Genomic DNA, 70,422 nt, shown 5'->3' on the forward strand with positions numbered 1-70,422 from the left:
CCAGTGTGTGTCTTTGTGACTTGGTGTCAGTGTATGTCTTTGTTACTTGGTGTAAGTGTGTGTCTGTGTTACTGGGTATCAGTGTATGTCTTTGTTACTTGGTGTAAGTGTGTGACTGTGTTACTGGGTATCAGTGTATGTCTTTGTTACTTGGTGTAAGTGTGTGTCTGTGTTACTGGGTATCAGTGTATGTCTTTGTTACTTGGTGTCAGTGTATGTCTGTGTGACGTGATGAAAGTATGTATCTGTGTTACTGTGTATCAGTGTATGTCTTTGTGACTTGGTGTCAGTGTATGTCTTTGTTACTGGGTGCCAGTGTGTGTCTTTGTGACTTGGTGTCAGTGTATGTCTTTGTTACTTGGTGTCAGTGTATGTCAAAATACTTGGTGTAATTGTATGTCTTTGTTACTTGGTGTCAGTGTATGTCTTTGTTACTTTGTGTAAGTGTGTGTCTTTGTTACTTCGTGTCAGGGTATGTCTTTGTTACTTGGTGTAAGTGTGTGTCTGTGTTACTGGGTGTCAGTATATGTCTTTGTTACTGGGTGTCAGTGTATGTCTTTGTTGCTTGGTGTAAGTGTGTGTCTGTGTTACTGGGTATCAGTGTATGTCTTTGTTACTTGGTGTCAGTGTATGTCTGTGTTACTTGGTGAAAGTGTGTGTCTGTGTTACTGGGTATCAGTGTATGTCTTTGTGACTTGGTGTCAGTGTTTGTCTTTGTTACTTGGTGTCAGTGTATGTCAAAATACTTGGTGTAAGTGTATGTCTTTGTTACTTGGTGTAAGTGTATGTCTTTGTTACTTGGTGTCAGTGTATGTCTGTGTTACGTGATGAAAGTATGTGTCTGTGTGACTGTGTATCAGTGTATGTCTTTGTGACTTGGTGTCAGTGTATGTCTTTGTTACTGGGTGCCACTGTGTGTCTTTGTGACTTGGTGTCAGTGTATGTCTTTGTTACTTGGTGTCAGTGTATGTCAAAATACTTGGTGTAAGTGTATGTCTTTGTTACTTGGTGTCAGTGTATGTCTTTGTTACTTTGTGTAAGTGCGTGTCTTTGTTACTTCGTGTCAGGGTATGTCTTTGTTACTTGGTGTAAGTGTGTGTCTGTGTTACTGGGTGTCAGTGTATGTCTTTGTTACTGGGTGTAAGTGTGTGTCTGTGTTACTGGGTATCAGTGTATGTCTTTGTTACTTGGTGTCAGTGTATGTCTGTGTTACTTGGTGTAAGTGTGTGTCTGTGTTACTGGGTATCAGTGTGTGTCTTTGTTACTTGGTGTAAGTGTATGTCTTTGTTACTTGGTGTCAGTGTGTGCCTGTGTTACTTGGTGTAAGTGTATGTCTTTGTTACTTGGTGTCAGTGTGTGTCTGTGTTACTGGGTATCAGTGTCTGCCACTGGGTGTCAGTGTGTGTCTGTAACACTAGGTGTCAGTATTTAGTTTAGTTTCGAGAGACAGCACTTCAACAGGCCCTTCGGCCCACCGAGTCTGTGCCGACCATCAACCACCAATTTATACTGATCCTACACGAATCCCATATTCCAATAACATCCCCACCGGTCCCTATCTATTTCCCTACCACCTACCTGTACTAGGGGCAATTTATAATGGCCAATTAACCTACAAACCTGCAAGTCTTTGGCATGTGGCAGGAAACCGGAGCACCCGGAGGAAACCCACGCAGACACAGGGAGAACTTGCAAACTCCGCACAGGCAGTACCCAGAATCGAACCCGGGTCCCTGGAGCTGTGAGGCTGCAGTGCCAACCACTGCGCCACTGTGCCGCCCCGTGTGTGTCTGTGTTACTGGGTGTCAGTGTATGTCTTTGTTACTTGGTGTCAGTGTATATCTGTGTTACTTGGTGTCAGTGTATGTCTGTGTTACTTGGTGAAAGTGTGTGTCTGTGTTACTGGGTATCAGTGTATGTCTTTGTGAAATGGTGCCAGTGTGTTTGTTTGTGTTACTGGATGTCAGTGTCTGTCTGTGTTACTTGGTGCAAGTGTGTATCTTTGTTACTTGGTGTCCGTGTGTGTCTGTGTTACTGGGTATCAGTGTATGTCTTTGTTACTTGGTGTCAGTGTATGTCTGTGTTACTTGGTGAAAGTGTGTGTCTGTGTTACTGGGTATCAGTGTATGTCTTTGTGAAATGGTGTCAGTGTGTTTGTTTGTGTTACTGGGTGTCAGTGTGTGTCTGTGTTACTTGGTGTAAGTGTGTGTCTTTGTTACTTGGTGTCCGTGTGTGTCTGTGTTACTGGGTGTCAGTGTATGTCTTTGTTACTTGGTGTCAGTGTATGTCTGTGTTACTTGGTGTCAGTGTATGTCTGTGTTACTTGGTGAAAGTGTGTGTCTGTGTTACTGGGTATCAGTGTATGTCATTGTGAAATGTTGTCAGTGTGTTTGTTTGTGTTACTGGATGTCAGTGTGTGTCTGTGTTACTTGGTGTAAGTGTGTGTCTTTGTTACTTGGTGTCCGTGTGTGTCTGTGTTACTGGGTATCAGTGCATGTCTTTGTTACTTGGTGTCAGTGCATGTTTGTGTTACTTGGTGAAAGTGTGTGTCTGTGTTACTGGGTATCAGTGTATGTCTTTGTGAAATGGTTTCAGTGTGTTTGTTTGTGTTACTGGGTGTCAGTGTGTGTCTGTGTTACTTGGTGTAAGTGTGTGTCTTTGTTACTTGGTGTCCGTGTGTGTCTGTGTTACTGGGTGTCAGTGTATGTCTTTGTGACTTGGTGTCAGTGTATGTCTTTGTTACTGGGTGCCAGTGTGTGTCTTTGTGACTTGGTGTCAGTGTATGTCTTTGATACTTGGTGTCAGTGTATGTCAAAATACTTGGTGTAAGTGTAAGTCTTTGTTACTTGGTGTCAGTGTCTGTCTTTGTTACTTGGTGTAAGTGTGTGTCTGTGTTACTGGGTGTCAGTGTATGTCTTTGTGACTGGGTGCCAGTGTATGTCTTTGTTACTTGGTGTAAGTGTGTGTCTGTGTTACTGGGTATCAGTGTATGTCTTTGTTACTTGGTGTCAGTGTATGTCTGTGTTACTTGGTGTAAGTGTGTGTCTGTGTTACTGGGTATCAGTGTATGTCTTTGTTACTTGGTGTCAGTGTATGTCTGTGTTACTTGGTGTAAATGTATGTCTTTGTTACTTGGTGTAAGTGTATGGCTTTGTTACTTGGTGTCAGTGTGTGCCTGTGTTACTTGGTGTAAGTGTATGTCTTTGTTACTTGGTGTAAGTGTATGGCTTTGTGACTTGGTGTCAGTGTGTGTCTGTGTTACTGGGTATCAGTGTATGTCACTGGGTGTCAGTGTGTGTCTGTAACACTGGGTGTCAGAATGTAGTTTAGTTTCGAGAGACAGCACTTCAACAGGCCCTTCGGCCCACCGAGTCTGTGCCGACCATCAGCCACCCATTTATACTGATCCGACACGAATCCCATATTCCAATAACATCCCCACCGGTCCCTATATATTTCCCTACCACCTACCTGTACTAGGGGCAATTTATAATGGCCAATTAACCTACAAACCTGCAAGTCTTTGGCATGTGGGAGGAAACCGGAGCACCCGGAGGAAACCCACGCAGACACAGCGAGAACTTGCAAACTCCGCACAGGCAGTACCCAGAATCGAACCCGGGTCCCTGGAGCTGTGAGGCTGCAGTGCTACCCACTGCGCCACTGTGCCACCCCGTGTGTGTCTGTGTTACTGGGTGTCAGTGTATGTCTTTGTTACTTGGTGTCAGTGTATGTCTGTGTTACTTGGTGTCAGTGTATGTCTGTGTTACTTGGTGAAAGTGTGTGTCTGTGTTACTGGGTATCAGTGTATGTCTTTGTGAAATGGTGTCAGTGTGTTTGTTTGTGTTACTGGATGTCAGTGTGTGTCTGTGTTACTTGGTGCAAGTGTGTGTCTTTGTTACTTGGTGTCCTTGTGTGTCTGTGTTACTGGGTATCAGTGTATGTCTTTGTTACTTGGTGTCAGTGTATGTCTGTGTTACTTGGTGAAAGTGTGTGTCTGTGTTACTGGGTATCAGTGTATGTCTTTGTGAAATGGTGTCAGTGTGTTTGTTTGTGTTACTGGGTGTCAGTGTGTGTCTGTGTTACTTGGTGTAAGTGTGTGTCTTTGTTACTTGGTGTCCGTGTGTGTCTGTGTTACTGGATGTCAGTGTATGTCTTTGTTACTTGGTGTCAGTGTATGTCTGTGTTACTGGGTATCAGTGTATGTCTTTGTGAAATGTTGTCAGTGTGTTTGTTTGTGTTACTGGATGTCAGTGTGTGTCTGTGTTACTTGGTGTAAGTGTGTGTCTTTGTTACTTGGTGTCCGTGTGTGTCTGTGTTACTGGGTGTCAGTGTATGTCTTTGTGACTTGGTGTCAGTGTATCTCTTTGTTACTGGGTGCCAGTGTGTGTCTTTGTGACTTGGTGTCAGTGTATGTCTTTGTTACTTGGTGTCAGTGTATGTCAAAATACTTGGTGTAAGTGTATGTCTTTGTTACTTGATGTCAGTGTATGTCTTTGTTACTTGGTGTAAGTGTGTGTCTTTGTTACTTCGTGTCAGGCTATGTCTTTGTTACTTGGTGTAAGTGTGTGTCTGTGTTACTGGGTGTCAGTGTATGTCTTTGTTACTTGGTGTAAGTGTGTGTCTGTGTTACTTGGTGTAAGTGTGTGTCTTTGTTACTTGGTGTCAGTGTATGTCTGTGTTACTTGGTGAAAGTGTGTGTCTGTGTTACTGGGTATCAGTGTATGTCTTTGTGACTTGGTGTCAGTGTATGTCTTTGTTACTTGGTGTCAGTGTATGTCTTTGTTACTTGGTGTAAGTGTGTGTCTGTGTTACTGGATATCAGTGTATGTCTTTGTTTCTTGGTGTCAGTGTATGTCAAAATACTTGGTGTAAGTGTATGTCTTTGTTACTTGGTATCAGTGTCTGTCTTTGTTACTTGGTGTCAGTGTGTGCCGGTGTTCCTGGGTGTCAGTGTATGTCTTTGTTACTGGGTGTCAGTGTATGTCTTTGTTACTTGGTGTAAGTGTGTGTCTGTGTTACTGGGTATCAGTGTATGTCTTTGTTACTTGGTGTCAGTGTATGTCTGTGTTACTTGGTGAAAGTGTGTGTCTGTGTTACTGGGTATCAGTGTATGTCTTTGTGACTTGGTGTCAGTGTTTGTCTTTGTTACTTGGTGTCAGTGTATGTCTTTGTTACTTGGTGTCAGTGTATGTCTGTGTTACTTGGTGTCAGTGTATGTCTGTGTTACTTGGTGAAAGTGTGTGTCTGTGTTACTGGGTATCAGTGTATGTCTTTGTGAAATGGTGTCAGTGTGTTTGTTTGTGTTACTGGATGTCAGTGTGTGTCTTTGTTACTTGGTGCAAGTGTGTGTCTTTGTTACTTGGTGTCCGTGTGTGTCTGTGTTACTGGGTATCAGTGTATGTCTTTGTTACTTGGTGTCAGTGTATGTCTGTGTTACTTGGTGAAAGTGTGTGTCTGTGTTACTGGGTATCAGTGTATGTCTTTGTGAAATGGTGTCAGTGTGTTTGTTTGTGTTACTGGGTGTCAGTGTGTGTCTGTGTTACTTGGTGTAAGTGTGTGTCTTTGTTACTTGGTGTCCGTGTGTGTCTGTGTTACTGGATGTCAGTGTATGTCTTTGTTACTTGGTGTCAGTGTATGTCTGTGTTACTTGGTGTCAGTGCATGTCTGTGCTACTTGGTGAAAGTGTGTGTCTGTGTTACTGGGTATCAGTGTATGTCTTTGTGAAATGTTGTCAGTGTGTTTGTTTGTGTTACTGGATGTCAGTGTGTCTGTGTTACTTGGTGTAAGTGTGTGTCTTTGTTACTTGGTGTCCGTGTGTGTCTGTGTTACTGGGTATCAGTGTATGTCTTTGTTACTTGGTGTCAGTGCATGTCTGTGTTACTTGGTGAAAGTGTGTGTCTGTGTTACTGGGTATCAGTGTATGTCTTTGTGAAATGTTGTCAGTGTGTTTGTTTGTGTTACTGGATGTCAGTGTGTGTCTGTGTTACTTGGTGTAAGTGTGTGTCTTTGTTACTTGGTGTCCGTGTGTGTCTGTGTTACTGGGTGTCAGTGTATGTCTTTGTGACTTGGTGTCAGTGTATGTCTTTGTTACTGGGTGCCAGTGTGTGTCTTTGTGACTTGGTGTCAGTGTATGTCTTTGTTACTTGGTGTCAGTGTATGTCAAAATACTTGGTGTAAGTGTATGTCTTTGTTACTTGGTGTCAGTGTATGTCTTTGTTACTTGGTGTAAGTGTGTGTCTTTGTTACTTCGTGTCAGGCTATGTCTTTGTTACTTGGTGTAAGTGTGTGTCTGTGTTACTGGGTGTCAGTGTATGTCTTTGTTACTGGGTGTCAGTGTATGTCTTTGTTACTTGGTGTAAGTGTGTGTCTGTGTTACTGGGTATCAGTGTATGTCTTTGTTACTTGGTGTCAGTGTATGTCTGTGTTACTTGGTGAAAGTGTGTGTCTGTGTTACTGGGTATCAGTGTATGTCTTTGTGACTTGGTGTCAGTGTATGTCTTTGTTACTTGGTGTCTGTGTATGTCTTTGTTACTTGGTGTAAGTGTGTGTCTGTGTTGCTGGATATCAGTGTATGTCTTTGTTACTTGGTGTCAGTGTATGTCAAAATACTTGGTGTAAGTGTATGTCTTTGTTACTTGGTATCAGTGTCTGTCTTTGTTACTTGGTGTCAGTGTGTGCCGGTGTTCCTGGGTGTCAGTGTATGTCTTTGTTACTGGGTGTCAGTGTATGTCTTTGTTACTTGGTGTAAGTGTGTGTCTGTGTTACTGGGTATCAGTGTATGTCTTTGTTACTTGGTGTCAGTGTATGTCTGTGTTACTTGGTGAAAGTGTGTGTCTGTGTTACTGGGTATCAGTGTATGTCTTTGTGACTTGGTGTCAGTGTTTGTCTTTGTTACTTGGTGTCAGTGTATGTCTTTGTTACTTGGTGTAAGTGTGTGTCTGTGTTACTGGATATCAGTGTATGTCTTTGTTACTTGGTGTCAGTGTATGTCAAAATACTTGGTGTAAGTGTATGTCTTTGTTACTTGGTATCAGTGTCTGTCTTTGTTACTTGGTGTCAGTGTGTGCCGGTGTTCCTGGGTGTCATTGTATGTGTTTGTGAATTGGTGTCAGTGGATGTCTTTGTTACTGGGTGTCACTGTATGTTTTTGTTACTTGGTGTAAGTGTATGTCAAAATACTTGGTATCAGTGTCTGTCTGTGTTACTTGATGTAAGTGTATGTCTTTGTTACTTGGTGTAAGTGTGTGCCTGTGTTACTGGGTATCAGTGTATGTCTGTGTTACTGGGGGTCAGTGTGTGTCTGTGTTACTGGGGGTCAGTGTGTGTTTCTAACTGGGTGTCAGTGTATGTCTTTGTTACTTGGTGTAAGTGTGTGTCTGTGTTACTGGGTATCAGTGTATGTCTTTGTTACTTGGTGTAAGTGTATGTCTGTGTTATTGGTGTATGTGTATGTCTTTGTTACTGGGTGTCAGTGTATTTCTTTGTTAATTGGTGTAATTGTCTGTCTTTGTTACTTGGTGTAAGTGTATGTCAAAATACTTGGTGTAAGTGTATGTCTTTGTTGCTTGGTGTAATTGTCTGTCTTTGTTACTTGGTGTCAGTGTATGTCTTTGTTAATTGGTGTAAGTGTATGTCTTTGTTACTTGGCGTCAGTGTGTGTCTGTGTTACTGGGTATCAGTGTATGTCTTTGTTACTGTGTATCAGTGTGTGTTACTTGGTGTCAGTGTGTGTCTGTGTTACTTGGTGTAAGTGTGTGTCTTTGTTACTTGGTGTCAGTGTGTGTCTGTGTTACTGGGTATCAGTGTATGTCACTGGGTGTCAGTGTGTGTCTGTCACACTAGGTGTCAGTATTTAGTTTAGTTTCGAGAGACAGCACTTGAACAGGCCCTTCGGCCCACCGAGTCTGTGCCGACCATCAACCACCCATTTATACTAATCCTACACGAATCCCATATTCCAATAACATCCCCACCGGTCCCTACATATTTCCCTACCACCTACCTGTACTAGGGGCAATTTATAATGGCCAATTCACCTACAAACCTGAAAGTCTTTGGCATGTGGGAGGAAACCGGAGCACCCGGAAGAAACCCACGCAGACACAGGGAGAACTTGCAAACTCCGCACAGGCAGTACCCAGAATCGAACCCGGGTCCCTGGAGCAGTGAGGCTGCAGTGCTAACCACTGCGCCACTGTGCCGCCCAGTGTGTGTCTGTGTTACTGGGTGTCAGTGTATGTCTTTGTTACTTGGTGTCAGTGTATGTCTTTGTTACTGGGTGTCAGTGTGTTTGTTTGTGTTACTGGGTGTCAGTGTGTGTCTATGTTACTTGGTGTAGGTGTGTGTCTTTGTAACTTGGTGTCCGTGTGTGTCTTTGTTACAGGGTGTCAGTGTATGTCTTTGTTACTGGGTGTCAGTGTATGTCTTTGTCACTTGGTGTAAGTGTGTGTCTGTGCTACTGGGTATCAGTGTATGTCTTTGTTACTTGGTGTCAGTGCATGTCTGTGTTACTTGGTGAAAATGTGTGTCTGTGTTACTGGGTATCAGTGTATGTCTGTGTTACTGGGGGTCAGTGTGTGTCTGTGTTACTGGGGGTCAGTGTGGGTCTTTGTTACTTGGTGTAAGTGTGTGTCTGTGTTACTGGGTGTCAGTGTATGTCTTTGTTACTGGGTGTCAGTGTATGTCTTTGTTACTTGGTGTAAGTGTGTGTCTGTGTTACTGGGTATCAGTGTATGTCTTTGTTACTTGGTGTCAGTGTATGTCTGTGTTACTTGGTGAAAGTGTGTGTCTGTGTTACTGGGTATCAGTGTATGTCTTTGTGACTTGGTGTCAGTGTATGTCTTTGTTACTTGGTGTCAGTGTATGTCAAAATACTTGGTGTAAGTGTATGTCTTTGTTACTTGGTGTCAGGGTATGTCTTTGTTACTTGGTGTAAGTGTGTGTCTTTGTTAATTGGTGTCAGTGGATGTCTTTGTTACTGGGTGTCACTGTATGTCTTTGTTACTTGATGCAAGTGTATGTCTTTGTTACTTGGTGTAAGTGTATGTCAAAATAGTTGGTGTAAGTGTATGTCTGTGTTACGTGGTGTAAGTGTATGTCTTTGTTACTTGGTGTAAGTGTGTGTCTGTCTGACTGGGTATCAGTGTCTGTCTTTGTTACTTGGTGTCAGTGTATGTCTTTGTTACTTGGTGTAAGTGTGTGTCTGTGTTACTGGATATCAGTGTATGTCTTTGTTACTTGGTGTCAGTGTATGTCTGTGTTACTGGGGGTCAGTGTGTGTTTCTAACTGGGTGTCAGTGTATGTCTTTGTTACTTGGTGTAATTGTGTGTCTGTGTTACTGGGTATCAGTGTATGTCTTTGTTACTTGGTGTAAGTGTATGTCTGTGTTATTGGTGTATGTGTATGTCTTTGTTACTGGGTGTCAGTGTATTTCTTTGTTAATTGGTGTAATTGTCTGTCTTTGTTACTTGGTGTAAGTGTATGTCAAAATACTTGGTGTAAGTGTATGTCTTTGTTACTTGGTGTAATTGTCTGTCTTTGTTACTTGGTGTAAGTGTCTGTCCTTGTTACTTGGTGTCAGTGTATGTCTTTGTTAATTGGTGTAAGTGTATGTCTTTGTTACTTGGCGTCAGTGTGTGTCTGTGTTACTGGGTATCAGTGTATGTCTTTGTTACTGTGTATCAGTGTGTGTTACTTGGTGTCAGTGTGTGTCTGTGTTACTTGGTGTAAGTGTGTGTCTTTGTTACTTTGGTGTAAGTGTATGTCTTTGTTACTTGGTGTCAGTGTGTGTCTGTGTTACTGGGTATCAGTGTATGTCACTGGGTGTCAGTGTGTGTCTGTCACACTAGGTGTCAGTATTTAGTTTAGTTTCGAGAGACAGCACTTAAACAGGCCCTTCGGCCCAGTGGGTATCAGTGTATGTCACTGGGTGTCCGTGTGTGTCTGTTTTACAGGGTGTCAGTGTATGTCTTTGTTACTTGGTGTAAGTGTGTGTCTGTGTTACATGGGTATCAGTGTATGTCTTTGTGACTTGGTGTCAGTGTATGTCTTTGTTACTTGGTGTCAGTGTATGTCTTTGTTACTTGGTGTAAGTGTGTGTCTGTGTTACTGGATATCAGTGTATGTCTTTGTTACTTGGTGTCAGTGTATGTCAATATACTTGGTGTAAGTGTATGTCTTTGTTACTTGGTATCAGTGTCTGTCTTTGTTACTTGGTGTCAGTGTGTGCCGGTGTTCCTGGGTGTCAGTGTATGTCTTTGTTACTGGGTGTCAGTGTATGTCTTTGTTACTTGGTGTAAGTGTGTGTCTGTGTTACTGGGTATCAGTGTATGTCTTTGTTACTTGGTGTCAGTGTATGTCTGTGTTACTTGGTGAAAGTGTGTGTCTGTGTTACTGGGTATCAGTGTATGTCTTTGTGACTTGGTGTCAGTGTTTGTCTTTGTTACTTGGTGTCAGTGTATGTCTTTGTTACTTGGTGTAAGTGTGTGTCTGTGTTACTGGATATCAGTGTATGTCTTTGTTACTTGGTGTCAGTGTATGTCAAAATACTTGGTGTAAGTGTATGTCTTTGTTACTTGGTATCAGTGTCTGTCTTTGTTACTTGGTGTCAGTGTGTGCCGGTGTTCCTGGGTGTCATTGTATGTGTTTGTGAATTGGTGTCAGTGGATGTCTTTGTTACTGGGTGTCACTGTATGTCTTTGTTACTTGGTGTAAGTGTATGTCAAAATACTTGGTGTAAGTGTATGTCTGTGTTACTTGGTGTAAGTGTATGTCTTTGTTACTTGGTGTAAGTGTGTGTCTGGGTTACTGGGTATCAGTGTCTGTCTTTGTTACTTGGTGTCAGTGTATGTCTTTGATACTTGGTGTAATTGTGTGCCTGTGTTACTGGGTATCAGTGTATGTCTGTGTTACTGGGGGTCAGTGTGTGTCTGTGTTACTGGGGGTCAGTGTGTGTTTCTAACTGGGTGTCAGTGTATGTCTTTGTTACTTGGTGTAGGTGTGTGTCTGTGTTACTGGGTATCAGTGTATGTCTTTGTTACTTGGTGTAAGTGTATGTCTGTGTTATTGGTGTATGTGTATGTCTTTGTTACTGGGTGTCAGTGTATTTCTTTGTTAATTGGTGTAATTGTCTGTCTTTGTTACTTGGTGTACGTGTATGTCAAAATACTTGGTGTAAGTGTATGTCTTTGTTACTTGGTGTAATTGTCTGTCTTTGTTACTTGGTGTCAGTGTATGTCTTTGTTAATTGGTGTAAGTGTGTGTCTGTGTTACATGGGTATCAGTGTATGTCTTTGTGACTTGGTGTCAGTGTATGTCTTTGTTACTTGGTGTCAGTGTATGTCTTTGTTACTTGGTGTAAGTGTGTGTCTGTGTTACTGGATATCAGTGTATGTCTTTGTTACTTGGTGTCAGTGTATGTCAATATACTTGGTGTAAGTGTATGTCTTTGTTACTTGGTATCAGTGTCTGTCTTTGTTACTTGGTGTCAGTGTGTGCCGGTGTTCCTGGGTGTCAGTGTATGTCTTTGTTACTGGGTGTCAGTGTATGTCTTTGTTACTTGGTGTAAGTGTGTGTCTGTGTTACTGGGTATCAGTGTATGTCTTTGTTACTTGGTGTCAGTGTATGTCTGTGTTACTTGGTGAAAGTGTGTGTCTGTGTTACTGGGTATCAGTGTATGTCTTTGTGACTTGGTGTCAGTGTTTGTCTTTGTTACTTGGTGTAAGTGTATGTCTTTGTTACTTGGTATCAGTGTCTGTCTTTGTTACTTGGTGTCAGTGTGTGCCGGTGTTCCTGGGTGTCATTGTATGTGTTTGTGAATTGGTGTCAGTGGATGTCTTTGTTACTGGGTGTCACTGTATGTCTTTGTTACTTGGTGTAAGTGTATGTCAAAATACTTGGTGTAAGTGTATGTCTGTGTTACTTGGTGTAAGTGTATGTCTTTGTTACTTGTTGTAAGTGTGTGTCTGGGTTACTGGGTATCAGTGTCTGTCTTTGTTACTTGGTGTCAGTGTATGTCTTTGATACTTGGTGTAATTGTGTGCCTGTGTTACTGGGTATCAGTGTATGTCTGTGTTACTGGGGGTCAGTGTGTGTCTGTGTTAATGGGGGTCAGTGTGTGTTTCTAACTGGGTGTCAGTGTATGTCTTTGTTACTTGGTGTAAGTGTGTGTCTGTGTTACTGGGTATCAGTGTATGTCTTTGTTACTTGGTGTAAGTGTATGTCTGTGTTATTGGTGTATGTGTATGTCTTTGTTACTGGGTGTCAGTGTATTTCTTTGTTAATTGGTGTAATTGTCTGTCTTTGTTACTTGGTGTAAGTGTATGTCAAAATACTTGGTGTAAGTGTATGTCTTTGTTACTTGGTGTAATTGTCTGTCTTTGTTACTTGGTGTCAGTGTATGTCTTTGTTAATTGGTGTAAGTGTATGTCTTTGTTACTTGGCGTCAGTGTGTGTCTGTGTTACTGGGTATCAGTGTATGTCTTTGTTACTGTGTATCAGTGTGTGTTACTTGGTGAAAATGTGTGTCTGTGTTACTGGGTATCAGTGTATGTCTGTGTTACTGGGGGTCAGTGTGTGTCTGTGTTACTGGGGGTCAGTGTGGGTCTTTGTTACTTGGTGTAAGTGTGTGTCTGTGTTACTGGGTGTCAGTGTATGTCTTTGTTACCGGGTGTCAGTGTATGTCTTTGTTACTTGGTGTAAGTGTGTGTCTGTGTTACTGGGTATCAGTGTATGTCTTTGTTACTTGGTGTCAGTGTATGTCTGTGTTACTTGGTGAAAGTGTGTGTCTGTGTTACTGGGTATCAGTGTATGTCTTTGTGACTTGGTGTCAGTGTATGTCTTTGTTACTTGGTGTCAGTGTATGTCAAAATACTTGGTGTAAGTGTATGTCTTTGTTACTTGGTGTCAGGGTATGTCTTTGTTACTTGGTGTAAGTGTGTGTCTTTGTTAATTGGTGTCAGTGGATGTCTTTGTTACTGGGTGTCACTGTATGTCTTTGTTACTTGGTGCAAGTGTATGTCTTTGTTACTTGGTGTAAGTGTATGTCAAAATAGTTGGTGTAAGTGTATGTCTGTGTTACTTGGTGTAAGTGTGTGTCTGTCTTACTGGGTATCAGTGTCTGTCTTTGTTACTTGGTGTCAGTGTATGTCTTTGTTACTTGGTGTAAGTGTGTGTCTGTGTTACTGGATATCAGTGTATGTCTTTGTTACTTGGTGTCAGTGTATGTCTGTGTTACTGGGGGTCAGTGTGTGTTTCTAACTGGGTGTCAGTGTATGTCTTTGTTACTTGGTGTAAGTGTGTGTCTGTGTTACTGGGTATCAGTGTATGTATTTGTTACTTGGTGTAAGTGTATGTCTGTGTTATTGGTGTATGTGTATGTCTTTGTTACTGGGTGTCAGTGTATTTCTTTGTTAATTGGTGTAATTGTCTGTCTTTGTTACTTGGTGTAAGTGTATGTCAAAATACTTGGTGTAAGTGTATGTCTTTGTTACTTGGTGTAATTGTCTGTCTTTGTTACTTGGTGTAAGTGTCTGTCTTTGTTACTTGGCGTCAGTGTGTGTCTGTGTTACTGGGTATCAGTGTATGTCTTTGTTACTGGGTGTCAGTGTGTTTGTTTGTGTTACTGGGAGTCAGTGTGTGTCTATGTTACTTGGTGTAGGTGTGTGTCTTTGTTACTTGGTGTCCGTGTGTGTCTGTTTTACAGGGTGTCAGTGTATGTCTTTGTTACTTGGTGTAAGTGTGTGTCTGTGTTACATGGGTATCAGTGTATGTCTTTGTTACTTGGTGTCAGTGTATGTCTGTGTTACTTGGTGAAAGTGTGTGTCTGTGTTACTGGTTATCAGTGTATGTCTTTGTGACTTGGTGTCAGTGTATGTCTTTGTTACTGGGTGTCAGTGTGTTTGTTTGTGTTACTGGGTGTCAGTGTGTGTCTATGTTACAGGGTGCAGGTGAGTGTCTTTGTTACTAGGTGTCCATGTGTGTCTGTGTTACTGGGTATCTGTGTATGTCTTTCTTACTTGGTGCCAGTGTATGTCTTTGTTACTTGGTGTAAGTGTGTGTCTGTGTTACTGGGTATCAGTGTATGTCTTTGTGACTTGGTGTCAGTGTATGTCTTTGTTACTTGGTGTCAGTGTATGTCAAAATACTTGATGTAAGTGTATGTCTTTGTTACTTGGTGTAATTGTCTGTCTTTGTTACTTGGTGTAAGTGTATGTCTTTGTTAATTGGTGCAAGTGTATGTCTTTGTTACTTGGCGTCAGTGTGTGTCTGTGTTACTGGGTATCAGTGTATGTCTGTGTTCCTGGGTATCAGTGTATGTCTGTGTTACTTGGTGTCAGTGTATGTCTGTGTTACTTGGTGTCCGTGTGTGTCTGTGTTACTGGGTGTCAGTGTATGTCTTTGTTACTTGGTGTCAGTGTATGTCTGTGTTACTTGGTGTCAGTGTATGTCTGTGTTACTTGGTGTAAGTGTGTGTCTTTGTTACTTGGTGTCCGTGTGTGTCTGTAACACTAGGTGTCAGTATTTAGTTTAGTTTCGAATGACAGCACTTAAACAGGCTCTTCGGCCCACCGAGTCTGTGCCGACCATCAACCACCCATTTATACGAATCCTACACGAATCCCATATTCCAATAACATCCCCACCGGTCCCTATATATTTCCCTACCACCTACCTGTACTAGGGGCAATTTATAATGGCCAATTAACCTACAAACCTGCAAGTCTTTGGCATGTGGCAGGAAACCGGAGCACCCGGATGAAACCCACGCAGACACAGGGAGAACTTGCAAACTCTGCACAGGCAGTACCCAGAATCGAACCCGGGTCCCTGGAGCTGTGAGGCTGCGGTGCTAACCATTGCGCCAATGTGCCCCACCCTCCCCCTCGTGTGTGCCTGTGTTACTGGGTATCAGTGTATGTCTTTGTTACTTGGTGCCAGAGTATGTCTGTGTTACTTGGCGTCAGTGTGTTTGTTTGTGTTACTGGGTGTCAGTGTGTGTCTGTGTTACTTGGTGTAAGTGTGTGTCTTTGTTACTTGGTGTCCGTGTGTGTCTGTGTTACTGGGTGTCAATGTACGTCTTTGTTACTGGGTGTCAGTGTATGTCTTTGTTACTTTGTGTAAGTGTGTGTCTGTGTTACTGGTTATCAGTGTCTGTCTTTTTTACTTGCTGTCAGTGTATGTCTGTGTTACTTGGTGTAAGTGTGTGTCTGTGTTACTGGGTGTCAGTGTGTGTCTGTGTTACTTGGTGTCCGTGTGTGTCTGTGTTACTGGGTATCAGTGCATGTCTTTGTTACTTGGTGTCAGTGTATGTCTGTGTTACTTGGTGTAAGTGTGTGTCTGTGTTACTGGGTATCAGTGTATGTCTTTGTTACTTGGAGTAAGTGTGTGTCTGTGTTACTGGGTATCAGTGACTGTCTTTTTTACTTGCTGTAAGTGTGTGTCTGTGTTACTGGGTATCAGTGCATGTCTTTGTTACTTGGTGTCATTGTATGTCTCTGTTACTTGGTGTAAGTGTGTGTCTGTGTTACTGGGTATCAGTGTATGTCTTTGTTACTTGGTGTCAGTGTATGTCAAAATACTTGGTGTAAGTGTTTGTCTTTGTTACTTGGTGTAAGTGTATGTCTTTGTTACTTGGTCTAAGTGTGTGTCTGTGTTACTTGGTGTAAGTTTGTGTCTGTGTTATTTGGTGTCTGTGTATGTCTTTGTGCAGTGTATCAGTGTTTCTCTGTGTTACTGGGTGTCAGTGTCTGTTTGTTTGTGGAACGGGGTGTCAGTGTGTGTCTGTGACACTAGGTGTCAGTATTTAGTTTAGTTTAGAGATGCAGCACAAAAACAGGCCCTTCGCACCACCGAGTCTGTGCCGACCATCAAATACCCATTTACACTAATCCTACACTAATCCCGTATTCCTATCACATCCCCACCTATTCCTATATATTTCCCTACAACCTATCTATACTAGGGGCATTTTATGATGGCCAATTAACCTATCAACCTGCAAGTCTTTGGCATGTGGGAGCAAACCGGATCACCGGGAGGAAACCCACGCAGACACAGGGAGAACTTGCAAACTCCGCACAGGCAGTACCCAGAATCGAACCCGGGTCCCTGGAGCTGTGAGGCTGCGGTGCTAACCACTGCGCTAATGTGCCCCCACCCCCCAAGTGTGTGCCTGTGTTACTGGGTATCAGTGTATGTCTTTGTTACTTGGTGTCAGTGTATGTCAAAATACTTGGTGTAAGTGTATGTCTTTGTTACTTGGTGTAATTGTCTGTCTTTGTTACTTGGTGTCAGTGTATGTCTTTGTTACTTGGTGTCAGTGTTTGTCAAAATACTTGGTGTAATTGTATGTCTTTGTTATTTGGTGTCAGTGTATGTCTTTGTTACTTGGTGTAAGTGTGTGTCTTTGTTACTTCGTGTCAGGGTATGTCTTTGTTACCTGGTGTAAGTGTGTGTCTGTGTTACTGGGTGTCAGTGTATGTCTTTGTTACTGGGTGTCAGTGTATGTCTTTGTTACTTGGTGTAAGTGTGTGTCTGTGTTACTGGGTATCAGTGTATGTCTTTGTTACTTGGTGTCAGTGTATGTCTGTGTTACTTGGTGAAAGTGTGTGTCTGTGTTACTGGGTATCAGTGTATGTCTTTGTGACTTGGTGTCAGTGTATGTCTTTGTTACTTGGTGTCAGTGTATATCAAAATACTTGGTGTAAGTGTATGTCTTTGTTACTTGGTGTAAGTGTATGTCTTTGTTACTTGGTGTCAGTGTGTGTCTGTGTTGCTTGGTGTAAGTGTGTGTCCTTGTTACTTGGTGGAAGTGTGTGTCTGTGTTCCTGGGTATCAGTGTATGTCACTGGGTGTCAGTGTGTGTCTGTAACACTAGGTGTCAGTATTTAGTTTAGTTTCGAGAGACAGCACTGAAACAGGCTCCTCGGCCCACCGAGTCTGTGCCGACCATCAACCACCCATTTATACTAATCCTACACGAATCCCGTATTCCTATCACATCCCAACCTGTCCCTATATATTTCCCTACCACCTACCTGTACTAGGGGCAATTTATAATGGCCAATTAACCTACAAACATGCAAGTCTTTGGCATGTGGCAGGAAACCGGAGCACCCGGAGGAAACCCACGCAGACACAGGGAGAACTTGCAAACTCCGCACAGGCAGTATCCAGAATCGAACCCGGGTCCCTGGAGCTGTGAGGCTGCGGTGCTAACCACTGCGCCAATGTGCCCCACCCTCCCCCTCGTGTGTGCCTGTGTTACTGGGTATCAGTGTATGTCTTTGTTACTTGGTGCCAGAGTATGTCTGTGTTACTTGGCGTCAGTGTGTTTGTTTGTGTTACTGGGTGTCAGTGTGTGTCTGTGTTACTTGGTGTAAGTGTGTGTCTTTGTTACTTGGTGTCCGTGTGTGTCTGTGTTACTGGGTGTCAATGTATGTCTTTGTTACTGGGTGTCAGTGTATGTCTTTGTTACTTTGTGTAAGTGTGTGTCTGTGTTACTGGTTATCAGTGTCTGTCTTTTTTACTTGCTGTCAGTGTATGTCTGTGTTACTGGGTGTCAGTGTGTGTCTGTGTTACTTGGTGTACGTGTGTGTCTGTGTTACTGGGTATCAGTGCATGTCTTTGTTACTTGGTGTCAGTGTATGACTGTGTTACTTGGTGTAAGTGTGTGTCTGTGTTACTGGGTATCAGTGTATGTCTTTGTTACTTGGAGTAAGTGTGTGTCTTTGTTACTTCGTGTCAGGGTATGTCTTTGTTACCTGGTGTAAGTGTGTGTCTGTGTTACTGGGTGTCAGTGTATGTCTTTGTTACTGGGTGTCAGTGTATGTCTTTGTTACTTGGTGTAAGTGTGTGTCTGTGTTACTGGGTATCAGTGTATGTCTTTGTTACTTGGTGTCAGTGTATGTCTGTGTTACTTGGTGAAAGTGTGTGTCTGTGTTACTGGGTATCAGTGTATGTCTTTGTGACTTGGTGTCAGTGTATGTCTTTGTTACTTGGTGTCAGTGTATATCAAAATACTTGGTGTAAGTGTATGTCTTTGTTACTTGGTGTAATTGTATGTCTTTGTTACTTGGTGTCAGTGTGTGTCTGTGTTACTTGGTGTAAGTGTGTGTCCTTGTTACTTGGTGGAAGTGTGTGTCTGTGTTCCTGGGTATCAGTGTATGTCACTGGGTGTCAGTGTGTGTCTGTAACACTAGGTGTCAGTATTTAGTTTAGTTTCGAGAGACAGCACTGAAACAGGCTCCTCGGCCCACCGAGTCTGTGCCGACCATCAACCACCCATTTATACTAATCCTACACGAATCCCGTATTCCTATCACATCCCAACCTGTCCCTATATATTTCCCTACCACCTACCTGTACTAGGGGCAATTTATAATGGCCAATTAACCTACAAACCTGCAAGTCTTTGGCATGTGGCAGGAAACCGGAGCACCCGGAGGAAACCCACGCAGACACAGGGAGAACTTGCAAACTCCGCACAGGCAGTATCCAGAATCGAACCCGGGTCCCTGGAGCTGTGAGGCTGCGGTGCTAACCACTGCGCCAATGTGCCCCACCCTCCCCCTCGTGTGTGCCTGTGTTACTGGGTATCAGTGTATGTCTTTGTTACTTGGTGCCAGAGGATGTCTGTGTTACTTGGCGTCAGTGTGTTTGTTTGTGTTACTGGGTGTCAGTGTGTGTCTGTGTTACTTGGTGTAAGTGTGTGTCTTTGTTACTTGGTGTCCGTGTGTGTCTGTGTTACTGGGTGTCAATGTATGTCTTTGTTACTGGGTGTCAGTGTATGTCTTTGTTACTTTGTGTAAGTGTGTGTCTGTGTTACTGGTTATCAGTGTCTGTCTTTTTTACTTGCTGTCAGTGTATGTCTGTGTTACTGGGTGTCAGTGTGTGTCTGTGTTACTTGGTGTACGTGTGTGTCTGTGTTACTGGGTATCAGTGCATGTCTTTGTTACTTGGTGTCAGTGTATGACTGTGTTACTTGGTGTAAGTGTGTGTCTGTGTTACTGGGTATCAGTGTATGTCTTTGTTACTTGGAGTAAGTGTGTGTCTGTGTTACTGGGTATCAGTGTCTGTCTTTTTTACTTGGTGTAAGTGTGTGTCTGTGTTACTGGGTATCAGTGCATGTCTTTGTTACTTGGTGTCATTGTATGTCTCTGTTACTTGGTGTAAGTGTGTGTCTGTGTTACTGGGTATCAGTGCATGTCTTTGTTACTTGGTGTCAGTGTATGACTGTGTTACTTGGTGTAAGTGTGTGTCTGTGTTACTGGGTATCAGTGTATGTCTTTGTTACTTGGAGTAAGTGCGTGTCTGTGTTACTGGGTATCAGTGTCTGTCTTTTTTACTTGGTGTAAGTGTGTGTCTGTGTTACTTGGTGAAAGTGTGTGTCTGTGTTACTGGGTATCAGTGTATGTCTTTGTGACTTGGTGTCAGTGTATATCTTTGTTACTTGGTGTCAGTGTCTATCAAAATACTTGGTGTAAGTGTATGTCTTTGTTACTTGGTGTAAGTGTTTGTCTTTGTTACTTGGTGTAAGTGTATGTCTTTGTTACTTGGTCTAAATGTGTGTCTGTGTTACTTGGTGTAAGTGTGTGTCTGTGTTCCTGGGTATCAGTGTATGTCTTTGTGACTTGGTGTCAGTGTATGTCTTTTTTACTGGGTGTCAGTGTGTGTCTGTGTTACTTGGTGTCTGTGTATGTCTTTGTTACAGTGTATCAGTGTTTCTCAGTGTTACTGGGTGTCAGTGTGTGTTTGTTTGTGGAACGGGGTGTCAGTGTGTGTTTGTTTGTGGAACGTGGTGTCAGGGTGTGTCTGTGACACTAGGTGTCAGTATTTAGTTTAGTTTAGAGATGCAGCAGAAAAACAGGCCCTTCGGACCACCGAGTCTGTGCCGACCATCAAATACCCATTTACACTAATCCTACACTAATCCCGTATTCCTATCACATCCCCACCTATCCCTATATATTTCCCTACAACCTATCTATACTAGGGGCATTTTATGATGGCCAATTAACCTATCAACCTGCAAGTCTTTGGCATGTGGGAGCAAACCGGATCACCGGGAGGAAACCCACGCAGACACAGGGAGAACTTGCAAACTCCGCACAGGCAGTACCCAGAATCGAACCCGGATCCCTGGAGCTGTGAGGCTGCGGTGCTAACCACTGCGCTAATGTGCCCCCACCCCCCAAGTGTGTGCCTGTGTTACTGGGTATCAGTGTATGTCTTTGTTACTTGGTGTCAGTGTATGTCAAAATACTTGGTGTAAGTGTATGTCTTTGTTACTTGGTGTAATTGTCTGTCTTTGTTACTTGGTGTCAGTGTATGTCTGTGTTACTTGGTGTCAGTGTATGTCTGTGTTACTTGGTGAAAGTGTGTGTCTGTGTTACTTGGTGTCAGTGTGTGTCTTTGTTACTTGGTGTATGTTTATGTCTTTGTTACTGGGTGTCAGTGTATTTCTTTGTTAATTGGTGTAATTGTCTGTCTTTGTTACTTGTTGTAAGTGTATGTCAAAATACCTGGTGTAAGTGTATGTCTTTGTTACTTGGTGTAATTGTCTGTCTTTGTTAATTGGTGTAAGTGTATGTCTTTGTTACTTGGCGTCAGTGTGTGTCTGTGTTACTGGGTATCAGTGTATGTCTTTGTTACTGTGTATCAGTGTGTGTTACTTGGTGTCAGTGTGTGTCTGTGTTACTTGTTGTAAGTGTGTGTCTTTGTTACTTTGGTGTAAGTGTATGTCTTTGTTACTTGGTGTCAGTGTGTGTCACTGGGTGTCAGTGTGTGTCTGTCACACTAGGTGTCAGTATTTAGTTTAGTTTCGAGAGACAGCACTTAAACAGGCTCTTCGGCCCACCGAGTCTGTGCCGACCATCAACCACCCATTTATACGAATCCTACACGAATCCCATATTCCAATAACATCCCACCGTTCCCTATATATTTGCCTACCACCTACCTGTACTAGGGGCATTTTATAATGGCCAATTAACCTACAAACCTGCAAGTCTTTGGCATGTGGGAGGAAACCGGAGCACCCGGAGGAAACCCACGCAGACACAGGGAGAACTTGCAAACTCCGCACAGGCAGGACCCAGAATCGAACCCGGGTCCCTGGAGCTGTGAGGCTGCAGTGCTAACCACTGCGCCACTGTGCCGCCCCGTGTGTGTCTGTGTTACTGGGTGTCAGTGTATGTCTTTGTTACTTGGTGTCAGTGTATGTCTTTGTTACTGGGTGTCAGTGTGTTTGTTTGTGTTACTGGGTGTCAGTGTGTGTCTATGTTACTTGGTGTAGGTGTGTGTCTTTGTTACTTGGTGTCCGTGTGTGTCTGTGTTACAGGGTGTCAGTGTATGTCTTTGTTACTTGGTGTAAGTGTGTGTCTGTGTTACATGGGTATCAGTGTATGTCTTTGTTACTTGGTGTCAGTGTATGTCTGTGTTACTTGGTGAAAGTGTGTGTCTGTGTTACTGGTTATCAGTGTATGTCTTTGTGACTTGGTGTCAGTGTATGTCTTTGTTACTGGGTGTCAGTGTGTTTGTTTGTGTTGCTGGTTGTCAGTGTGTGTCTATGTTACAGGGTGCAGGTGAGTGTCTTTGTTACTTGGTGTCCATGTGTGTCTGTGTTACTGGGTATCTGTGTATGTCTTTCTTAATTGGTGTAAGTGTGTGTCTGTGTTACTGGGTATCAGTGTATGTCTTTGTGACTTGGTGTCAGTGTATGTCTTTGTTACTTGGTGTCAGTGTATGTCAAAATACTTGATGTAAGTGTATGTCTTTGTTACTTGGTGTAATTGTCTGTCTTTGTTACTTGGTGTAAGTGTATGTCTTTGTTAATTGGTGCAAGTGTATGTCTTTGTTACTTGGCGTCAGTGTGTGTCTGTGTTACTGGGTATCAGTGTATGTCTGTGTTCCTGGGTATCAGTGTATGTCTGTGTTACTTGGTGTCAGTGTATGTCTGTGTTACTTGGTGTAAGTGTGTGTCTTTGTTACTTGGTGTCCGTGTGTGTCTGTGTTACTGGGTGTCAGTGTATGTCTTTGTTACTTGGTGTCAGTGTATGTCTGTGTTACATGGTGTCAGTGTATGTCTGTGTTACTTGGTGTAAGTGTGTGTCTTTGTTACTTGGTGTCAGTGTGTGTCTGTGTTACTGGGTATCAGTGTATGTCTTTGTTACTTGGTGTCAGTGTATGTCTGTGTTACTTGGTGTCAGTGTATGTCTGTGTTCCTGGGTATCAGTGTATGTCACTGGGTGTCAGTGTGTGTCTGTAACACTAGGTGTCAGTATTTAGTTTAGTTTCGAGAGACAGCACTTAAACAGGCTCTTCGGCCCACCGAGTCTGTGCCGACCATCAACCACCCATTTATACTAATCCTACACGAATCCCATATTCCAATAACATCCCCACCGGTCCCTATATATTTCCCTACCACCTACCTGTACTAGGGGCAATTTATAATGGCCAATTAACCTACAAACCTGCAAGTCTTTGGCATGTGGCAGGAAACCGGAGCACCCGGATGAAACCCACGCAGACACAGGGAGAACTTGCAAACTCCGCACAGGCAGTACCCAGAATCGAACCCGGGTCCCTGGAGCTGTGAGGCTGCGGTGCTAACCACTGCGCCAATGTGCCCCACCCTCCCCCTCGTGTGTGCCTGTGTTACTGGGTATCAGTGTATGTCTTTGTTACTTGGTGCCAGAGTATGTCTGTGTTACTTGGCGTCAGTGTGTTTGTTTGTGTTACTGGGTGTCAGTGTGTGTCTGTGTTACTTGGTGTAAGTGTGTGTCTTTGTTACTTGGTGTCCGTGTGTGTCTGTGTTACTGGGTGTCAATGTACGTCTTTGTTACTGGGTGTCAGTGTATGTCTTTGTTACTTTGTGTAAGTGTGTGTCTGTGTTACTGGTTATCATTGTCTGTCTTTTTTACTTGCTGTCAGTGTATGTCTGTGTTACTTGGTGTAAGTGTGTGTCTGTGTTACTGGGTGTCAGTGTGTGTCTGTGTTACTTGGTGTCCGTGTGTGTCTGTGTTACTGGGTATCAGTGCATGTCTTTGTTACTTGGTGTCAGTGTATGTCTGTGTTACTTGGTGTAAGTGTGTGTCTGTTGTACTGGGTATCAGTGTCTGTCTTCGTTACTTGGAGTAAGTGTGTGTCTGTGTTACTGGGTATCAGTGAGTGTCTTTTTTACTTGCTGTAAGTGTGTGTCTGTGTTACTGGGTATCAGTGCATGTCTTTGTTACTTGGTGTCATTGTATGTCTCTGTTACTTGGTGTAAGTGTGTGTCTGTGTTACTGGGTATCAGTGTATGTCTTTGTTACTTGGTGTCAGTGTATGTCAAAATACTTGGTGTAAGTGTTTGTCTTTGTTACTTGGTGTAAGTGTATGTCTTTGTTACTTGGTCTAAGTGTGTGTCTGTGTTACTTGGTGTAAGTGTGTGTCTGTGTTACTTGGTGTCTGTGTATGTCTTTGTGCAGTGTATCAGTGTTTCTCTGTGTTACTGGGTGTCAGTGTGTGTTTGTTTGTGGAACGGGGTGTCAGTGTGTGTCTGTGACACTAGGTGTCAGTATTTAGTTTAGTTTAGAGATGCAGCACAAAAACAGGCCCTTCGCACCACCGAGTCTGTGCCGACCATCAAATACCCATTTACACTAATCCTACACTAATCCCGTATTCCTATCACATCCCCACCTATCCCTATATATTTCCCTGCAACATATCTATACTAGGGGCATTTTATGATGGCCAATTAACCTATCAACCTGCAAGTCTTTGGCATGTGGGAGTAAACCGGATCACCGGGAGGAAGCCCACGCAGACACAGGAAGAACTTGCAAACTCCGCACAGGCAGTACCCAGAATCGAACCCGGGTCCCTGGAGCTGTGAGGCTGCGGTGCTAACCACTGCGCTAATGTGCCCCCACCCCCCAAGTGTGTGCCTGTGTTACTGGGTATCAGTGTATGTCTTTGTTACTTGGTGTCAGTGTATGTCAAAATACTTGGTGTAAGTGTATGTCTTTGTTACTTGGTGTCAGTGTATGTCTGTGTTACTTGGTGTCAGTGTATGTCTGTGTTACTTGGTGAAAGTGTGTGTCTGTGTTACTGGGTATCAGTGTATGTCTTTGTGAAATGGTGTCACTGTGTTTGTTTGTGTTACTGGGTGTCAGTGTGTGTCTGTGTTACTTGGTGTAATTGTGTGTCTTTGTTACTTGGTGTCGGTGTATGTCTTTGTTACTGGGTGCCAGTGTGTGTCTTTGTGACTTGGTGTCAGTGTATGTCTTTGTTACTTGGTGTCAGTGTGTGTCTGTCACACTAGGTGTCAGTATTTAGTTTAGTTTCGAGAGACAGCACTGAAACAGGCTCTTCGGCCCACCGAGTCTGTGCCGACCATCAACCACCCATTTATACTAATCCTACACGAATCCCATATTCCAATAACATCCCCACCGGTCCCTATATATTTCCCTACCACCTACCTGTACTAGGGGCAATTTATAATGGCCAATTAACCTACAAACCTGCAAGTCTTTGGCATGTGGCAGGAAACCGGAGCACCCGGATGAAACCCACGCAGACACAGGGAGAACTTGCAAACTCCGCACAGGCAGTACCCAGAATCGAACCCGGGTCCCTGGAGCTGTGAGGCTGCGGTGCTAACCACTGCGCCAATGTGCCCCACCCTCCCCCTCGTGTGTGCCTGTGTTACTGGGTATCAGTGTATGTCTTTGTTACTTGGTGCCAGAGTATGTCTGTGTTACTTGGCGTCAGTGTGTTTGTTTGTGTTACTGGGTGTCAGTGTGTGTCTGTGTTACTTGGTGTAAGTGTGTGTCTTTGTTACTTGGTGTCCGTGTGTGTCTGTGTTACTGGGTGTCAATGTACGTCTTTGTTACTGGGTGTCAGTGTATGTCTTTGTTACTTTGTGTAAGTGTGTGTCTGTGTTACTGGTTATCATTGTCTGTCTTTTTTACTTGCTGTCAGTGTATGTCTGTGTTACTTGGTGTAAGTGTGTGTCTGTGTTACTGGGTGTCAGTGTGTGTCTGTGTTACTTGGTGTCCGTGTGTGTCTGTGTTACTGGGTATCAGTGCATGTCTTTGTTACTTGGTGTCAGTGTATGTCTGTGTTACTTGGTGTAAGTGTGTGTCTGTTGTACTGGGTATCAGTGTCTGTCTTTGTTACTTGGAGTAAGTGTGTGTCTGTGTTACTGGGTATCAGTGAGTGTCTTTTTTACTTGCTGTAAGTGTGTGTCTGTGTTACTGGGTATCAGTGCATGTCTTTGTTACTTGGTGTCATTGTATGTCTCTGTTACTTGGTGTAAGTGTGTGTCTGTGTTACTGGGTATCAGTGTATGTCTTTGTTACTTGGTGTCAGTGTATGTCAAAATACTTGGTGTAAGTGTTTGTCTTTGTTACTTGGTGTAAGTGTATGTCTTTGTTACTTGGTCTAAGTGTGTGTCTGTGTTACTTGGTGTAAGTGTGTGTCTGTGTTACTTGGTGTCTGTGTATGTCTTTGTGCAGTGTATCAGTGTCTCTCTGTGTTACTGGGTGTCAGTGTGTGTTTGTTTGTGGAACGGGGTGTCAGTGTGTGTCTGTGACACTAGGTGTCAGTATTTAGTTTAGTTTAGAGATGCAGCACAAAAACAGGCCCTTCGCACCACCTAGTCTGTGCCGACCATCAAATACCCATTTACACTAATCCTACACTAATCCCGTATTCCTATCACATCCCCACCTATCCCTATATATTTCCCTGCAACATATCTATACTAGGGGCATTTTATGATGGCCAATTAACCTATCAACCTGCAAGTCTTTGGCATGTGGGAGCAAACCGGATCACCGGGAGGAAGCCCACGCAGACACAGGAAGAACTTGCAAACTCCGCACAGGCAGTACCCAGAATCGAACCCGGGTCCCTGGAGCTGTGAGGCTGCGGTGCTAACCACTGCGCTAATGTGCCCCCACCCCCCAAGTGTGTGCCTGTGTTACTGGGTATCAGTGTATGTCTTTGTTACTTGGTGTCAGAGTATGTCAAAATACTTGGTGTAAGTGTATGTCTTTGTTACTTGGTGTCAGTGTATGTCTGTGTTACTTGGTGTCAGTGTATGTCTGTGTTACTTGGTGAAAGTGTGTGTCTGTGTTACTGGGTATCAGTGTATGTCTTTGTGAAATGGTGTCACTGTGTTTGTTTGTGTTACTGGGTGTCAGTGTGTGTCTGTGTTACTTGGTGTAATTGTGTGTCTTTGTTACTTGGTGTCGGTGTATGTCTTTGTTACTGGGTGCCAGTGTGTGGCTTTGTGACTTGGTGTCAGTGTATGTCTTTGTTACTTGGTGTCAGTGTGTGTCTGTCACACTAGGTGTCAGTATTTAGTTTAGTTTCGAGAGACAGCACTGAAACAGGCTCCTCGGCCCACCGAGTCTGTGCCGACCATCAACCACCCATTTATACTAATCCTACACGAATCCCATATTCCAATAACATCCCCACCGGTCCCTATATATTTCCCTACCACCTACCTGTACTAGGGGCAATTTATAATGGCCAATTAACCTACAAACCTGCAAGTCTTTGGCATGTGGCAGGAAACCGGAGCACCCGGAGGAAACCCACGCAGACACAGGGAGAACTTGCAAACTCCGCACAGGCAGTACCCAGAATCGAACCCGGGTCCCTGGAGCTGTGAGGCTGCGGTGCTAACCACTGCGCCAATGTGCCCCACCCTCCCCCTCGTGTGTGCCTGTGCTACTGGGTATCAGTGTATGTCTTTGTTACTTGGTGCCAGAGTATGTCTGTGTTACTTGGCGTCAGTGTGTTTGTTTGTGTTACTGGGTGTCAGTGTGTGTCTGTGTTACTTGGTGTAAGTGTGTGTCTTTGTTACTGGGTGTCAGTGTATGTCTTTGTTACTTTGTGTAAGTGTGTATCTGTGTTACTGGTTATCAGTGTCTGTCTTTTTTACTTGCTATCATTGTATGTCTGTGTTACAGGGTGTCAGAGTGTGTCTGTGTTACTTGGTGTACGTGTGTGGCTGTGTTACTGGGTATCAGTGCATGTCTTTGTTACTTGGTGTCAGTGTATGTCTGTGTTACTTGGTGGAAGTGTGCGTCTGTGTTACTGGGTATCAGTGTATGTCTTTGTTACTTGGAGTAAGTGTGTGTCTGTGTTACTGGGTATCAGTGTCTGTCTTTTTTACTTGGTGTAAGTGTGTGTCTGTGTTACTGGGTATCAGTGTATGTCTTTGTTACTTGGTGTCAGTGTATGTCTGTGTTACTTGGTGAAAGTGTGTGTCTGTGTTACTGGGTATCAGTGTATGTCTTTGTGACTTGGTGTCAGTGTATGTCTTTGTTACTTGGTGTCAGTGTATATCAAAATACTTGGTGTAAGTGTATGTCTTTGTTACTTGGTGTAAGTGTTTGTCTTTGTTACTTGGTGTAAGTGTATGTCTTTGTTACTTGGTCTAAGTGTGTGTCTGTGTTACTTGGTGTAAGTGTGTGTCTGTGTTCCTGGGTATCAGTGTATGTCTTTGTGACTTGGTGTCAGTGTATGTCTTTTTTACTGGGTGTCAGTGTGTGTCTGTGTTACTTGGTGTCAGTGTATGTCTTTGTTACAGTGTATCAGTGTTTCTCAGTGTTACTGGGTGTCAGTGTGTGTTTGTTTGTGGAACGGGGTGTCAGTGTGTGTCTGTGACACTAGGTGTCAGTATTTAGTTTGGTTTAGAGATGCAGCACAAAAACAGGCCCTTCGGACCACCGAGTCTGTGCCGACCATCAAATACCCATTTACACTAATCCTACACTAATCCCGTATTCCTATCACATCCCCACCTGTCCCTATATATTTCCCTACAACCTATCTATACTAGGGGCATTTTATGATGGCCAATTAACCTATCAACTTGCAAGTCTTTGGCATGTGGGAGCAAACCGGATCACCGGGAGGAAACACACGCAGACACAGGGAGAACTTGCAAACTCCGCACAGGCAGTACCAAGAATCGAACCCGGGTCCCTGGAGCTGTGAGGCTGCGGTGCGAACCACTGCGCCAATGTGCCCCGCCCCACCCCAGTGTGCGCCTGTGTTACTGGGTATCAGTGTATGTCTTTGTTACTTGGTGTAAGTGGATGTCAAAATACTTGGTGTAAGTGTTTGTCTTTGTTACTTGGTGTAATTGTCTGTCTTTGTTACTTGGTGTAATTGTATGTCTTTGTTACTTGGTGTCGGTATGTGTCTTTGTTACTTGGTGTCAGTGTGTGTCTGTGTTACTGGGCATCAGTGTATGTGTTTGTGACTTGATATCAGTGTATGTCTTTGCGACTTGGTGTCAGTGAATGTCTTTTTTACTGGGTGTAAGTGTATTTCTTTGTGACTTGGTATCTGTGTATGTCTTTGTGACTTGGTGTCAGTGTATGTCTTTTTTACTGTGTGTAAGTGTGTGTCTGCGTTACTGGGTATCAGTGTATGTCTTTGTTACTTGGTGTCAGTGTGTGTCTTTGTTACTTGGTGTCAGTGTGTGTCTGTGTTACTGGGCATCAGTGTCTGTCTTTGTGACTTGATATCAGTGCATGTCTTTGCGACTTGGTGTCAGTGAATGTCTTTTTTACTGGGTGTAAGTGTGTCTCTGCGTGACTGGGTATCAGTGTATGTCTCTGTTACTTGGTGTCAGTGTATGTCAAAATACTTGGTGTAAGTGTATGTCTTTGTTACTTCGTGTAATTGTCTGTCTTTGTTCCTTGGTGTCAGTGGATGTCTGTGTTACTTGGTGTAAGTGTGTGTCTTTGTTACTGGGCATCAGTGTATGTCTTTGTGACTTGGTATCAGTGTATGTCTTTGTGACTTGGTGTCAGTGTATGTCTTTTTTACTGGGTGTCAGTGTGTGTCTGTGTTACTTGGTGTCAGTGTATTTCTTTGTGACTGTGCATCAGTGTTTCTCTGTATTGCTGGGTGTCAGTGTGTGTCTGTGACACTAGGTGTCAGTATTTAGTTTAGTTTCGAGATACAGCACTTAAAAAGGCCCTTCGGCCCACCGAGCCTGTGCCGACCATCAACAACCCATTTATACTAATCCTACACTAATCCTGTATTCCTATCACATCCCCACCTATCCCTATATATTTCCCTACAACCTATCTATACTAGGGGCAATTTATGATGGCCAATTAACCTATCAACCTACAAGTCTTTGGCATGTGGGAGCAAACCGGATCACCGGGAGGAAACCCACGCAGACACAGGGAGAACTTGCATACTCCGCACAGGCACTACCCAAAATAAAACCCGGGTCCCTGGAGCTATGAGGCTGCGGTGCTAACCACTGCGCCAATGTGCCCACCCACCTCCCCCCCCCCACCCAAGTGTGTGCCTGTGTCACTGGGTATCAGTGTATGTCTTTGTTACTTGGTGTCAGTGTATGTCAAAATACTTGGTGTAAGTGTATGTCTTTGTTACTTGGTGTAATTGTCTGTCTTTGTTACTTGGTGTCAGTGTATGTCTGTGTTACTTGCAGTAAGTGTGTGTCTTTGTTACTTGGTGTAAGTGTATGTCTTTGTTACTTGGTGTAAGTGTATGTCTTTGTTACTAGGTGTCAGTGCATGTCTTTGTGACTTGGTATCAGTGTATGTCTTTGTGACTTGGTGTCAGTGTATGTCTTTTTTACTGGGTGTAAGTGTGTGTCTGCGTTGCTGGGTATCAGTGTATGTCTCTGTTACTTGGTGTCAGTGTATGTCAAAATATTTGGTGTAAGTGTATGTCTTTGTTACTTGGTGTAATTGTCTGTCTTTGTTACTTGGTGTCAGTGTATGTCTGTGTTACTTAGTGTAAGTGTGTGTCTTTGTTACTTGGTGTAAGTGTATGTGTTTGTGACTTGGTGTCAGTGTATGTCTTTGTGACTTGGTGTCAGTGTGTGTCTGTATTACTGGGCATCAGTGTATGTCTTTGTGACTTGGTATCAGTGTATGTCTTTGTGACTTGGTGTCAGTGTATGTCTTTTTTACTGGGTGTAAGTGTGTGTCTGCGTTACCGGGTATCAGTGTATGTCTCTGTTACTTGGCGTCAGTGTATGTCAAAATACTTGGTGTAAGTGTATGTCTTTGTTACTTGGTGTAATTGTCTGTCTTTGTTACTTGGTGTCAGTGTATGTCTGTGTTACTTGGTGTAAGTGTGTGTGTTTGTTACTTGGTGTAAGTGTATGTGTTTGTGACTTGGTATCAACGTATGTCTTTGTGACTTGGTGTCAGTGTATGTCTTTTTTACTCTCGTGTCAGTGTATGTCTTTGTGACTTGGTATCAGTGTATGTCTTTGTGACTTGGTGTCAGTGTATGTCTTTTTTACTGTGTGTAAGTGTGTGTCTGCGTTACTGGGTATCAGTGTATGTCTTTGTTACTTGGTGTCAGTGTATGTCAAAATAGTTGGTGTATGTGTATGTCTTTGTTACTTGGTGTAATTGTCTGTCTTTGTTACTTGGTGTCAATGTATGTCTGTGTTACTTGGTGTAAGTGTGTGTCTTTGTTACTTGGTGTAAGTGTATGTCTTTGTTACTTGGTGTCAGTGTATGTCTTTGTTACTTGGTGTCAGTGTGTGTCTGTGTTCCTGGGCATCAGTGTATGTCTTTGTGACTTGGTATCAGTGTATGTCTTTGTGACTTGGTGTCAGTGTATGTCTTTGTTACTTTGTGTAAGTGTGTTTCTGTGTTACTGGTTATCAGTGTCAGTCTTTTTTACTTGCAGTCAGTGTATGTCTGTGTTACTTGGTGTAAGTCTGTGTCTGTGTTACTGGGTGTCAGTGTGTGTCTGTGTTACTTGGTGTACGTGTGTGTCTGTGTTACTGGGTATCAGTGCTTGTCTTTGTTACTTGGTGTCAGTGTATGTCTGTGTTACTTGGTGTAAGTGTGTGTCTGTGTTACTGGGTATCAGTGTATGTCTGTGTTACTTGGTGTCAGTGTATGTCTGTGTCACTGGGTATCAGTGTCTGTCTTTTTTACTTGGTGTAAGTTTGTGTCTGTGTTACGGGGTATCAGTGCATGTCTTTGTTACTTGGTGTCATTGTATGTCTCTGTTACTTGGTGTCAGTGTGTGTCTGTGTTACTGGGTATCAGTGTATGTCTTTGTTACTTGGTGTCAGTGTATGTCAAAATACTTGGTGTAAGTGTGTGTCTTTGTTACTTGGTGTAAGTGTATGTCTTTGTGACTTGGTATCAGTGTATGTCTTTTTTACTGGGTGTCAGTGTGTGTCTGTGTTACTTGGTGTCTGTGTATGTCTTTTTGACAGTGTATCAGTGTTTCTCTGTGTTACTGGGTGTCAGTGTGTGTTTGTTTGTGGAACGGGGTGTCAGTGTGTGTCTGTGACACTGGGTGTCAGTATTTAGTTCAGTTTAGAGATGCAGCACAAAAACAGGCCCTTCGGACCACCGAGTCTGTGCCGACCATCAAATACCCACTAATACTAATCCTACACTAATCCCGTATTCCTATCACATCCCCACCTATCCCTATATATTTCCCTGCAACCTATCTATACTAGGGGCATTTTATGATGGCCAATTAACCTATCAACCTGCAAGTCTTTGGCATGTGGGAGGAAACCGGAGCACCCGGAGGAAACCCACGCAGACACAGGGAGAACTGGCAAACTCCGCACAGGCAGTACCCAGAATCGAATCCGGGTCCCTGGAGCTGTGAGGCTGCGGTGCTAACCACTGCGCTAATGTGCCCCCACCCCCCAAGTGTGTGCCTGTGTTACTGGGTATCAGTGTATGTCTTTGTTACTTGGTGTCAGTGTATGTCAAAATACTTGGTGTAAGTGTATGCCTTTGTTACTTGGTGTAATTGTCTGTCTTTGTTACTTGGTGTCAGTGTATGTCTGTGTTACTTGCAGTAAGTGTGTGTCTTTGTTACTTGGTGTAAGTGTATGTCTTTGTTACTTGGTGTCAGTGTGTGTCTGTGTTACTGGGCATCAGTGTATGTCTTTGTGACTTGGTATCAGTGTATGTCTTTGTGACTTGGTGTCAGTGTATGTCTTTTTTACTGGGTGTAAGTGTGTGTCTGCGTTACTGGGTATCAGTGTATGTCTCTGTTACTTGGTGTCAGTGTTTGTCAAAATACTTGGTGTAAGTGTATGTCTTTGTTACTTGGTGTAATTGTCTGTCTTTGTTACTTGGTGTCAGTGTATGTCTGTGTTACTTGGTGTAAGTGTGTGTCTTTGTTACTTGGTGTCAGTGTATGTCTTTGTTACTTGGTGTCAGTGTGTGTCTGTGTTACTGGGCATCAGTGTATGTCTTTGTGACTTGGTATCAGTGTATGTCTTTGTGACTTGGTGTCATTGTATGTCTTTTGTACTGGGTGGAAGTGTGTGTCTGCGTTACTGGGTATCAGTGTATGTCTTTGTTACTTGGTGTCAGTGTATGTCAAAATACTTGGTGTAAGTGTATGCCTTTGTTACTTGGTGTAATTGTCTGTCTTTGTTACTTGGTGTCAGTGTATGTCTGTGTTACTTGCAGTAAGTGTGTGTCTTTGTTACTTGGTGTAAGTGTATGTCTTTGTTACTTGGTGTCAGTGTGTGTCTGTGTTACTGGGCATCAGTGTATGTCTTTGTGACTTGGTGTCAGTGTATGTCTTTTTTACTGGGTGTAAGTGTGTGTCTGCGTTACTGGGTATCAGTGTATGTCTCTGTTACTTGGTGTCAGTGTTTGTCAAAATACTTGGTGCAAGTGTATGTCTTTGTTACTTGGTGTAATTGTCTGTCTTTATTACTTGGTGTCAGTGTATGTCTGTGTTACTTGGTGTAAGTGTGTGTCTTTGTTACTTGGTGTAAGTGTATGTCTTTGTTACTTGGTGTAAGTGTATGTCTTTGTTACTAGGTGTCAGTGCATGTCTTTGTGACTTGGTATCAGTGTATGTCTTTGTGACTTGGTGTCAGTGTATGTCTTTTTTACTGGGTGTAAGTGTGTGTCTGCGTTGCTGGGTATCAGTGTATGTCTCTGTTACTTGGTGTCAGTGTATGTCAAAATATTTGGTGTAAGTGTATGTCTTTGTTACTTGGTGTAATTGTCTGTCTTTGTTACTTGGTGTCAGTGTATGTCTGTGTTACTTAGTGTAAGTGTGTGTCTTTGTTACTTGGTGTAAGTGTATGTGTTTGTGACTTGGTGTCAGTGTATGTCTTTGTGACTTGGTGTCAGTGTGTGTCTGTATTACTGGGCATCAGTGTATGTCTTTGTGACTTGGTATCAGTGTATGTCTTTGTGACTTGGTGTCAGTGTATGTCTTTTTTACTGGGTGTAAGTGTGTGTCTGCGTTACCGGGTATCAGTGTATGTCTCTGTTACTTGGCGTCAGTTTATGTCAAAATACTTGGTGTAAGTGTATGTCTTTGTTACTTGGTGTAATTGTCTGTCTTTGTTACTTGGTGTCAGTGTATGTCTGTGTTACTTGGTGTAAGTGTGTGTGTTTGTTACTTGGTGTAAGTGTATTTGTTTGTGACTTTGTATCAACGTATGTCTTTGTGACTTGGTGTCAGTGTATGTCTTTTTTACTCTCGTGTCAGTGTATGTCTTTGTGACTTGGTATCAGTGTATGTCTTTGTGACTTGGTGTCAGTGTATGTCTTTTTTACTGTGTGTAAGTGTGTGTCTGCGTTACTGGGTATCAGTGTATGTCTTTGTTACTTGGTGTCAGTGTATGTCAAAATAGTTGGTGTATGTGTATGTCTTTGTTACTTGGTGTAATTGTCTGTCTTTGTTACTTGGTGTCAATGTATGTCTGTGTTACTTGGTGTAAGTGTGTGTGTTTGTTACTTGGTGTAAGTGTATGTGTTTGTGACTTTGTATCAACGTATGTCTTTGTGACTTGGTGTCAGTGTATGTCTTTTTTACTCTCGTGTCAGTGTATGTCTTTGTGACTTGGTATCAGTGTATGTCTTTGTGACTTGGTGTCAGTGTATGTCTTTTTTACTGTGTGTAAGTGTGTGTCTGCGTTACTGGGTATCAGTGTATGTCTTTGTTACTTGGTGTCAGTGTATGTCAAAATACTTGGTGTAAGTGTATGCCTTTGTTACTTGGTGTAATTGTCTGTCTTTGTTACTTGGTGTCAGTGTATGTCTTTTTTACTGGGTGTAAGTGTGTGTCTGCGTTACTGGGTATCAGTGTATGTCTCTGTTACTTGGTGTCAGTGTTTGTCAAAATACTTGGTGCAAGTGTATGTCTTTGTTACTTGGTGTAATTGTCTGTCTTTATTACTTAGTGTCAGTGTATGTCTGTGTTACTTGGTGTAAGTGTGTGTCTTTGTTACTTGGTGTAAGTGTATGTCTTTGTTACTTGGTGTAAGTGTATGTCTTTGTTACTAGGTGTCAGTGCATGTCTTTGTGACTTGGTATCAGTGTATGTCTTTGTGACTTGGTGTCAGTGTATGTCTTTTTTACTGGGTGTAAGTGTGTGTCTGCGTTGCTGGGTATCAGTGTATGTCTCTGTTACTTGGTGTCAGTGTATGTCAAAATATTTGGTGTAAGTGTATGTCTTTGTTACTTGGTGTAATTGTCTGTCTTTGTTACTTGGTGTCAGTGTATGTCTGTGTTACTTAGTGTAAGTGTGTGTCTTTGTTACTTGGTGTAAGTGTATGTGTTTGTGACTTGGTGTCAGTGTATGTCTTTGTGACTTGGTGTCAGTGTGTGTCTGTATTACTGGGCATCAGTGTATGTCTTTGTGACTTGGTATCAGTGTATGTCTTTGTGACTTGGTGTCAGTGTATGTCTTTTTTACTGGGTGTAAGTGTGTGTCTGCGTTACCGGGTATCAGTGTATGTCTCTGTTACTTGGCGTCAGTGTATGTCAAAATACTTGGTGTAAGTGTATGTCTTTGTTACTTGGTGTAATTGTCTGTCTTTGTTACTTGGTGTCAGTGTATGTCTGTGTTACTTGGTGTAAGTGTGTGTGTTTGTTACTTGGTGTAAGTGTATGTGTTTGTGACTTTGTATCAACGTATGTCTTTGTGACTTGGTGTCAGTGTATGTCTTTTTTACTCTCGTGTCAGTGTATGTCTTTGTGACTTGGTATCAGTGTATGTCTTTGTGACTTGGTGTCAGTGTATGTCTTTTTTACTGTGTGTAAGTGTGTGTCTGCGTTACTGGGTATCAGTGTATGTCTTTGTTACTTGGTGTCAGTGTATGTCAAAATAGTTGGTGTATGTGTATGTCTTTGTTACTTGGTGTAATTGTCTGTCTTTGTTACTTGGTGTCAATGTATGTCTGTGTTACTTGGTGTAAGTGTGTGTCTTTGTTACTTGGTGTAAGTGTATGTCTTTGTTACTTGGTGTCAGTGTATGTCTTTGTTACTTGGTGTCAGTGTGTGTCTGTGTTCCTGGGCATCAGTGTATGTCTTTGTGACTTGGTATCAGTGTATGTCTTTGTGACTTGGTGTCAGTGTATGTCTTTGTTACTTTGTGTAAGTGTGTTTCTGTGTTACTTGTTATCAGTGTCAGTCTTTTTTACTTGCTGTCAGTGTATGTCTGTGTTACTTGGTGTAAGTCTGTGTCTGTGTTACTGGGTGTCAGTGTGTGTCTGTGTTACTTGGTGTACGTGTGTGTCTGTGTTACTGGGTATCAGTGCTTGTCTTTGTTACTTGGTGTCAGTGTATGTCTGTGTTACTTGGTGTAAGTGTGTGTCTGTGTTACTGGGTATCAGTGTATGTCTGTGTTACTTGGTGTCAGTGTATGTCTGTGTCACTGGGTATCAGTGTCTGTCATTTTTACTTGGTGTAAGTTTGTGTCTGTGTTACGGGGTATCAGTGCATGTCTTTGTTACTTGGTGTCATTGTATGTCTCTGTTACTTGGTGTAAGTGTGTGTCTGTGTTACTGGGTATCAGTGTATGTCTTTGTTACTTGGTGTCAGTGTATGTCAAAATACTTGGTGTAAGTGTATGCCTTTGTTACTTGGTGTAATTGTCTGTCTTTGTTACTTGGTGTCAGTGTATGTCTGTGTTACTTGCAGTAAGTGTGTGTCTTTGTTACTTGGTGTAAGTGTATGTCTTTGTTACTTGGTGTCAGTGTGTGTCTGTGTTACTGGGCATCAGTGTATGTCTTTGTGACTTGGTATCAGTGTATGTCTTTGTGACTTGGTGTCATTGTATGTCTTTTTTACTGGGTGGAAGTGTGTGTCTGCGTTACTGGGTATCAGTGTATGTCTTTGTTACTTGGTGTCAGTGTATGTCAAAATACTTGGCGTAAGTGTATGTCTTTGTGACTTGGTGTAATTGTCTGTCTTTGTTACTTGGTGTCAGTGTATGTCTGTGTTACTTGGTGTAAGTGTGTGTCTTTGTTACTGGGCATCAGTGTATGTCTTTGTGACTTGGTATCAGTGTATGTCTTTGTGACTTGGTGTCAGTGTATGTCTTTTTTACTGGGTGGCAGTGTGTGTCTGCGTTACTGGGTATCAGTGTATGTCTCTGTTACTTGTTGTCAGTGTATGTCTTTGTTACTTGGTGTAAGTGTATGTCTTTGTTCCTTGGTGTAATTGTCTGTCTTTGTTACTTGGTGTCAGTGTATGTCTGTGTTACTTGGTGTAAGTGTGTGTCTTTGTTACTTGGTGTAAGTGTGTGTGTTTGTGACTTGGTATCAGTGTATGTCTTTGTGACTTGGTGTCAGTGTATGTCTTTTTTACTGGGTGTCAGTGTATGACTTTGTGACTTGGTATCAGTGTATGTCTTTGTGACTTGGTGTCAGTGTATGTCAAAATACTTGGTGTATGTGTATGTCTTTGTTACTTGGTGTAATTGTCTGTCTTTGTTACTTGGTGTCAGTGTATGTCTGTGTTACTTGGTGTAAGTGTGTGTCTTTGTTACTTGGTGTAAGTGTATGTCTTTGTTACTTGGTGTCAGTGTGTGTCTTCGTTACTTGGTGTAAGTGTATGTCTTTGTTACTTGGTGTCAGTGTGTGTCTGTGTTACTGGGCATCAGTGTATGTCTTTGTGACTTGTTGTCAGTGTATGTCTTTTTTACTGGGTGTAAGTGTGTGTCTGCGTTACTGGGTATCAGTGTATGTCTCTGTTACTTGGTTTCAGTGTTTGTCAAAATACTTGGTGCAAGTGTATGTCTTTGTTACTTGGTGTAATTGTCTGTCTTTGTTACTTGGTGTCAGTGTATGTCTGTGTTACTTGGTGTAAGTGTGTTTCTTTGTTACTTGGTGTAAGTGTATGTCTTTGTTACTTGGTGTCAGTGTATGTCTTTGTTACTTGGTGTCAGTGTGTGTCTGTGTTACTGGGCATCAGTGTATGTCATTGTGACTTGGTATCAGTGTATGTCTTTGTGACTTGGTGTCATTGTATGTCTTTTTTACTGGGTGTAAGTGTGTGTCTGCGTTACTGGGTATCAGTGTATGTCTTTGTTACTTGGTGTCAGTGTATGTCAAAATACTTGGTGTAAGTGTATGTCTTTGTGACTTGGTGTAATTGTCTGTCTTTGTTACTTGGTGTCAGTGTATGTCTGTGTTACTTGTTGTAAGTGTGTGTCTTTGTTACTGGGCATCAGCGTATGTCTTTGTGACTTGGTATCAGTGTATGTCTTTGTGACTTGGTGTCAGTGTATGTCTTTTTTACTGGGTGGCAGTGTGTGTCTGCGTTACTGGGTATCAGTGTATGTCTCTGTTACTTGTTGTCAGTGTATGTCTTTGTTACTTGGTGTAAGTGTATGTCTTTGTTACTTGGTGTAATTGTCTGTCTTTGTTACTTGGTGTCAGTGTATGTCTGTGTTACTTGGTGTAAGTGTGTGTCTTTGTTACTTGGTGTAAGTGTGTGTGTTTGTGACTTGGTATCAGTGTATGTCTTTGTGACTTGGTGTCAGTGTATGTCTTTTTTACTGGGTGTCAGTGTATGACTTTGTGACTTGGTATCAGTGTATGTCTTTGTGACTTGGTGTCATTGTATGTCAAAATACTTGGTGTATGTGTATGTCTTTGTTACTTGGTGTAAGTGTGTTTCTTTGTTACTTGGTGTAAGTGTATGTCTTTGTTACTTGGTGTCAGTGTATGTCTTTGTTACTTGGTGTCAGTGTGTGTCTGTGTTACTGGGCATCAGTGTATGTCTTTGTGACTTGGTATCAGTGTATGTCTTTGTGACTTGGTGTCATTGTATGTCTTTTTTACTGGGTGTAAGTGTGTGTCTGCGTTACTGGGTATCAGTGTATGTCTTTGTTACTTGGTGTCAGTGTATGTCAAAATACTTGGTGTAAGTGTATGTCTTTGTGACTTGGTGTAATTGTCTGTCTTTGTTACTTGGTGTCAGTGTATGTCTGTGTTACTTGGTGAAAGTGTGTGTCTTTGTTACTTGGTGTAAGTGTATGTGTTTGTGACTTGGTATCAGTGTATGTCTTTGTGACTTGGTGTCAGTGTATGTCTTTTTTACTGGGTGTCAGTGTATGTCTTTGTGACTTGGTATCAGTGTATGTCTTTGTGACTTGGTGTCAGTGTATGTCTGTTTTACTGTGTGTAAGTGTGTGTCTGCGTTACTGGGTATCAGTGTATGTCTTTGTTACTTGGTGTCAGTGTATGTCAAAATACTTGGTGTATGTGTATGTCTTTGTTACTTGGTGTAATTGCCTGTCTTTGTTACTTGGTGTCAGTGTATGTCTGTGTGACTTGGTGTAAGTGTGTGTCTTTGTTACTTGGTGTAAGTGTATGTCTTTGTTACTTGGTGTCAGTGTGTGTCTGTGTTACTGTGCATCAGTGCATGTCTTTGTGACTTGGTATCAGTGTATGTCTTTGTGACTTGGTGTCAGTTATGTCTTTTTTACTGGGTGTCAGTGTGTGTCTGCGTTACTGGGTATCAGTGTATGTCTCTGTTACTTGGTGTCAGTGTATGTCAAAATACTTGGTGTAAGTGTATGTCTTTGTTACTTGGTGTAATTGTCTGTCTTTGTTACTTGGTGTCAGTGTATGTCTGTGTTACTTGGTGTAAGTGTGTGTCTTTGTTACTTGGTGTAAGTGTCTGCGTTTGTGACTTGGTATCAGTGTATGTCTTTGTGACTTGGTGTCAGTGTATGTCTTTTTTACTGGGTGTCAGTGTATGTCTTTGTGACTTGGTATCAGTGTATGTCTTTGTGACTTGGTGTCAGTGTATGTCTTTTTTACTGGGTGGCAGTGTGTGTCTGCGTTACTGGGTATCAGTGTATATCTCTGTTACTTGGTGTCAGTGTATGTCAAAATACTTGGTGTAAGTGTATGTCTTTGTTACTTGGTGTAATTGTCTGTCTTTGTTACTTGGTGTCAGTGAATGTCTGTGTTACTTGGTGAAAGTATGTGTCTTTGTTACTTGGTGTAAGTGTCTGTGTTTGTGACTTGGTATCAGTGTATGTCTTTGTGACTTGGTGTCAGTGTATGTCTTTTTTACTGGGTGTCAGTGTATGTCTTTGTGACTTGGTATCAGTGTATGTCTTTGTGACTTGGTCTCAGTGTATGTCTTTTTTACTGTGTGTAAGTGTGTGTCTGCGTTACTGGGTATCAGTGTATGTCTTTGTTACTTGGTGTCAGTGTATGTCAAAATACTTGGTGTATGTGTATGTCTTTGTTACTTGGTGTAATTGTCTGTCTTTGTTACTTGGTGTCAGTGTATGTCTGTGTTACTTGGTGTTAGTGTGTGTCTTTGTTACTTGGTGTAAGTGTATGTCTTTGTTACTTGGTGTCAGTGTGTGTCTGTGTTACTGTGCATCAGTGCATGTCTTTGTGACTTGGTATCAGTGTATGTCTTTGTGACTTGGTGTCAGTGTATGTCTTTTTTACTGGGTGTCAGTGTGTGTCTGCGTTACTGGGTATCAGTGTATGTCTCTGTTACTTGGTGTCAGTGTATGTCAAAATACTTGGTGTAAGTGTATGTCTTTGTTACTTGGTGTAATTGTCTGTCTTTGTTACTTGGTGTCAGTGTATGGCTGTGTTACTTGTTGTAAGTGTGTGTCTTTGTTACTTGGTGTAAGTGTATGTGTTTGTGACTTGGTATCAGTGTATGTCTTTGTGACTTGGTGTCAGTGTCTGTCTTTTTTACTGGGTGTCAGTGTATGTCTTTGTGACTTGGTATCAGTGTATGTCTTTGTGACTTGGTGTCAGTGTATGTCTTTTTTACTGGGTGGCAGTGTGTGTCTGCGTTACTGGGTATCAGTGTATATCTCTGTTACTTGGTGTCAGTGTATGTCAAAATACTTGGTGTAAGTGTATGTCTTTGTTACTTGGTGTAATTGTCTGTCTTTGTTACTTGGTGTCAATGTATGTCTTTGTTACTTGGTGTAAATGTATGTGTTTGTGACTTGGTATCAGTGTATGTCTTTGTGACTTGGTGTCAGTGTATGTCTTTTTTACTCTCGTGTCAGTGTATGTCTTTGTGACTTGGTATCAGTGTATGTCTTTGTGACTAGGTGTCAGTGTATGTCTTTTTTACTGTGTGTAAGTGTGTGTCTGCGTTACTGGGTATCAGTGTATGTCTTTGTTACTTGGTGTCAGTGTCTGTCAAAATACTTGGTGTATGTGTATGTCTTTGTTACTTGGTGTAATTGTCTGTCTTTGTTACTTGGTGTCAATGTATGTCTGTGTTACTTGGTGTAAGTGTGAGTCTTTGTTACTTGGTGTAAGTGTATGTCTTTGTTACTTGGTTTCAGTGTATGTCTTTGTTACTTGGTGTCAGTGTGTGTCTGTGTTCCTGGGCATCAGTGTATGTCTTTGTGACTTGGTATCAGTGTATGTCTTTGTGACTTGGTGTCAGTGTATGTCTTTGTTACTTTGTGTAATTGTCTGTCTTTGTTACTTGGTGTCAGTGTATGTCTTTGTTACTTGGTGTAAGTGTGTGTCTTTGTTACTTGGTGTAAGTGTATGTGTTTGTGACTTGGTATCAGTGTATGTCTTTGTGACTTGGTGTCAGTGTATGTCTTTTTTACTGGGTGGCAGTGTGTGTCTGCGTTACTGGGTATCAGTGTATGTCTTTGTTAGTTGGTGTCAGTGTATGTCAAAATACTTGGTGTAAGTGTGTGTCTTTGTTACTTGGTGTAAGTGTATGTGTTTGTGACTTGGTATCAGTGCATGTCTTTGTGACTTGGTGTCAGTGTATGTCTTTTTTACTGGGTGTCAGTGTATGTCTTTGTGACTTGGTATCAGTGTATGTCTTTGTGACTTGGTGTCAGTGTATGTCTTTTTTACTGGGTGTAAGTGTGTGTCTGCGTTACTGGGTATCAGTGTATGTCTTTGTTAGTTGGTGTCAGTGTACGTCAAAATACTTGGTGTAAGTGTATGTCTTTGTTACTTGGTGTCAGTTTATGTCTTTGTTACTTGGTGTCAGTGTGTGTCTGTGTTACTGGGCATCAGTGCATGTCTTTATGACTTGGTATCAGTGTATGTCTTTGTGACTTGGTGTCAGTGTATGTCTTTTTTACTGGGTGTAAGTGTGTGTCTGCGTTACTGGGTATCAGTGTATGTCTTTGTTAGTTGGTGTCAGTGTATGTCAAAATACTTGGTGTAAGTGTATGTCTTTGTTACTTGGTGTAATTGTCTGTCTTTGTTACTTGGTGTCAGTGTATGTCTGTGTTACTTGGTGTAAGTGTGTGTCTTTGTTACTAGGCATCAGTGTATGTCTTTGTGACTTGGTATCAGTGTATGTCTTTGTGACTTGGTGTCAGTGTATGTCTTTTTTACTGGGTGGCAGTGTGTGTCTGCGTTACTGGGTATCAGTGTATGTCTCCGTTACTTGGTGTCAGTGTATGTCAAAATACTTGGTGTAAGTGGATGTCTTTGTTACTTGGTGTAATTGTCTGTCTTTGTTACTTGGTGTCAGTGTATGTCTGTGTTACTTTGTGTAAGTGTGTGTCTTTGTTACTTGGTGTAAGTGTATGTGTTTGTGACTTGGTATCAGTGTATGTCTTTGTGACTTGGTGTCAGTGTATGTCTTTTTTACTGGGTATCAGTGTATGTCTTTGTGACTTGGTATCAGTGTATGTCTTTGTGACTTGGTGTCAGTGTATGTCTTTTTTACTGGGTGTAAGTGTGTGTCTGCGTTACTGGGTATCAGTGTATGTCTCTGTTACTTGGTGTGAGTGTATGTCAAAATACTTGGTGTAATAGTCTGTCTTTGTTACTTGGTGTCAGTGTATGTCTGTGTTACTTGGTGTAAGTGTGTGGCTTTGTTACTTGGTGTAAGTGTATGTCTTTGTTACTTGGTGTCAGTGTATGTCTTTTGTTACTTGGTGTCAGTGTGTGTCTGTGTTCCTGGGCATCAGTGTATGTCTTTGTGACTTGGTATCAGTGTATGTCTTTGTGACTTGGTGTCAGTGTATGTCTTTTTTACTGGGTGGCAGTGTGTGTCTGCGTTACTGGGTATCAGTGTATGTCTCTGTTACTTGGTGTGAGTGTATGTCAAAATACTTGGTGTAAGTGTATGTCTTTGTTACTTGGTGTAATTGTCTGTCTTTGTTACTTGGTGTCAGTGTATGTCTGTGTTACTTGGTGTAAGTGTGTGTCTTTGTTACTGGGCATCAGTGTATGTCTTTGTCACTTGGTATCAGTGTATGTCTTTGTGACTTGGTGTCAGTGTATGTCTTTTTTACTGGGTGGCAGTGTGTGTCTGCGTTACTGGGTATCAGTGTATGTCTCTGTTACTTGGTGTGAGTGTATGTCAAAATACTTGGTGTAAGTGTATGTCTTTGTTACTTGGTGTAATTGTCTGTCTTTGTTACTTGGTGTCAGTGTATGTCTGTGTTACTTGGTGTAAGTGTGTGTCTTTGTTACTTGGTGTAAGTGTATGTCTTTGTTACTTGGTGTCAGTGTATGTCTTTGTTACTTGGTGTCATTGTGTGTCTGTGTTCCTGGGCATCAGTGTATGTCTTTGTGACTTGGTATCAGTGTATGTCTTTGTGACTTGGTGTCAGTGTATGTCTTTGTTACTGGGTGTAGGTGTGTGTCTGCGTTACTGGGTATCAGTGTATGTCTTTGTTACTTGGTGTCAGTGTATGTCAAAATACTTGGTGTAAGTATATGTCTTTGTTACTTGGTGTCAGTTTATGTCTTTGTTACTTGGTGTCAGTGTGTGTCTGTGTTACTGGGCATCAGTGTATGTCTTTGTGACTTGGTATCAGTGTATGTCTTTGTGACTTGGTGTCAGTGTATGTCTTTTTTACTGGGTGTAAGTGTGTGTCTGCGTTACTGGGTATCAGTGTATGTCTTTGTTACTTGGTGTCAGTGTATGTCAAAATACTTGGTGTAAGTGTATGTCTTTGTAACTTGGTGTAATTGTCTGTCTTTGTGACTTGGTATCAGTGTATGTCTTTGTGACTTGGTGTCAGTGTATGTCTTTTTTAATGGGTGGCAGTTTGTGTCTGCGTTACTGAGTATCAGTGTATGTCTCCGTTACTTGGTGTCAGTGTATGTCTAAATACTTGGTGTAAGTGTATGTCTTTGTTACTTGGTGTAATTGTCTGTCTTTGTTACTTGGTGTCAGTGTATGTCTGTGTTACGTGGTGTAAGTGTGTGTCTTTGTTACTTGGTGTAAGTGTATGTGTTTGTTACTTGGTATCAGTGTATGTCTTTGTGACTTGGTGTCAGTGTATGTCTTTGTTACTGGGTGTCAGTGTATGTCTTTGTGACTTGGTATCAGTGTATGTCTTTGTGACTTGGTGTCAGTGTATGTCTTTTTACTGGGAGTAAGTGTGTGTCTGCGTTACTGGGGATCAGTGTATGTCTTTGTTACTTAGTGTCAGTGTATGTCAAAATACTTGGTGTATGTGTATGTATTTGTTACTTGGTGTAATTGTCTGTCTTTGTTACTTGGTGTCAGTGTATGTCTGTGTTACTTGGTGTAAGTGTGTGTCTTTGTTACTTGGTGTAAGTGTATGTCTTTGTTACTTGGTGTCAGTGTATGTCTTTGTTACTTGGTGTCAGTGTGTGTCTGTGTTCCTGGGCATCAGTGTGTGTCTTTGTGACTTGGTATCAGTGTATGTCTTTGTGACTTGGTGACCAGTCATGGATGAGCTGGACATACAGCCAACCAAATCGGAACTCAGTGATGCCATTGATTCCCTAGCCAGCGGAAAAGCCCCTGGGAAGGACAGCATTCCCCCTGAAATAATCAAGAGTGCCAAGCCTGCTATACTCTCAGCACTACATGAACTGCTATGCCTGTGCTGGGACGAGGGAGCAGTACCCCAGGACATGCGCGATGCCAACATCATCACCCTCTATAAAAACAAAGGTGACCGCGGTGACTGCAACAACTACCGTGGAATCTCCCTGCTCAGCATAGTGGGGAAAGTCTTTGCTCGAGTCGCTCTGAACAGGCTCCAGAAGCTGGCCGAGCGCGTCTACCCTGAGGCACAGTGTGGCTTTCGTGCAGAGAGATCGACTATTGGCATGCTGTTTTCCCTTCGTCAGATACAGGAGAAATGCCGTGAACAACAGATGCCCCTCTACATTGCTTTCATTGATCTCACCAAAGCCTTTGACCTCGTCAGCAGACGTGGTCTCTTCAGACTACTAGAAAAGATCGGATGTCCACCAAAGCTACTAAGTATCATCACCTCATTCCATGACAATATGAAAGGCACAATTCAACATGGTGGCTCCTCATCAGAGCCCTTTCCTATCCTGAGTGGTGTGAAACAGGGCTGTGTTCTCGCACCCACACTTTTTGGGATTTTCTTCTCCCTGCTGCTTTCACATGCGTTCAAATCCTCTGAAGAAGGAATTTTCCTCCACACAAGATCAGGGGGCAGGTTGTTCAACCTTGCCCGTCTAAGAGCGAAGTCCAAAGTACGGAAAGTCCTCATCAGAGAACTCCTCTTTGCTGACGATGCTGCTTTAACATCTCACACTGAAGAATGCCTGCAGAGTCTCATCGACAGGTTTGCGTCTGCCTGCAATGAATTTGGCCTAACCATCAGCCTCAAGAAAACGAACATCATGGGGCAGGATGTCAGAAATGCTCCATCCATCAATATTGGCGACCACGCTCTGGAAGTGGTTCAAGAGTTCACCTACCTAGGCTCAACTATCACCAGTAACCTGTCTCTAGATGCAGAAATCAACAAGCGCATGGGTAAGGCTTCCACTGCTATGTCCAGAATGGCCAAGAGAGTGTGGGAAAATGGCGCACTGACACGGAACACAAAAGTCCGAGTGTATCAGGCCTGTGTCCTCAGTACCTTGCTCTACGTCAGCGAGGCCTGGACAACGTATGCCAGCCAAGAGCGACGTCTCAATTCATTCCATCTTCGCTGCCTTCGGAGAATACTTGGCATCAGGTGGCAGGACTATACCTCCAACACAGAAGTCCTTGAAGCGGCCAACACCCCCAGCTTATACACACTACTGAGTCAGCGGCGCTTGAGATGGCTTGGCCAAGTGAGCCGCATGGAAGATGGCAGGATCCCCAAAGACACATTGTACAGCGAGCTCGCCACTGGTATCAGACCCACCGGCCGTCCATGTCTCCGTTATAAAGACGTCTGCAAACGCGACATGAAATCGTGTGACATTGATCACAAGTCGTGGGAGTCAGTTGCCAGCAATCGCCAGAGCTGGCGGGCAGCCATAAAGACAGGGCTAAATTGTGGCGAGTCGAAGAGACTTAGTAGTTGGCAGGAAAAAAGACAGAGGCGCAAGGGGAGAGCCAACTGTGCAACAGCCCCAACAAACAAATTTCTCTGCAGCACCTCTGGAAGAGCCTGTCACTCCAGAATTGGCCTTTATAGCCACTCCAGGCGCTGCTTCACAAACCACTGACCACCTCCAGGCGCGTATCCATTGTCTCTCGAGATAAGGAGGCCCAAAAGAAGAAAAGAAAAAGAAAGAAGTGTATGTCTTTGTTACTTGCTGTAATTGTCTGTCTTTGTTACTTGGTGTCAGTGTATGTCTGTGTTACTTGGTGTAGGTGTGTGTTTTTGTTACTGGGCATCAGTGTATGTCTTTGTGACTTGGTATCAGTGTAAGTCTTTGTGACTTGGTGTCAGTGTATGTCTTTTTTACTGGGTGTCAGTGTATGTCTTTGTGACTTGGTATCAGTGTATGTCTTTGTGACTTGGTGTCAGTGTATGTCTTTTTTACTGGCTGTAAGTGTGTGTCTGCTTTACTGGGTATCAGTGTATGTCTTTGTTACTTAGTGTCAGTGTATGTCAAAATACTTGGTGTATGTGTATGTATTTGTGACTTGGTGTAATTGTCTGTCTTTGTGACTTGGTGTCAGTGTATGTCTGTGTTACTTGGTGTAAGTGTGTGTCTTTGTTACTTGGTGTAAGTGTATGTCTTTGTTACTTGGTGTCAGTGTATGACTTTGTTACTTGGTGTCAGTGTGTGTCTGTGTTCCTGGGCATCAGTGTATGTCTTTGTGACTTGGTATCAGTGTATGTCTTTGTGACTTGGTGTCAGTGTATGTCTTTTTTACTGGGTGGCAGTGTGTGTCTGCGTTACTGGGTATCAGTGTATGTCTGTGTTACTTGGTGTCAGTGTATGTCAAAATACTTGGTGTAAGTGTATGTCTTTGTTACTTGGTGTAATTGTCTGTCTTTGTTACTTGGTGTCAGTGTATGTCTGTGTTACTTGGTGTAAGTGTGTGTCTTTGTTACTGGGCATCAGTGTATGTCTTTGTGACTTGGTGTCAGTGTATGTCTTTGTGACTTGGTGTCAGTGTATGTCTTTTTTACGGGGTGGCAGTGTGTGTCTGCGTTACTGGGTATCAGTGTATGTCTCTGTTACTTGGTGTCAGTGTATGTCAAAATACTTGGTGTAAGTGTATGTCTTTGTTACTTGGTGTAATTGTCTGTCTTTGTTACTTGGTGTCGGTGTATGTCTGTGTTACTTGGTGTAAGTGTGTGTCTTTGTTACTTGGTGTAAGTGTATGTGTTTGTGACTTGCTATCAGTGTATGTCTTTGTGACTTGGTATCAGTGTATGTCTTTTTTACTGGGTGGCAGTGTGTGTCTGCGTTACTGGGTATCAGTGTATGTCTCTGTTACTTGGTGTCAGTGTATGTCAAAATACTTGGTGTAAGTGTATGTCTTTGATACTTGGTGTAATTGTCTGTCTTTGTTACTTGGTGTCAGTGCATGTCTGTGTTACTTGGTGTCAGTGTGTGTCTTTGTTACTTGGTGTCAGTGTATGTCTGTGTTACTTGGTGTCAGTGTATGTCTTTGTTACTTGGTGTCAGTGTGTGTCTGTGTTCCTGGGCATCAGTGTATGTCTTTGTGACTTGGTATCAGTGTATGTCTTTGTGACTTGGTGTCAGTGTTTGTCTTTGTTACTGGGTGTAGGTGTGTGTCTGCGTTACTGGGTATCAGTGTATGTCTTTGTTACTTGGTGTCAGTGTATGTCAAAATACTTGGTGTAAGTGTATGTCTTTGTTACTTGGTGTCAGTTTATGTCTTTGTTACTTGGTGTCAGTGTGTGTCTGTGTTACTGGGCATCAGTGTATGTCTTTGTGACTTGGTATCAGTGTATGTCTTTGTGACTTGGTGTCAGTGTATGTCTTTTTTACTGGGTATAAGTGTGTGTCTGCGTTACTGGGTATCAGTGTATGTCTTTGTTACTTGGTGTCAGTTTATGTCAAAATACTTGGTGTAAGTGTGTGTCTTTGTTACTTGGTGTAATTGTCTGTCTTTGTTACTTGGTGTCAGTGTATGTCTGTGTTACTTGGTGTAAGTGTGTGTCTTTGTTACTGGGCATCAGTGTATGTCTTTGTGACTTGGTATCAGTGTATGTCTTTGTGACTTGGTGTCAGTGTATGTCTTTTTTAATGGGTGGCAGTGTGTGTCTGCGTTACTGGGTATCAGTGTATGTCTCCGTTACTTGGTCTCAGTGTATGTCTAAATACTTGGTGTAAGTGTATGTCTTTGTTACTTGGTGTAATTGTCTGTCTTTGTTACTTGGTGTCAGTGTATGTCTGTGTTACGTGGTGTAAGTGTGTGTCTTTGTTACTTGGTGTAAGTGTATGTGTTTGTGACTTGGTATCAGTGTATGTCTTTGTGACTTGGTGTCAGTGTATGTCTTTTTTACTGGGTGTCAGTGTATGTCTTTGTGACTTGGTATCAGTGTATGTCTTTGTGACTTGGTGTCAGTGTATGTCTTTTTACTGGGTGTAAGTGTGTGTCTGCGTTACTGGGTATCAGTGTATGTCTTTGTTACTTCGTGTCAGTGTATGTCAAAATACTTGGTGTATGTGTATGCATTTGTTACTTGGTGTAATTGTCTGTCTTTGTTACTTGGTGTCAGTGTATGTCTGTGTTACTTGGTGTAAGTGTGTGTCTTTGTTACTTGGTGTAAGTGTATGTCTTTGTTACTTGGTGTCAGTGTATGTCTTTGTTACTTGGTGTCAGTGTGTGTCTGTGTTCCTGGGCATCAGTGTATGTCTTTGTGACTTGGTATCAGTGATTGTCTTTGTGACTTGGTGTCAGTGTATGTCTTTTTTACTGGGTGGCAGTGTGTGTCTGCGTTACTGGGTATCAGTGTATGTCTGTGTTACTTGGTGTCAGTGTATGTCAAAATACTTGGTGTAAGTGTATGTCTTTGTTACTTGGTGTAATTGTCTGTCTTTGTTTCTTGGTGTCAGTGTATGTCTGTGTAACTTGGTGTAAGTGTGTGTCTTTGTTACTGGGCATCAGTGTATGTCTTTGTGACTTGGTAGCAGTGTATGTCTTTGTGACTTGGTGTCAGTGTATGTCTTTTTTACGGGGTGGCAGTGTGTGTCTGCGTTACTGGGTATCAGTGTATGTCTCTGTTACTTGGTGTCAGTGTATGTCAAAATACTTGGTATAAGTGTATGTCTTTGTTACTTGGTGTAATTGTCTGTCTTTGTTACTTGGTGTCAGTGTATGTCTGTGTTACTTGGTGTAAGTGTGTGTCTTTGTTACTTGGTGTAAGTGTATGTGTTTGTGACTTGCCATCAGTGTATGTCTTTGTGACTTGGTGTCAGTGTATGTCTTTTTTACTGGGTGTCAGTGTATGTCTTTGTGACTTGGTATCAGTGTATGTCTTTGTGACATGGTGTCAGTGTATGTCTTTTTTACTGGGTTTAAGTGTGTGTCTGCGTTACTGGGTATCAGTGTATGTCTTTGTTACTTGGTGTCAGTGTATGTCAAAATACTTGGTGTATGTGTATGTCTTTGTTACTTGGTGTAATTGTCTGTCTTTGTTACTTGGTGCCAGTGTATGTCTGTGTTACTTTGTGTAAGTGTGTGTCTTTGTTACTTGGTGTAAGTGTATGTCTTTGTTACTTGGTGTCAGTGTATTTCTTTGTTACTTGGTGTCAGTGTGTGTCTGTGTTCCTGGGCATCAGTGTAACACTTTGTGACTTGGTATCAGTGTATGTCTTTGTGACTTGGTGTCAGTGTATGTCTTTTTTACTGGGTGGCAGTGTGTGTCTGCGTTACTGGGTATCAGTGTATGTCTCTGTTACTTGGTCTCAGTGTATGTCTAAATACTTGGTGTAAGTGTATGTCTTTGTTACTTGGTGTAATTGTCTGTCTTTGTTACTTGGTGTCAGTGTATGTCTGTGTTACTTGGTGTAAGTGTGTGTCTTTGTTACTTGGTGTAAGTGTATGTCTTTGTTACTTGGTGTCAGTTTATGTCTTTGTTACTTGGTGTCAGTGTGTGTCTGTGTTACTGGGCATCAGTGTATGTCTTTGTGACTTGGTATCAGTGTATGTCTTTGTGACTTGGTGTCAGTGTATGTCTTTTTTACTGGGTATAAGTGTGTGTCTGCGTTACTGGGTATCAGTGTATGTCTTTGTTACTTGGTGTCAGTTTATGTCAAAATACTTGGTGTAAGTGTATGTCTTTGTTACTTGGTGTAATTGTCTGTCTTTGTTACTTGGTGTCAGTGTATGTCTGTGTTACTTGGTGTAAGTCTGTGTCTTTGTTACTGGGCATCAGTGTATGTCTTTGTGACTTGGTATCAGTGCATGTCTTTGTGACTTGGTGTCAGTGTATCTCTTTTTTACTGGGTGTCAGTGTATGTCTTTGTGACTTGGTATCAGTGTATGTCTTTGTGACTTGGTGTCAGTGTATGTCTTTTTTAATGGGTGGCAGTGTGTGTCTGCTTTACTGGGTATCAGTGTATGTCTCCGTTACTTGGTCTCAGTGTATGTCTAAATACTTGGTGTAAGTGTATGTCTTTGTTACTTGGTGTAATTGTCTGTCTTTGTTACTTGGTGTCAGTGTATGTCTGTGTTACTTGGTGTAAGTGTGTGTCTTTGTTACTGGGCATCAGTGTATGTCTTTGTGACTTGGTATCAGTGTATGTCTTTGTGACTTGGTGTCAGTGTATCTCTTTTTTACTGGGTGTCAGTGTATGTCTTTGTGACTTGGTATCAGTGTATGTCTTTGTGACTTGGTGTCAGTGTATGTCTTTTTTACTGGGTGTAAGTGTGTGTCTGCGTTACTGGGTATCAGTGTATGTCTTTGTTACTTAGTGTCAGTGTATGTCAAAATACATGGTGTATGTGTATGTATTTGTTACTTGGTGTAATTGTCTGTCTTTGTTACTTGGTGTAAGTGTATGTCTTTGTTACTTGGTGTCAGTGTATGTCTTTGTTACTTGGTGTCAGTGTGTGTCTGTGTTCCTGGGCATCAGTGTATGTCTTTGTGACTTGGTATCAGTGTATGTCTTTGTGACTTGGTGTCAGTGTATGTCTTTTTTACTGGGTGGCAGTGTGTGTCTGCGTAACTGGGTATCAGTGTATGTCTGTGTTACTTGGTGTGAGTGTATGTCAAAATACTTGGTGTAAGTGTATGTCTTTGTTACTTGGTGTAATTGTCTGTCTTTGTTACTTGGTGTCAGTGTATGTCTGTGTTACTTGGTGTAAGTGTGTGTCTTTGTTACTGGGCATCAGTGTATGTCTTTGTGACTTGGTAGCAGTGTATGTCTTTGTGACTTGGTGTCAGTGTATGTCTTTTTTACGGGGTGGCAGTGTGTGTCTGCGTTACTGGGTATCAGTGTATGTCTCTGTTACTTGGTGTCAGTGTATGTCAAAATACTTGGTGTAAGTGTATGTCTTTGTTACTTGGTGTAATTGTCTGTCTTTGTTACTTGGTGTCAGTGTATGTCTGTGTTACTTGGTGTAAGTGTGTGTCTTTGTTACTTTGTGTAAGTGTATGTGTTTGTGACTTGCTATCAGTGTATGTCTTTGTGTCTTGGTGTCAGTGTATGTCTTTTTTACTGGGCGTCAGTGTATGTCTTTGTGACTTGGTATCAGTGTATGTCTTTGTGACATGGTGTCAGTGTATGTCTTTTTTACTGGGTGTAAGTGTGTGTCTTTGTTACTTGGTGTAAGTGTATGTCTTTGTTACTTGGTGTCAGTGTATTTCTTTGTTACTTGGTGTCAGTGTGTGTCTGTGTTCCTGGGCATCAGTGTAACACTTTGTGACTTGGTATCAGTGTATGTCTTTGTGACTTGGTGTCAGTGTATGTCTTTTTTACTGGGTGGCAATGTGTGTCTGCGTTACTGGGTATCAGTGTATGTCTCTGTTACTTGGTGTCAGTGTATGTCAAAATACTTGGTGTAAGTGTATGTCTTTGTTACTTGGTGTAATTGTCTGTCTTTGTTACTTGGTGTCAGTGTATGTCTGTGTTACTTGGTGTAAGTGTGTGTCTTTGTTACTGGGCATCAGTGTATGTCTTTGTGACTTGGTAGCAGTGTATGTCTTTGTGACTTGGTGTCAGTGTATGTCTTTTTTACGGGGTGGCAGTGTTTGTCTGCGTTACTGGGTATCAGTGTATGTCTCTGTTACTTGGTGTCAGTGTATGTCAAAATACTTGGTGTAAGTGTATGTCTTTGTTACTTGGTGTAATTGTCTGTCTTTGTTACTTGGTGTCAGTGTATGTCTGTGTTACTTGGTGTAAGTGTGTGTCTTTGTTACTTGGTGTAAGTGTATGTGTTTGTGACTTGCTATCAGTGTATGTCTTTGTGACTTGGTGTCAGTGTATGTCTTTTTTACTTGGTGTCAGTGTATGTCTTTGTGACTTGGTATCAGTGTATGTCTTTGTGACTTGGTATCAGTGTATGTCTTTTTTACTGGGTGGCAGTGTGTGTCTGCGTTACTGGGTATCAGTGTATGTCTCTGTTACTTGGTGTCAGTGTATGTCAAAATACTTGGTGTAAGTGTATGTCTTTGTTACTTGGTGTAATTGTCTGTCTTTGTTACTTGGTGTCAGTGCATGTCTGTGTTACTTGGTGTCAGTGTGTGTCTTTGTTACTTGGTGTCAGTGTATGTCTGTGTTACTTGGTGTCAGTGTATGTCTTTGTTACTTGGTGTCAGTGTGTGTCTGTGTTCCTGGGCATCAGTGTATGTCTTTGTGACTTGGGAGCAGTGTATGTCTTTGTGACTTGGTGTCAGTGTATGTCTTTGTTACTGTGTGTAGGTGTGTGTCTGCGTTACTGGGTATCAGTGTATGTCTTTGTTACTTGGTGTCAGTGTATGTCAAAATACTTGGTGTAAGTGTATGTCTTTGTTACTTGGTGTCAGTTTATGTCTTTGTTACTTGGTGTCAGTGTGTGTCTGTGTTACTGGGCATCAGTGTATGTCTTTGTGACTTGGTATCAGTGTATGTCTTTGTGACTTGGTGTCAGTGTATGTCTTTTTTACTGGGTATAAGTGTGTGTCTGCGTTACTGGGTATCAGTGTATGTCTTTGTTACTTGGTGTCAGTGTATGTCAAAATACTTGGTGTAAGTGTGTGTCTTTGTTACTTGGTGTAATTGTCTGTCTTTGTTACTTGGTGTCAGTGTATGTCTGTGTTACTTGGTGTAAGTGTGTGTCTTTGTTACTGGGCATCAGTGTATGTCTTTGTGACTTGGTATCAGTGTATGTCTTTGTGACTTGGTGTCAGTGTATGTCTATTTTAATGGGTGGCAGTGTGTGTCTGCGTTACTGGGTATCGGTGTATGTCTCCGTTACTTGGTCTCAGTGTATGTCTAAATACTTGGTGTAAGTGTATGTCTTTGTTACTTGGTGTAATTGTCTGTCTTTGTTACTTTGTGTCAGTGTATGTCTGTGTTACGTGGTGTAAGTGTGTGTCTTTGTTACTTGGTGTAAGTGTATGTGTTTGTGACTTGGTATCAGTGTATGTCTTTGTGACTTGGTGTCAGTGTATGTCTTTTTTACTGGGTGTCAGTGTATGTCTTTGTGACTTGGTATCAGTGTATGTCTTTGTGACTTGGTGTCAGTGTATGTCTTTTTACTGGGTGTAGGTGTGTGTCTGCGTTACTGGGTATCAGTGTATGTCTTTGTTACTTCGTGTCAGTGTATGTCAAAATACTTGGTGTATGTGTATGTATTTGTTACTTGGTGTAATTGTCTGTCTTTGTTACTTGGTGTCAGTGTATGTCTGTGTTACTTGGTGTAAGTGTGTGTCTTTGTTACTTGGTGTAAGTGTATGTCTTTGTTACTTGGTGTCAGTGTATGTCTTTGTTACTTGGTGTCAGTGTGTGTCTGTGTTCCTGGGCATCAGTGTATGTCTTTGTGACTTGGTATCAGTGTATGTCTTTGTGACTTGGTGTCAGTGTATGTCTTTTTTACTGGGTGGCAGTGTGTGTCTGCGTTACTGGGTATCAGTGTATGTCTCTGTTACTTGGTGTCAGTGTATGTCAAAATACTTGGTGTAAGTGTATGTCTTTGTTACTTGGTGTAATTGTCTGTCTTTGTTACTTGGTGTCAGTGTATGTCTGTGTTACTTGGTGTAAGTGTGTGTCTTTGTTACTTGGTGTAAGTGTATGTCTTTGTTACTTGGTGTCAGTTTATGTCTTTGTTACTTGGTGTCAGTGTGTGTCTGTGTTACTGGGCATCAGTGTATGTCTTTGTGACTTGGTATCAGTGTATGTCTTTGTGACTTGGTGTCAGCGTATGTCTTTTTTACTGGGTATAAGTGTGTGTCTGCGTTACTGGGTATCAGTGTATGTCTGTTACTTGGTGTCAGTTTATGTCAAAATACTTGGTGTAAGTGTATGTCTTTGTTACTTGGTGTAAATGTCTGTCTTTGTTACTTGGTGTCAGTGTATGTCTGTGTTACTTGGTGTAAGTCTGTGTCTTTGTTACTGGGCATCAGTGTATGTCTTTGTGACATGGTATCAGTGCATGTCTTTGTGACTTGGTGTCAGTGTATGTCTTTTTTAATGGGTGGCAGTGTGTGTCTGCGTTACTGGGTATCAGTGTATGTCTCCGTTACTTGGTCTCAGTGTATGTCTAAATACTTGGTGTAAGTGTATGTCTTTGTTACTTGGTGTAATTGTCTGTCTTTGTTACTTGGTGTCAGTGTATGTCTGTGTTACTTGGTGTAAGTGTGTGTCTTTGTTACTGGGCATCAGTGTATGTCTTTGTGAATTGGTATCAGTGTATGTCTTTGTGACTTGGTGTCAGTGTATGTCTTTTTTACTGGGTGTCAGTGTATGTCTTTGTGACTTGGTATCAGTGTATGTCTTTGTGACTTGGTGTCAGTGTATGTCTTTTTTACTGGGTGTAAGTGTGTGTCTGCGTTACTGGGTATCAGTGTATGTCTTTGTTACTTAGTGTCAGTGTATGTCAAAATACATGGTGTATGTGTATGTATTTGTTACTTGGTGTAATTGTCTGTCTTTGTTACTTGGTGTCAGTGTATGTCTGTGTTACTTGGAGTAAGTGTGTGTCTTTGTTACTTGGTGTAAGTGTGTGTCTTTGTTACTTGGTGTCAGTGTATGTCTTTGTTACTTGGTGTCAGTGTGTGTCTGTGTTCCTGGGCATCAGTGTATGTCTTTGTGACTTGGTATCAGTGTATGTCTTTGTGACTTGGTGTCAGTGTATGTCTTTTTTACTGGGTGGCAGTGTGTGTCTGCGTAACTGGGTATCAGTGTATGTCTGTGTTACTTGGTGTGAGTGTATGTCAAAATACTTGGTGTAAGTGTATGTCTTTGTTACTTGGTGTAATTGTCTGTCTTTGTTACTTGGTGTCAGTGTATGTCTGTGTTAATTGGTGTAAGTGTGTGTCTTTGTTCCTGGGCATCAGTGTATGTCTTTGTGACTTGGTAGCAGTGTATGTCTTTGTGACTTGGTGTCAGTGTATTTCTTTGTTACTTGGTGTCAGTGTGTGTCTGTGTTCCTGGGCATCAGTGTAACACTTTGTGACTTGGTATCAGTGTATGTCTTTGTGACTTGGTGTCAGTGTATGTCTTTTTTACTGGGTGGCTATGTGTGTCTGCGTTAATGGGTATCAGCGTATGTCTCTGTTACTTGGTGTCAGTGTATGTCAAAATACTTGGTGTAAGTGTGTGTCTTTGTTACTGGGCATCAGTGTATGTCTTTGTGACTTGGTATCAGTGTATGTCTTTGTGACTTGGTGTCAGTGTATGTCTTTTTTACTGGGTGGCAGTGTGTGTCTGCGTTACTGGGTATCAGTGTATGTCTCTGTTACTTGGTGTCAGTGTATGTCAAAATACTTGGTGTAAGTGTATGTCTTTGTTACTTGGTGTAATTGTCTGTCTTTGTTACTTGGTGTCAGTGTATGTCTGTGTTACTTGGTGTAAGTTGTGTCTTTGTTACTTGGTGTCAGTGTATGTCTGTGTTACTTGGTGTCAGTGTATGTCTTTGTTACTTGGTGTCAGTGTGTGTCTGTGTTCCTGGGCATCAATGTATGTCTTTGTGACTTGGTATCAGTGTATGTCTTTGTGACTTGGTGTCAGTGTATGTCAAAGTATTTGGTGTAAGTGTATGTCTTTGTTACTTGGTGTCAGTTTATGTCTTTGTTACTTGGTGTCAGTGTGTGTCTGTGTTACTGGGCATCAGTGTATGTCTTTGTTACTTGGTGTCAGTGTATGTCAAAGTATTTGGTGTAAGTGTATGTCTTTGTTACTTGGTGTCAGTTTATGTCTTTGTTACTTGGTGTCAGTGTGTGTCTGTGTTACTGGGCATCAGTGTATGTCTTTGTGACTTGGTATCAGTGTATGTCTTTGTGACTTGGTGTCAGTGTATGTCTTTTTTACTGGGTATAAGTGTGTGTCTGCGTTACTGGGTATCAGTGTATGTCTTTGTTACTTGGTGTCAGTTTATGTCAAAATACTTGGTGTAAGTGTATGTCTTTGTTACTTGGTGTAATTGTCTGTCTTTGTTACTTGGTGTCAGTGTATGTCTGTGTTACTTAATGTAAGTGTGTGTCTTTGTTACTGGGCATCAGTGTATGTCTTTGTGACTTGGTATCAGTGTATGTCTTTGTGACTTGGTGTCAGTGTATGTCTTTTTTAATGGGTGGCAGTGTGTGTCTGCGTTACTGGGTATCAGTGTATGTCTCCGTTGCTTGGTCTCAGTGTATGTCTAAATACTTGGTGTAAGTGTATGTCTTTGTTACTTGGTGTAATTGTCTGTCTTTGTTACTTGGTGTCAGTGTATGTCTGTGTTACGTGGTGTAAGTGTGTGTCTTTGTTACTTGGTGTAAGTGTATGTGTTTGTGACTTGGTATCAGTGTATGTCTTTGTGACTTGGTGTCAGTGTATGTCTTTTTTACTGGTTGTCAGTGTATGTCTTTGTGACTTGGTATCAGTGTATGTCTTTGTGACTTGGTGTCAGTGTATGTCTTTTTACTGGGTGTAAGTGTGTGTCTGCGTTACTGGGTATCAGTGTATGTCTTTGTTACTTCGTGTCAGTGTATGTCAAAATACTTGGTGTATGTGTATGTATTTGTTACTTGGTGTAATTGTCTGTCTTTGTTACTTGGTGTCAGTGTATGTCTGTGTTACTTGGTGTAAGTGTGTGTCTTTGTTACTTGGTGTAAGTGTATGTCTTTGTTACTTGGTGTCAGTGTATGTCTTTGTTACTTGGTGTCAGTGTGTGTCTGTGTTCCTGGGCATCAGTGTATGTCTTTGTGACTTGGTATCAGTGTATGTCTTTGTGACTTGGTGTCAGTGTATGTCTTTTTTACTGGGTGGCAGTGTGTGTCTGCGTTACTGGGAATCAGTGTATGTCTGTGTTACTTGGTGTCAGTGTATGTCAAAATACTTGGTGTAAGTGTATGTCTTTGTTACTTGGTGTAATTGTCTGTCTTTGTTACTTGGTGTCAGTGTATGTCTGTGTTACTTGGTGTAAGTGTGTGTCTTTGTTACTGGGCATCAGTGTATGTCTTTGTGACTTGGTAGCAGTGTATGTCTTTGTGACTTGGTGTCAGTGTATGTCTTTTTTACGGGGTGGCAGTGTGTGTCTGCGTTACTGGGTATCAGTGTAGGTCTCTGTTACTTGGTGTCAGTGTATGTCAAAATACTTGGTGTAAGTGTATGTCTTTGTTACTTGGTGTAATTGTCTGTCTTTGTTACTTGGTGTCAGTGTATGTCTGTGTTACTTGGTGTAAGTGTGTGTTTTTGTTACTTGGTGTAAGTGTATGTGTTTGTGACTTGCTATCAGTGTATGTCTTTGTGACTTGGTGTCAGTGTATGTCTTTTTTACTGGGTGTCAGTGTATGTCTTTGTGACTTGGTATCAGTGTATGTCTTTGTGACATGGTGTCAGTGTATGTCTTTTTTACTGGGTGTAAGTGTGTGTCTGCGTTACTGGGTATCAGTGTATGTCTTTGTTACTTGGTGTCAGTGTATGTCAAAATACTTGGTGTATGTGTATGTCTTTGTTACTTGGTGTAATTGTCTGTCTTTGTTACTTGGTGCCAGTGTATGTCTGTGTTACTTTGTGTAAGTGTGTGTCTTTGTTACTTGGTGTAAGTGTATGTCTTTGTTACTTGATGTCAGTGTATTTCTTTGTTACTTGGTGTCAGTGTGTGTCTGTGTTCCTGGGCATCAGTGTAACACTTTGTGACTTGGTATCAGTGTATGTCTTTGTGACTTGCTGTCAGTGTATGTCTTTTTTACTGGGTGGCAGTGTGTGTCTGCGTTACTGGGTATCAGTGTATGTCTCTGTTACTTGGTGTGAGTGTATGTCAAAATACTTGGTGCAAGTGTATGTCTTTGTTACTTGGTGTAATTGTCTGTCTTTGTTACTTGGTGTCAGTGTATGTCTGTGTTACTTGGTGTAAGTGTGTGTCTTTGTTACTGGGCATCAGTGTATGTCTTTGTGACTTGGTATCAGTGTATGTCTTTGCGACTTGGTGTCAGTGTATGTCTTTTTTACTGGGTGGCAGTGTGTGTCTGCGTTACTGGGTATCAGTGTATGTCTCTGTTACTTGGTGTCAGTGTATGTCAAAATACTTGGTGTAAGTGTATGTCTTTGTTACTTGGTGTAATTGTCTGTCTTTGTTACTTGGTGTCAGTGTATGTCTGTGTTACTTGGTGTAAGTGTGTGTCTTTGTTACTTGGTGTCAGTGTGTGTCTGTGTTCCTGGGCATCAGTGTATGTCTTTGTGACTTGGTATCAGTGTATGTCTTTGTGACTTGGTGCCAGTGTATGTCTTTGTTACTGGGTGTAGGTGTGTGTCTGCGTTACTGGGTATCAGTGTATGTCTTTGTTACTTGGTGTCAGTGTATGTCAAAATACTTGGTGTAAGTGTATGTCTTTGTTACTTGGTGTCAGTTTATGTCTTTGTTACTTGGTGTCAGTGTGTGTCTGTGTTACTGGGCATCTGTGTATGTCTTTGTGACTTGGTATCAGTGTATGTCTTTGTGACTTGGTGTCAGTGTATGTCTTTTTTACTGGGTATAAGTGTGTGTCTGCGTTACTGGGTATCAGTGTATGTCTTTGTTACTTGGTGTCAGTTTATGTCAAAATACTTGGTGTAAGTGTATGTCTTTGTTACTTGGTGTAATTGTCTGTCTTTGTTACTTGCTGTCAGTGTATGTCTGTGTTACTTGGTGTAAGTGTGTGTCTTTGTTACTGGGCATCAGTGTATGTCTTTGTGACTTGGTATCAGTGTATGTCTTTGTGACTTGGTGTCAGTGTATGTCTTTTTTAATGGGTGGCAGTGTGTGTCTGCGTTACTGGGTATCAGTGTATGTCTCCGTTACTTGGTCTCAGTGTATGTCTAAATACTTGGTGTAAGTGTATGTCTTTGTTACTTGGTGTAATTGTCTGTCTTTGTTACTTGGTGTCAGTGTATGTCTGTGTTACGTGGTGTAAGTGTATGTCTTTGTTACTTGGTGTAATTGTCTGTCTTTGTTACTTGGTGTCAGTGTTTGTCTGTGTTACTTGGTGTAAGTGTGTGTCTTTGTTACTTGGTGTAAGTGTATGTCTTTGTTACTTGGTGTCAGTGTATGTCTTTGTTGCTTGGTGTCAGTGTGTGTCTGTGTTCCTGGGCATCAGTGTATGTCTTTGTGACTTGGTATCAGTGTATGTCTTTGTGACTTGGTGTCAGTGCATGTCTTTTTTAATGGGTGGCAGTGTGTGTCTGCGTTACTGGGTATCAGTGTATGTCTGTGTTACTTGGTGTCAGTGTATGTCAAAATACTTGGTGTCAGTGTATGTCTTTGTTACTTGGTGTAATTGTCTATCTTTGTTACTTGGTGTCTGTGTATGTCTGTGTTACTTGGTGTAAGTGTGTGTCTTTGTTACTGGGCATCAGTGTATGTCTTTGTGACTTGGTGTCAGTGTATGTCTTTTATACGGGGTGGCACTGTGTGTCTGCGTTACTGGGTATCAGTGTATGTCTCTGTTACTTGGTGTCAGTGTAAGTCTTTTTTACTGGGTGTAAGTGTGTGTCTGCGTTACTGGGTATCAGTGTATGTCTTGGTTACTTGGTGTCAGTGTATGTCAAAATACTTGGTGTATGTGTATGTCTTTGTTACTGGGTGTAATTGTCTGTCTTTGTTACTTGGTGCCAGTGTATGTCTGTGTTACTTCGTGTAAGTGTGTGTCTTTGTTACTTGGTGTAAGTGCATGTCTTTGTAACTTGGTGTCAGTGTATTTCTTTGTTACTTGGTGTCAGTGTGTGTCTGTGTTCCTGGGCATCAGTGTAACACTTTGTGACTTGGTATCAGTGTATGTCTTTGTGACTTGGTGTCAGTGTATGTCTTTTTTACTGGGTGTCAGTGTGTGTCTGCGTTACTGGGTATCAGTGTATGTCTTTGTTACTTGGTGTCAGTGTATGTCAAAATACTTGGTGTAAGTGTATGTCTTTGTTACTTGGTGTAATTGTCTGTCTTTGTTACTTGGTGTCAGTGTATGTCTGTGTTACTTGGTGCAAGTGTGTGTCTTTGTTACTTGGTGTAAGTGTATGTCTTTGTTACTTGGTGTCAGTGTATGTCTTTGTTACTTGGTGTCAGTGTGTGTCTGTGTTCCTGGGCATCAGTGTATGTCTTTGTGACTTGGTATCAGTGTATGTCTTTGTGACTTGGTGTCAGTGTATGGCTTTTTTACGGGGTGTAAGTGTGTGTCTGCGTTACTGGGTATCAGTGTATGTCTTTGTTACTTGGTGTCAGTGTATGTCAAAATACTTCGTGTAAGTGTATGTCTTTGTTACTTGGTGTCAGTGTATGTCTTTGTTACTTGGTGTCAGTGTGTGTCTGTGTTACTGGGCATCAGTGTATGTCTTTGTGACTTGGTAGCAGTGTATGTCTTTGTGACTTGGTGTCAGTGTATGTCTTTTTTACTGGGTGTAAGTGTGTGTCTGCGTTACTGGGTATCAGTGTATGTCTTTGTTACTTGGTGTCAGTGTATGTCAAAATACTTGGTGTAAGTGTATGTCTTTGTTACTTGGTGTAATTGTCTGTCTTTGTTACTTGGTTTCAGTGTATGTCTGTGTTACTTGGTGTAAGTGTGTGTCTTTGTTACTTGGTGTAAGTGTATGTGTTTGTGACTTGGTATCAGTGTATGTCTTTGTGACTTGGTGTCAGTGTATGTCTGTGTTACTTGGTGTAAGTGTATGTCTTTGTGACTTGGAGTCAGTGTATGTCTTTTTTACTGGGTGTAAGTGTGTGTCTGCGTTACTGGGTATCAGTGTATGTCTTTGTTACTTGGTGTCAGTGTATGTCAAAATATTTGGTGTATGTGTATGTCTTTGTTACTTGGTGTAGTTGTCTGTCTTTGTTACTTGGTGTCAGTGTATGTCTGTGTTACTTGGTGTAAGTGTGTGTCTTTGATATTTGGTGTAAGTGTATGTCTTTGTTACTTGGTGTCAGTGTATGTCTTTGTTACTTGGTGTCAGTGTGTGTCTGTGTTCCTCGGCATCAGTGTCTGTCTTTGTGACTTGGTATCAGTGTATGTCTTTGTGACTTGGTGTCAGTGTATGTCTTTTTTACTGGGTGTAAGTGTGTGTCTGCGTTACTGGGTATCAGTGTATGTCTTTGTTACTTGGTGTCAGTGTATGTCAAAATACTTGGTGTAAGTGTATGTCTTTGTTACTTGGTGTAATTGTCTGTCTTTGTTACTTGGTGTCAGTGCATGTCGGTGTTACTTGGTGTCAGTTTATGTCTTTGTTACTGGGTGTCAGTGTGTGTCTTTGTGACTTGGTGTCAGTGTATGTGTTTGTGACTGGGTGTCAGTGTATGTCTTTGTTACTTGGTGTAAGTGTGTGTCTGTGTTACTGGGTATCAGTGCATGTCTTTGCTACTTGGTATCAGTGTATGTCTTTGTTACTTGGTGTAAGTGTATGTCTTTGTTACTTGGTGTAAGTGTGTGTCTTTGTTACTTGGTGTCAGTGTATGTCTTTGTTACTTGGTGTCAGTGTGTGTCTGTGTTACTGGGTGTCAGTGTATGTCTTTGTTACTTGGTGTCAGTGTGTGTCTGTGTTAATGTGTCTCAGTGTGTTTGTTTGTGTTACTGGGTGTCACTGTGTGTCTGTGTTACTTGGTGCACGTGTGTGTCTTTGTTACTTGGTGTCCGTGTGTGTCTGTGTTACTGGGTGTCAGTGTATGTCTTTCTTACTTGGTGTAAGTGTGTGTCTGTGTTCCTGGGTATCAGTGTCTGTCTTTGCTACTTGGTGTAAGTGTGTGTCTGTGTTACTGGGTATCAGTGTATGTCTTTGTTACTTTGTGTCAGTGTGTGTCTGTGTTACTTGGTTTCAGTGTATGTCTTTGATACTGTATACCAGGGTTTCTCTGTGTTACTTGGTGTCAGGGTGTGTCTGTGTTAATGGGTATCAGTGTATGTCTTTGTTACTGGGTATCAGTGTATTTCTTTGTTACTTGGTGTCAGTGTATGTCTGTGTTACTTGGTGTAAGTGTGTGTCTTTGATACTTGGTGTAAGTCTATGTCTTTGTTACTTGGTGTCAGTGTATGTCTGTGTTACTTGGTGTAAGTGTATGTCTTTGTTTCTTGGTGTCAGTGTATGTCTTTGTTACTTGGTGCAAGTGTGTGTCTGTGTTACTGGGTATCAGTGTATGTCTGTGTTACTGGGGGTCAGTGTGTGTCTGTGTTACTGGGGGTCAGCGTGTGATTCTAACTGGGTGTCAGTGTGTGTGTTACTGGGTGTAAGTGTGTGTCTGTGTTACTGGGTGTCTTTGTATGTCTTTGTTACTTGGTGTAAGTGTATGTCTTTGTTACTTGGTGTCAGTGTATGTGTTTGTGACTGGGTGTCAGTGTATGTCTTTGTTACTTGGGGTAAGTGTGTGTCTGTGTTACTGGGTATCAGTGCATGTCTTTGCTACTTGGTGTCAGTGTATGTCTGTGTTACTTGGTGTAAGTGTGTGTCTTTGATACTTGGTATAAGTCTATGTCTTTGTTAGTTGGTGTCAGTGTATGTCTGTGTTACTTGGTGTAAGTGTATGTCTTTGTTACTTGGTGTCAGTGTATGTCTTTGTTACTTAGTGTAAGTGTGTGTCTGTGTTACTGGGTGTCAGTGTATGTCTGTGTTACTGGGGGTCAGTGTGTGTCTGTGTTACTGGGGGTCAGCGTGTGATTCTAACTGGGTGTCAGTGTGTGTGTTAATGGGTGTAAGTGTGTGTCTGTGTTACAGGGTATCATTGTATGTCTTTGTTACTTGGTGTAAGTGTATGTCTTTGTTACTTGGAGTCAGTGTATGTGTTTGTGACTGGGTGTCAGTGTATGTCCTTGTTACTTGGGGTAAGTGTGTGTCTGTGTTACTGAATATCAGTGCATGTCTTTGCTACTTGGTGTCAGTGTATGTCTTTGTTACTTGGTGTAAGTGTATGTCTTTGTTACTTGGTGTAAGTGTGTGTCTTTGTTACTTGTTGTCAGTGTATGTCTTTGTTACTTGGTGTCAGTGTATGTCTTTGTTACTGGGTGTCAGTGTATGTCTTTGTTACTGGGTGTAAGTGTATGTCTTTGTTACTAGGTGTAAGTGTGTGCCTTTGTTACTTGGAGTCAGTGTATGTCTTTGTTACTTGGTGTCAGTGTATGTCTTTGTTACTGGGTGTCAGTGTATGTCTTTGTGACTTGGTGTCAGTGTATGTCTTTTTTACTAAGTGTCAGTGGCTGTCTCCGTACTTGGTGTCAGTGTGTGTCTGTGTTACTGGGTGTCAGAGTATGTCTTTGTTACTTGGTGTCTGTGTGTGTCTGTGTTACTGGGTGTCAGTGTGTTTGTTTGTGTTACTGGGTGTCACTTTGTGTCTGTGTTACTTGGTGTACGTGTGTGTCTTTGTTACTTGGTGTCCGTGTGTGTCTGTGTTACTGGGTGTCAGTGTATGTCTTTGTTACTTGGTGTAAGTGTGTGTCTGTGTTAATGGGTATCAGTGTATGTCTTTGTTACTGTGTACCAGGGTTTCTCTGTGTTACTTGGTGTCAGTGTGTGTCTGTGTTAATGGGTATCAGTGTATGTCTTTGTTACTGGGTATCAGTGTATGTCTTTGTTACTTGCTGTCAGTGTATGTCTGTGTTACTTGGTGTAAGTGTGTGTCTTTGATACTTGGTGTAAGTCTATGTCTTTGTTAGTTGGTGTCAGTGTATGTCTGTGTTACTTGGTGTAAGTGTATGTCTTTGTTACTTGGTGTCAGTGTAAGCCTTTGTTACTTGGTGTAAGTGTGTGTCTGTGTTACTGCGTATCAGTGTATGTCTGTGTTACTGGGGGTCAGTGTGTGTCTGTGTTACTGGGGGTCAGCTGGTGATTCTAACTGCCTGTCAGTGTGTGTGTTACTGGGTGTAAGTGTGTGTCTGTGTTACTGGGTATCATTGTATGTCTTTGTTAATTGGTGTAAGTGTATGTCTTTGTTACTTGGTGTCAGTGTATGTGTTTGTGACTGGGTGTCAGTGTATGTCTTTGTTACTTGGTGTCAGTGTGTGTCTGTGTTAATGTGTCTCAGTGTGTTTGTTTGTGTTACTGGGTGTCACTGTGTGTCTGTGTTACTGGGTATCAGTGCATGTCTTTGCTACTTGGTGTCAGTGTATGTCTTTGTTACTTGGTGTAAGTGTATGTCTTTGTTACTTGGTGTAAGTGTGTGTCTTTGTTACTTGGTGTCAGTGTATGTCTTTGTTACTGGGTGTCAGTGTATGTCTTTGTGACTTGGTGTCAGTGTATGTCTTTTTTACTAAGTGTCAGTGGCTGTCTTCGTACTTGGTGTCAGTGTGTGTCTGTGTTACTGGGTGTCAGTGTATATCTTTGTTACTTGGGGTAAGTGTGTGTCTGTGTTACTGGGTATCAGTGCATGTCTTTGCTACTTGGTGTCAGTGTATGTCTGTGTTACTTGGTGTAAGTGTGTGTCTTTGATACTTGGTATAAGTCTATGTCTTTGTTAGTTGGTGTCAGTGTATGTCTGTGTTACTTGGTGTAAGTGTATGTCTTTGTTACTTGGTGTCAGTGTATGTCTTTGTTACTTGGTGTAAGTGTGTGTCTGTGTTACTGGGTATCAGTGTATGTCTGTGTTACTGGGGGTCAGTGTGTGTCTGTGTTACTGGGGGTCAGCGTGTGATTCGAACTGGGTGTCAGTGTGTGTGTTAATGGGTGTAAGTGTGTGTCTGTGTTACTGGGTATCATTGTATGTCTTTGTTACTTGGTGTAAGTGTATGTCTTTGTTACTTGGTGTCAGTGTATGTGTTTGTGACTGGGTGTCAGTGTATGTCTTTGTTACTTGGGGTAAGTGTGTGTCTGTGTTACTGAATATCAGTGCATGTCTTTGCTACTTGGTGTCAGTGTATGTCTTTGTTACTTGGTGTAAGTGTATGTCTTTGTTACTTGGTGTAAGTGTGTGTCTTTGTTACTTGGTGTCAGTGTATGTCTTTGTTACTTGGTGTCAGTGTATGTCTTTGTTACTGGGTGTCAGTGTATGGCTTTGTTACTGGGTGTAAGTGTATGTCTTTGTTACTTGGTGTAAGTGTGTGCCTTTGTTACTTGGAGTCAGTGTATGTCTTTGTTACTTGGTGTCAGTGTATGTCTTTGTTACTGGGTGTCAGTGTATGTCTTTGTGACTTGGTCTCAGTGTATGTCTTTTTTACTAAGTGTCAGTGGCTGTCTTCGTACTTGGTGTCAGTGTGTGTCTGTGTTACTGGGTGTCAGAGTATGTCTTTGTTACTTGGTGTCAGTGTGTGTCTGTGTTACTGGGTGTCAGTGTGTTTGTTTGTGTTACTGGGTGTCACTGTGTGTCTGTGTTACTTGGTGTACGTGTGTGTCTTTGTTACTTGGTGTCCGTGTGTGTCTGTGTTACTGGGTGTCAGTGTATGTCTTTGTTACTTGGTGTAAGTGTGTGTCTGTGTTACTGGGTATCAGTGTCTGTCTTTGTTACTTGGTGTAAGTGTGTGTCTCTGTTACTGGGTATCAGTGTATGTCTTTGTGACTTTGTGTCAGTGTATGTCTGTGTTAATGGGTATCAGTGTATGTCTTTGTTACTGTGTACCAGGGTTTCTCTGTGTTACTTGGTGTCAGTGTGTGTCTGAGTTAATGGGTATCAGTGTATGTCTTTGTTACTGGGTATCAGTGTATGTCTTTGTTACTTGGTGTCAGTGTATGTCTGTGTTACTTGGTGTAAGTGTGTGTCTTTGATACTTGGTGTAAGTCTATGTCTTTGTTAGTTGGTGTCAGTGTATGTCTGTGTTACTTGGTGTAAGTGTATGTCTTTGTTTCTTGGTGTCAGCGTATGTCTTTGTTACTTGGTGTAAGTGTGTGTCTGTGTTACTGGGTATCCGTGTATGTCTGTGTTACTGGGGGTCAGTGTGTGTCTGTGTTACTGGGGGTCAGCGGGTGATTCTAACTGCCTGTCAGTGTGTGTGTTACTGGGTGTAAGTGTGTGTCTGTGTTACTGGGTATCATTGTATGTCTTTGTTAATTGGTGTAAGTGTATGTCTTTGTTACTTGGTGTCAGTGTATGTGTTTGTGACTGGGTGTCAGTGTATGTCTTTGTTACTTGGGGTAAGTGTGTGTCTGTGTTACTGGGTATCAGTGCATGTCTTTGCTACTTGGTGTCAGTGTATGTCTTTGTTACTTGTTGTAAGTGTATGTCTTTGTTACTTGGTGTAAGTGTGTGTCTTTGTTACTTGGTGTCAGTGTATGTCTTTGTTACTGGGTGTCAGTGTATGTCTTTGTGACTTGGTGTCAGAGTATGTCTTTTTTACTAAGTGTCAGTGGCTGTCTTCGTACTTGGTGTCAGTGTGTGTCTGTGTTACTGGGTGTCAGTGTATATCTTTGTTACTTGGTGTCAGTGTGTGTCTGTGTTACTGGGTGTCAGTGTGTTTGTTTGTGTTACTGGGTGTCACTGTGTGTCTGTGTTACTTGGTGTACGTGTGTGTCTTTGTTACTTGGTGTCCATGTGTGTCTGTGTTGCTGGGTTTCAGTGTATGTCTTTGTTCCTTGGTGTAAGTGTTTGTCTGTGTTACTGGGTATCAGTGTCTGTCTTTGTTACTTGGTGTAAGTGCGTGTCTGTGTTCCTGGGTGTCAGTGTTTGTCTGTGTTACTTGGTGTCAGTTTATGTCTTTGTTACTGGGTGTCAGTGTGTGTCTTTGTGACTTGGTGTAAGTGTGTGTCTGTGTTACTGGGTATCAGTGTATGTCTTTGTTACTTGGTGTCAGTGTATGTCAAAATACTTGGTGTAAGTGTATGTCTTTGTTACTTGGTGTAATTGTCTGTCTTTGTTACTTGGTGTAAGTGTATGTCTTTGTTACTTGGTGTCAGTGTGTGTCTGTGTTACTGGGTATCAGTGTATGTCTTTGTGACTTGGTATCAGTGTATGTCTTTGTGACTTGGTGTCAGTGTATGTCTTTGTTACTTGGTGTAAGTGTGCGTCTGTGTTACTTGGTGTCTGTGTATGTCTTTGTTACTGTTTATTAGTGTTTCTCTGTGTTACTGGGTGTCAGTATGTGTTTGTTTGTGTTACTGGGTGTCAGTGTATGTCTTTGTTACTTGGTGTAAGTGTGTGTCTGTGTTACTGGGTGTCAGTGTGTGTCTGTGTTACTTGGTGTAAGTCTGTGTCTTTGTTACTTGTTGTCCGTGTGTGTCTGTGTTACTAGGTGTCAGTGTATGTCTTTGTTACTGGGTGTCAGTGTATGTCTTTGTAACTTGGTGTAAGTGTGTGTCTGTGTTAATGGGTATCAGTGTCTGTCTTTGTTAATTGGTGTAATTGTGTGTCTGTGTTACTGGGTATCAGCGTATGTCTTTGTTACTTTGTGTCAGTGTATGTCTGTGTTACTTGGTGTAAGTTTGTGTCTGTGTTACTGGCTATCAGTGTATCTCTTTGTGACTTGGTGTCAGTGTATGTCTTTGTTACTTGGTGTCAGTGTATGTCTTTGTTACTTGGTGCAATTGTCTGTCTTTCTTACTTGGTGTCAGTGTATGTCTGTGTTACTTGGTGTAAGTGTGTGTCTTTGTTACTTGGTGTAAGTGTATGTCTTTGTTACTTGGTGTCAGTGTATGTCTTTGTTACTTGGTGTCAGTGTGTGTCTGTGTTACTGGGTGTCAGTGTATGTCTTTGTGACTTGGTATCAGTGTATGTCTTTGTGACTTGGTGTCAGTGTATGTCTTTGTTACTTGGTGTAAGTGTGCGTCTGTGTTACTTGGTGTCTGTGTATGTCTTTGTTACTGTTTATTAGTGTTTCTCTGTGTTACTGGGTGTCAGTATGTGTTTGTTTGTGTTACTGGGTGTCAGTGTATGTCTCTGTTACTTGGTGTAAGTGTGTGTCTGTGTTGCTGGGTGTCAGTGTGTGTCTGTGTTACTTGGTGTAAGTCTGTGTCTTTGTTACTTGGTGTCCGTGTGTGTCTGTGTTACTGGGTGTCAGTGTATGTCTTTGTTACTGGGTGTCAGTGTATGTCTTTGTTACTTGGTGTAAGTGTGTGTCTGTGTTAATGGGTATCAGTGTCTGTCTTTGTTAATTGGTGTAATTGTGTGTCTGTGTTACTGGGTATCAGCGTATGTCTTTGTCACTTTGTGTCAGTGTATGTCTGTGTTACTTTGTGTAAGTTTGTGTCTGTGTTACTGGCTATCAGTGTATCTCTTTGTGACTTGGTGTCAGTGTATTTCTTTGTTACTTGGTGTCAGTGTATGTCTTTGTTACTTGGTGCAATTGTCTGTCTTTCTTACTTGGTGTCAGTGTATGTCTGTGTTACTTGGTGTAAGTGTGTGTCTTTGTTACTTGTTGTAAGTGCATGTCTTTGTTACTTGGTGTCAGTGTAAGTCTTTGTTACTTGGTGTCAGTGTATGCCTTTGTTACTTGGTGTCAGTGTGTGTCTGTGTTACTGGGTATCAGTGTATGTCTTTGTGACTTGGTATCAGTGTATGACTTTGTGACTTTATGTCAGTGTATGTCTTTGTTACTGTTTGCCAGTGTGTGTCTGTGTTACTTGGTGTCAGTGTATGTCTTTATTATTGTGTACCAGTGTTTCTCTGTGTTACTGGGTATCAGTGCATGTCTTTGTTACTTGGTGTCAGCGTATGTCTTTGTTACTTGGTGCAATTGTCTGTCTTTCTTACTTGGTGTCAGTGTATGTCTGTGTTACTTGGTGTAAGTGTGTGTCTTTGTTACTTGTTGTAAGTGCATGTCTTTGTTACTTGGTGTAAGTGTATGTCTGTGTTACTGGGTATCAGTGTATGTCTTTGTTACTTGGTGTCAGTGTATGTCAAAATACTTGGTGTAAGTGTATGTCTTTGTTACTTGGTGTAATTGTCTGTCTTTGTTACTTGGTGTAAGTGTATGTCTGTGTTACTGGGTATCACTGTATGTCTTTGTTACTTGGTGCAAGTGTGTGTCTTTGTTACTTGGTGTCCGTGTGTATCTGTGTTACTGGGTGTCAATGTATGTCTTTGTTACTTGGTATCAGTGTATGTCTTTGTGACTTGGTGTCAATGTATGTCTTTGTTACTTGGTGTAAGTGTGTGTCTGTGTTACTGGGTGTCAGTGTATGTCTGTGTTACTTGGTGTAAGTGTGTGTCTGTTTTACTGGGTATCAGTGTATGACTTTGTGACTTGGTGTCAGTTTATGTCTTTGTTACTGGGTGTCAGTGGGTGTCTTTGTGACTTGGTGTCAGTGTATGTCTTTGTTACTTGGTGTAGGTGTGTGTCTGTGTTACTGGGTATCAGTGTATGTCTTTGTGACTTGGTATCAGTGTATGTCTTTGTGACTTGGTGTCAGTGTATGTCTTTGTTACTTGGTGTAAGTGTATGTCTTTGTGACTTGGTGTCAGTGTATGTCTTTTTTACTTTGTGTCAGTGGCTGTCTTCGTACTTGGTGTCAGTGTGTGTCTGTGTTACTGGATGTCAGTGTATGTCTTTGTTACTTGGTGTCAGTGTGTGTCTGTGTTACTGGGTGTCAGTGTGTTTGTTTGTGTTACTAGGTGTCACTGAGTGTCTGTGTTACTTGGTGTACGTGTGTGTCTTTGTTACTTGGTGTCCGTGTGTGTCTGTGTTACTGGGTGTCAGTGTATGTCTTTGTTACTTGGTGTAAGTGTGTGTCTGTGTTACTGGCTGTCAGTGTATGTCTTTGTTACTTTGTGTCAATGTATGTCTTTGTTACTAGGTGTAAGTGCGTGTCTGTGTTACTGGGTATCAGTGTATGTCTTTGTGACTTGGTGTCAGTTTATGTCTTTGTAACTGGGTGTCAGTGTGTGTCTTTGTGACTTGGTGTAAGTGTGTGTCTGTGTTACTGGGTATCAGTGCATGTCTTTGTTACTTGGTGTCAGTGTATGTCAAAATACTTGGTGTAAGTGTATGTCTTTGTTACTTGGTGTAATTGTCTGTCTTTGTTACTTGGTGTAAGTGTATGTCTTTGTTACTTGGTGTCAGTGTATGTCTTTGTTACTTGGTGTCAGTGTGTGTCTGTGTTACTGGGTATCAGTGTATGTCTTTGTGACTTGGTATCAGTGTATGTCTTTGTTACTTGGTGTAAGTGTGTGTCTGTGTTACTTGGTGTCAGTGTATGTCTTTGTTACTGTTTAGTAGTGTTTCTCTGTGTTACTGGGTGTCAGTATGTGTTTGTTTGTGTTACTGGGTGTCAGTGTATGTCTTTGTTACTTGGTGTAAGTGTGTGTCTGTGTTACTGGGTGTCAGTGTGTGTCTGTGTTACTTGGTGCAAGTGGGTGTCTTTGTTACTTGGTGTCCGTGTGTGTCTGTGTTACTGGGTGTCAGTGTATGACTTTGTTCCTGGGTGTCAGTGTATGTCTTTGTTACTTGGTGTAAGTGTGTGTCTGTGTTAATGGGTATCATTGTCTGTCTTTGTTAATTGGTGTAATTGTGTGTCTGTG

Source organism: Heterodontus francisci, chromosome 21 (genome assembly GCF_036365525.1).
Source record: "Heterodontus francisci isolate sHetFra1 chromosome 21, sHetFra1.hap1, whole genome shotgun sequence".
Taxonomy (NCBI): Eukaryota; Metazoa; Chordata; class Chondrichthyes; order Heterodontiformes; family Heterodontidae; genus Heterodontus; species Heterodontus francisci.